Genomic DNA, 61,038 nt, shown 5'->3' on the forward strand with positions numbered 1-61,038 from the left:
GTCGATATATAATTTTTTCTAATTAAGAATGTAACTGTTCAAGTCTCAGTAATGGATTGTAACTTGTTTCATCTAAATGTGACACTTTTTACCTTCTATAATTATATTTTTTTAATAATTATCTTATTAAAAATTAAATTATTTGACTGTGACTTAGATCATTCAACTTACACACTATGAATAAAAGAATCCAACTTTTCAAAATGTAATTCGGTCCACCAAATCACCTTACAAAGTATTTGTGCAATTAGTTATTAGAACATGTACTTTTATTTCCAATATACCTAGAACATTCTAATCAATTCCTCACCTATAAATTTGGTTTAGTTACAAAAATTAATAAGAATATCTATTTTACATTAATGGAATAAAAAGTCGTTTTAAAAATTTAATTAATGACAGGCCATCCATAATATTTAACATCATTAGAAAATTAAAGTAGCTGGATAATATTACTTTACATATGAAATAAATCATGCAGAGTGAAAAATATTCACATGAACTCACATTAATTACACGATGAAACTCAAAAAAAATTGAAAAAATAAAGAAACATACTATGAAGCTCAGACACTCTTCCTAAATGGCGTGTCGGAGTATCGGACACCGACACTCGTATAACACCGGTAAGACACGTATCCGTGAAGTGTCCAATTCAAAAAGTATTTGTTAGATTTCTAACCATTCTAATACCGTTCTAACACAATTTTAAAAAAGAAAAATACATTAATTTTTTAAACCTTTAAACTTTATTGTATAAATTGTTATTATGATTATAAAAATAATAAACAAATTTTTGTAAATTAGTCATGAAAAATATCTTTTTGCTCTAAAAAATAATAAAACATATTTGTGCACACGAATCTTTATTGTTAATTTATATAATTCATAATTATATAATATATAGATTTGTGTCTCCGTATACTATATTTTAGAGATTTTACATATGTCTCTGTCGTATGTGTAAATAGGAAACATATTTTAGATTTGAGAATCTAGAAAGAAAATCTATTTTTAAAAAGAAAAGCATTTTCTTAAACCAAAAAACTGAAGAAATCTTGTAAACAAGCTAAACATGGGGAACACTACCCAATAATGGATCCAATCGACGACGTCACTGAAAAAATACCATAAAATGACACAAAAACTTGCTGAAACGTTACCTGAAGGATTAAGCATATAGTCCCAGAACAGTAAAGAAGAAGGCCCTTTTCCCTCTCACACAAGCCACGTCACCGCTCTACACTCTGTAAAGCACAGACATTTATACTGTCACACCAATAGTCAAATGTAAAGGGAATCCCCTTCTTGCTTCCCCAACCCATCAAAACATCACAACACAAAACCCTCACTTTTACTTTACTTCCATTCATTCATTGCATTCCGCATTGTTCAGCTCGCCGGTGCTGCTTCCGCCGCTTTCTCCGCCATGTTTTCCGTCTCCCAACCTTAAATTCACTTCCGCCTCTTCCACCTTTTCTTCCTCTCTTCTTTCCGAGAGTTTGGGTGTGTGATTTTAGTTTCCTTGTTTTGGTTTCTTTTTTGTGGGTACGATATGTACGTGGTACCTCCTCCCCAGCGTTCGGATCCGGGTGCGGGATCCGGAGATTTGCGGGTCTACCAAGCGTGGAAGGGGAGCAATGTGAGTTCGCTTTTGGGTTTTTTATTATTTTATTAAAGTTTGTTGTTTTGGAATTGTTATGAAGAGTGTCACCGCAGCTTTCTGTTGAGTTGCCTATTTTGTAATTAATCATGGTCATTTCTTAAATTTATCAATTTTTTTTTACTGTGATTGCTTAGTTCTTTTGTTGGCGGAAATTGGTTTTGTGCTGAGGGGGAAAGTTATTGACTTGGAAGATGGATTTGACCCAGGGAGGGTGCTGGAAACCCTGTGCTTTGGTGTTTGAATCAAGGGCCTTGTTTGGATGAACTTCTTTATAAACACCTGTAGAAGAAGGAATTAATAAGAAGGGAAAATGCATTGAGCTTTTTCCTAAGCTAAAATAAACTTTTGAGCCTGTTTAGATCAATTTCTTCATAAACGCTTTTAACAGAAGAAAATAAAAGATGAAATGGATTTTGACTTTCGTTAATTTGTAGAAACTCTTTCATGTTAGATTCTCTAAAAGATGTACTTTGACTTATGCATTAGATTCTGAAGATATTTTTTTCATTTTCCTTTGTTTTTCTTTTTCTATTAATGTTTATGGATAAATTTATCCAAATAGACCCTATATACCATACCTTTTGCTTTGGAGAAGTTTGTAAAGAGTTTTTATAAAAATTATAAATTAAATGCACAAGTTGACTTTAGCTTTCTAGAAAGCTCAATTCATTTTAGCTTTTTACTTTTCTCTTTTAAGTATTTATAAAGAAATTTATCCAAACAGAACCTAAAACATTTTGAGAAAGCATAATAAGCGAGGTTTTGACAAGGATAAGTAGAAAGTAGTTGCTGGTTATTTTTAAAATGATATATTGAATTTAGGTTGAACCCTTGTCACTGAATTTGGACAGTACCGACTGACATATACATTATTTGTATGCCTAATTCTTTATTGTGATGTAGAACTGCTAGTAATTTATATCTTGCATTTGCTTTTAATAATTTGTCTTTTCGACAGAACCCAAAAAGAACAGTACTATGTTAGTGGCCAATGCTGCAATTTTATTTAACATGTGCTGTTGTTCTAGTGGTTTTGGTTCTGTGAAAATGCTTATTCATTGTTTTCATCCATTTCCTGCAGAAATTTTTTCTTCAGGGCAGGTTCATATTTGGACCAGATGCAAGATCGTTGGCCCTGACGATTTTTCTTATTGCTGCTCCTGTTGCAGTTTTCTGTGTCTATGTTGCCAGAAAACTAATAAATGATTTTTCTGATCACTTGGGGATGACCATAATGGCCATTGCAGTTATATTCACAATTTATGTGAGACTCCCTTTCTCTCTGTCTCTTGTATGCATACAAACACACACCAAACTTAAGTTTTGTTCTTTGAACCTACATTGTTCAGCTGTATTTGATTGAGTACTTTATTTATAATCTTGATAAATGTAGAATGTTGCAACTCACACATGCTTGTTCGAAGTAAGTTAGAAGTTGGGAATTTAGTTAACTTCTAATTTCTGAATAGAAATGCAACTTGGATGATGTCCCTTTTCTTGTTTGTTTATTTGAATGATAACTAAAAGGAAACTAGCCCATGACCATAATGAATCTAATATGATCAGCTAGTGCAACTAACATAATTTTGCTCCTGGCAAAGGAATGGAATCCTTGACCAAGCCAAGTATTCTGCGTTATGTCATTTTATTTGTATTAGAGCAAATACTTTATTTGAACGGGAAACAGATATTGTGAAGAGAAGTTTGAGTAGACATTCTCCTCCTTTATCCAATAAGATAAGTCAAATAAAGTCCAAGCCCACTGCAAGCACATTACTGCATAGCTGTACGAGAGCCTTTCTGAAAACCGGCCATGGAGAATACAATTGTTTCCATATCAATTATGGTGACTTCCCATTAAGTATCGAAGTTTTGGTTCTAATTACAGATGCTGAATGTCAGCATATATAGCATTCTACTTTACAACTGTATTGTCCATGCTTTTGTTTAAACCTTTTAATCTAATTGAAGATGAATTGCTCCCAAGCAATGAGGTTTTGAGAAATATCTGTAAGTAAGGTGTATGCTACAACGAAGGGGATGGGAAGGGAATTTGATTCTGAGAAATAAAATATAGGAGGAAAGGAAATTGAGTAGAAAAGTGAAAGGTTTGCAGATCCTGTGAACTACATGCTGTGTATTTTCTTTTGTTTAAATTTAAAAAGTGTGTGACAACAGGTGTAAACACTATTGGTACCATCTTTGTTCTGGACTGATATAATGATACGGTGGTCCCCTATCACAAAGGTTTATGAGAGAAGAAATAAGGGAAATGGGAATAAAGCTGTTTGAGGTACTTACCATGTCAGCAGAGTTAGTTAAGAGTAGTGCAGTAAGAGAGGTTTGTACATAGAAAGGAGAGCGAAGCTGGAGGAAGGCAGGAAATATATTGTTGGGAGGATTCTGGTACCTCAAAGAACCAGAGCTATTCTTTTCTGTAATATCTTACATTTTGGAAATAAACAGTTTCATTCTTTCTTCTGTATTCCTTTTGTTAGTTTCTTCTCGTGTTTCTTTCTATTGTACAACTAACTTAAATGACAATTCCAGAAGGAAATTCTGAGTGGACAATTTTTTAGGGCAGTACTTATCTTTGGGTGTCTATCAGGTTCCATGATTCACCAAACACAATATACTTCTTCGTATGCTCTGCTCTGCACTGTAAATATGTTGTTGTTTCTGAATTAGAAGTTAGAACAACACAATGCAGTCATTATGAGTTGTAATAAACATCCATCCATGTACCACAAACTATTAATAAAAAAACTTTATATTCGTAAACAACATTTATACACAATTATTACTCAAACCCTATTCCCTTAAGTGGTGAAAGTCTAACTTCCATTGTTAAACCCTAATTTCTTAGTTATCTTAACAATGGAACTTACGCAAGAGAAGGATTTAAGGATGACTAACAAACCAAATATCATAGCCAGGTTTCTTAGTTGTTACACTTTATCTCACAAAGAATACATGGAGTTTAGTTTCATTACATCTACCCAAACAATGAGGAGCTTAGCTAGTGATTATGTAGCATATATCAATAGGAAGCATATAGGCTTATGAACATGAATTAAACAAGAGTTGAATCTGCTCCAATGATGATCTTATGAAATGAGTTCATGTTCATCGTAGAGTCAATGATTCCAATCACAAGTTTAGATTAACACACGACCTAGAACAAGAATAAGTATGGAATATGAAATGGATGGATGAAGAGAGAATAAAAGATAAAAGGTGAGAATGGAGAAAGGTGCACCACTTGTTGAAGTAGAAGATGGTTCCATGCTTCTCTAAGATAAGCTCCTAATGTTGAAACACTACCTGACTCCTAAGAAATAAGATAAGACTACAATCTACTTCACACACACAAAGGTGCCAAAACATGCTCTCAAATTTCATTATATCAAAACTGATTTTACCAAGGATGAAGATGGCTATTTATATCCTATGCCATCCAAAAATTCAAATCCAAATTCGAAAGAAATGTTTGCTAAATCAAACATAAAATGCTAATCTAAAATGAAAAGGAGGGAAAATTTGAAATTCAAATTTTAAACATCTGTTAAATGTTTGGCTAAAAATTAGAAGACATGCAACATGCCTTGGTCATGCTTTCCTTGCCTCTTTCTAAGACATGCTTTCCTTCCCTCTTTCTAAGACATGCTTTCCTTGCCTCCTCTTTGCTCCCATGAAACCCTGTTTGCACTCCTTGTATTGGCTGCACCCCATCTCCTATTTGGGTTTGAATAACCCAATTAAATCCTATTTTACATATGGTTATTTGCACCTACAAGAAAATAACTCCTCATTCCTACAAGTCCAAGAAATACCGAACATAGAAATTAAAGAATTATTTTTTGAGAGCAAGAACATCTTGTTTTGCCAGATTTCTAGTGATTCTTCTTGGAATGATGTGTTCTTGCTCATTTTCTTGGTCATCTTTCATGCACTCATCAGCTAGTCCTAGACATTGGAATCACCATTTTGTTTTGAAGAAATGAAGAAATTTGAATTGGAAGCCAAGAACAGACTCTTTCAGCCACTATATATCAGAATGTTTATCACTTTGGGAATTATTCTTTTTGTCTATCCTCATTGCCACATTAATTTCACCCAAGTGTGGGCATCCCTCATGCTAAGTGTGGTAAGGTGAGAATCAGGGATGGCAAATTGGGGATTCCATGCTGAGTGGGGACATAACGACAACTAGCAGGGTAAGATAAGTTCTTTTGGTCCATCTTTGCTTGCTTCACAAAAGCTGACCTGTTCCTCCAAAATTTCTTCTTCCCAAAATTTCTTACCAAATATTTCTCATTGTTAGATATTGGTTTTGTTCCCTATTATTGTGTCTCTTCATTATAAAGAAGAATACTCATGTGTGTACCCATCACATGGAATTCAAGTATTCCTTCTCAATCTCTTTCTTCTCTACATGGTACGAGAGTGATACCATCCTCCATGACTTGTTTTCTAACTAATCCTTTCAACACAAACATGTTATAAGAAATATCTCTTCCAATAAAAGCACAATACCCAATTGTTGATTGCCGAATAGTAGGGATTCTTGCCCAATCTGCATCACAATATCCAACTACTTCAGTGTTTCCCTTAACTTCTTACAACAATCCTGATTTGGAGCCTTTTTATCTTAGAATTCAGCTCACTGCATTCCAATGATCAATCTGAAGAGCTTCCGACAACTGACTAACTACCCCAACTGTAAAAGAAATGTTAGGTCCAGTGATCACTAACAATAACTACCATCAAAATGCAGGGTGTTACAGAACGATCTACCACTTGTGAGTTTGCCTTGTAACTCACAAAAGAATATGTGGACAACTGAACCTAGGCCTTGCTGAATATGCCTGCAGACTAAACTATAATACATTTTTTACCAATTTGTTTGAAAATATAATTTTTTTCTTTACATTTAAATTCTTTCTTTTGTGGAAAGCATATCTAGCAGATAACATGGTAGGGTTTTTCACAGCCATCCTCTTTTATGTGCTGATTAATTGTAATTTGGGCTATTTTATGATAAGGTGGGGCATTGACACCATTTTATTTTGGATGGCATTATGCATTTGCTATATTATGTGCTCTGATGTATATTCTTTCATACTGTGTGATGATGTTATAATCATTTTTAGGTGTTAGTTCTTCTCTTGTTGACATCTGGCCGAGACCCTGGCATAATTCCACGCAATGCGCATCCTCCAGAGCCAGAAGGTTTTGAAGGTAGTCTAGATGTTGGTGCTGGTCAAACCCCTCAATTACGGTTGCCTCGAATTAAGGAGGTTGAGGTCAACGGAATGACTGTTAAGGTCAAGTACTGTGATACTTGCATGCTCTACAGACCTCCTCGATGTTCTCACTGCTCAATTTGTAACAACTGCGTGGAACGGTTTGATCACCATTGTCCATGGGTTGGGCAGTGCATTGGGCTGGTAAGTAGGCCTTTTGTTTGACTAAATTGATTTTTAGTGGTTAAGCAGATTTTTTTATGCTAGGCAGAAAGTGTGGCTTGGTATCTGGGTTGAGTAAAATCTAATAGTTGTGGATTTTAAGAGATGGATGATCTCTATTATCAATTTGTCCGCTTGAATATTGTTGAGATAGTTTGTATTTTGTAAATGAGCTGTGCTGGAAAATCTAGCAAGTTTTAGTAATTTATTAATTATCAACACTTGTATTTTCAAAATTTAGTTTATGCCCTGTCTGTCCAAATTTGAACCTAAAATTCATCATCAGTTGGTTATATGGTTATATTAATATACGGTTTCTTTCCTGTTTATTATCTCTGGCAATACATAATAATACAGTCAACAGTCCAGCTTATTAACTGAGACCTAGTGGATGATGGGTATTGTATATTGTCCGTAGGGGGTTTGAGACTTGGAGTTTGAGTGCTTTCATATTTAATATGATCAGGCTTTATAGTTAACTTAGGAGCATTGTCTGAATTTCATATAGGGAATCTAGGGTCAATTCTTGTTGGGTGGGTGTCATTTATTAATTATGGTCAAGAGATATGCTATTCAATTATGCTTAGCTTCTAGTGAACACACCCCTTCCCCAAAAAGTGCTCTGTGCTATTGCTGGAACTCTTTTTGCTTTCATGGAAAAACCTCAAATTTTAGGTTTCATTTAATTTAGAGTAATATAAAAGATATGTCTTGATATACTGTTGAACTTTATATTCGTTTCTTTCATTTGAGGATTCTTTATTACCTTTTTTTTGTCTTCCTTTCAATTATATATATAATTCTGGTTTGGTGGCTTTTTCAGTTACCATTGACATGTCATTCTTGAATATGTTATGTATCTGAATGTTTGCACAATTGTTATGCAGCGTAATTATCGCTTCTTCTTCATGTTTGTCTTCTCAACTACACTGCTTTGTATATATGTTTTCGCGTTTTGTTGGGTCTATATTAGAAGAATTATGGAATCGGAGGAGACAACAATTTGGAAGGCAATGATCAAAACTCCAGCCTCCATAGTGTTAATAATTTACACTTTCATATCAATGTGGTTTGTTGGTGGCCTGACTGCCTTTCATTTATATCTTATAAGTACAAATCAGGTAATCACTCCTTTTTAAAATCTTTATATATACTTTAAAATTAAGTTATCAATACTAAAGAGCTTACAACTTTATATGTGTCCATTGATGTTACAGACCACATATGAGAACTTCAGATACCGATATGATCGACGGGCCAACCCATATAACAGGGGAGTAATCAATAATTTCTTAGAGATATTCTGCACCAGCATTCCCCAATCAAAGAACAATTTCAGGGAAAAGGTGCTGTTAGAATATATGAAAAAATCTTGTCGAATATCTTATATTATCCTCTAAATTTGGTTTCCTCATTTCCTAATTATATCATAGGATTGATTACTGTATTTCCTTGTATCGATTTGTTTGGATTATGATTACTGTAAATAAGGGCTAGCATAAGTTTTATAAAACATCAATACATTGTAATCTACTTATTTCAGTTAAATAGCACTGCAGCTATTCTTTTATTTCTTTTCCTCACTATATATCTAAAAACTATATGATTTCAACGTGGTTTTAGTGTGATACCATGTTCTGTGACATGTCTAGTCACTATTCCACTGCAGAGACCTCCCCAAAAGTAGTTGCCTATGAAGTGTTATCCATTTTTTTGGCATTTTTTTTTTGTTTTCCAATGTCAGTGCTACTGGTCTACTTATTTTCGTAGAGGGTTCTGCTTTGGTTTTATCCCTTTTGGTCAATAAGGTAAAGATATAGGGTGTCGTGGCTTTCTCAGAGTCAGGATTCTAGCCCCATGGTTTTTTCCTTGTGAAATTAACCTAATCTCATGGCTTTACCAAAAGTAACATTTCCCAGAGAAATAAGCATGGCCCTGCTATAGTAGCAAAGAATAAGCCTGGTCCCTTAATTCCGAAGTCTCTAGTTATATTTTGACTTTCCCTTTTGCCCAGAAGAGTATATTTATAACAAGTTCAAACCTTAGTAAGATTTAGCTTGAGATGGATTGTTGAATATATGAAAATATCTCATCATTGAATATCTTATATTATCTTCTAGGTTAGTTTCTTTACTTCTTCGTTATTATATTTAGGATTGATTACCATATTTTCTTATCTTATTATGATTTGCTTATATAATTAGCTAGTGTTATAGGTTTTATGATAACCTCATTGCTATGTTTGAGTTAATATTAATTCAGTGTTACATTCTGTTTCCTTTTTTCTCTTTATACGTATAACAGGTGCCACTGGAACCAGTATTACCTGCTCGATCAGTAGGTGGAGGCTTTATGAGCCCGAGTATGGGAAAAGCCGTGGATGACATAGAGATGGGCAGGAAAACTGTCTGGGCTGACATGGGTACTGCTCTTGATCCTTCTGAAGGTCAATTAAACGACCGGTTGGCGATTAAGGATGGTGAATTTGGCGAGTTGTCTCCGGAAATTAGGACAACAGTAGATGAAACGAGTGATCGTGGTGGAATACATCCCAGGAGATCCAGCTGGGGAAGAAAAAGTGGAAGCTGGGAAATGTCCCCAGAAGTTCTTGCTTTGGCAGCCAGGGTTGGGGAATCAAATCGTATGGGTGGAGGTAGCAGCAGTTTGACCAGTGAAAACAGGCATACATAGCCACTGAAATTACTAGTCTGGCAAAGGATTTTATTTGTTGTAATTAAAATATATTACATTTCTGATGTGGTAAGTCAACAGCAAAATTAATTGTATTTGCAATGTGGTGTTGGTTGAAGGCTTTGGAGGGTGTTTGTTAGTGTTGTTTTAGTCATTGTGCTTCTAGGAAGGAATTGTTGTGTTGCTGTGAGTGAGCTTTTCCTTTGCCTTGTGTTGTATCATACTTACCAATTAACTACTACTCTTTGTCTTAACATTTACCAATTAACTCTACTATCTCTCTTCCAACTTCAGGTAGTCTTTCCTGGAGGACAGACAAAAATCATGGAACTATTCTAAAGCTTGAACTGAAAGTAAGTATCATGAATTGCGAATGCATGCAAAAACTTCTCAATCAATCTCATGCCATGACCCTACAATGCTAGAATAATTAATTCTGAAATTCTGTTATGGATCAAACCTTTAATTGAATCAATGTGTTTTTACTCTTTATTTTTTTGTTAAATGCAGTCAATGAATTTAATCGTTATACTTTATAAACATAATTCCTAATTTATTTGAAAAAAATATTAAAAACTAATTAAATTTATGTTTTTAAAAGATTGAGGATCGAATTTATCAATATAAAAGTATAAGAATTTTAATTATGTATAATTGAAAATATAGATACTAAATGTGTTTTTCCCCGTTTTAGTCTATCCACTGTTATCTCTTCATGAACATTCAAAGATGAGACCAAGTAAATGGGCTAAATCAGCGCAATTTCTTCCTGCACCTCCATAATTATTGAAATTTCAAAAATATCCTTCTGAATTTGTATTTTAAATTTTACAATTCAAAAATCATTTTTTTTTGTTCAAAAATAATTTCTGATTTTACAATTTAAAAATTATTTCTGAATCAAGAAAATAATTTTGTATTTCAAATTCTATAATTTGAAAGTAATTATAATTTCTAAATTTTAGAATTCGAAATATAAATTTGATTTTCAAATTTTGGAAGTCATTTTCGTTATTACCCATTCAATGAAAGAAAGTGAAAATAAGAAGTGACTATTTTAAATTTAAAACAACTTAACTCTTCATATAATTAAAAAAAAAGTTCACAATACATTTTATGAGAAACTCAACTATAAATGGGCCTCTATTACATATTTCATTCACAGGCAATTTCTTCCTGCACCTCCATGCTTTCTTCTTATACTTCCATAAAAGACGTGAAATGATAATTTTGCTCTTTTCTTCATCTTTTTCACTGACACCCACTTCTTTTTTTTCTGGATTCTAAAATTCTGAACTCTAAAATTCAGAATTTGGAATTCTGTATTCCAAATTTTAGAGCTTGGAAGGTATACGGATTATACAATTTAGAAATGAAAAGAAAATAAAAATCCTGTACCTTTTGCCCAAGGATAATTTTGGAACTAAAAAATTTATGGAGATGTAAGAAGAGTAATTTTGGAATTGAAAGATTTATCGAAGTGCATGAAGAAGGCAAATTCTCCCTCCACGTTTGTATTAATTATGAAAAGTTGATTTTAATCTCTTTAAATAACCCTAATTATTTGAAGTGTGATCTCTTTAATCTCTTTGAAGCGTGATCTCACTTTTTTACGGTTGCGCCTACCTCTCTTCCAACCACATATCTCCCTTTCAGTCATAACACTTTTATTCTTATCCAGACACAACATTGAGGGAGCAATTCATCATTTGAGCATGTGTAAAAGGGTTGACAAGAGAATTTGTTGTATTTGATGTCCCCCAGTGCAAAAAAAAAATTTTTAGTTTTGTACTCCATTTTTGTACATTATTTTTTTTTCTTCTAGGTTTTGTGGTTTCCAAGAAAATTAAAAAAAATAAGTAAACGAAAACACAATCACCATCAGTAAAGACTTACTTGAACTACCAACGTTCATCACCAGCCACCATAAATAATCATCACAAAACAACCATCACTACGTGAAAATGAAGAAGAAGACTCAACACTCTCTAATATACTCAGAAGGATATTGTTAGAATTTAAAAAAAAAATATAGAGATGGAAGAGGAAGGTATGGAAGTGCGGGAATAATTTGTTCAGAAAGAAAATATGAAAATGGAGGAAGAAATTGCCTTAAACTTAGAAATCATAATATAGTCATTACACGATAATTAGAAATCATATAATTTACTAATGGCCTGCCATTAAAATTATATTGTAGAACCTTTTTTTTTAATATATTATACAACATTATATTGAAGTTACCTATCATTTGGTTTGAAATACAGCTCTAATGCTTTTGACATGAAAAGTCGATATTGAAAAAGGAACTGTTAGAAATGAATCTACTTTAGTTTCATTGTTTCAGAATGTGATTTTTTCTGCTTTAGATATGTTTTTGGAAAACTAATGTCATAACTTTTCCATCCTAAATTGATTTTCCTTTTATTCTCAACATGTTTCCAAACATGGTATACCCGTTCGGCTCATTTTGAAGCATATTTTATTCATTGTTGGACACAAACGCAATGCAAATTATGAATTTGGCTTAAAAGTTTTCTAAGCTTTCGTTTCATACTAACGTGTTGCCAAAGTATGAGTTTCAAAACATAATAATTGAAAGTATAATCACTGCACAGGGTACCAACATAGCCAGATCTGATTCATTACAAATTGTTACATGGAGTTATACAAGTAGGTGCTAGAACAAATATTGGTTTTTTCAAGGCGAAATCGATTGTGGAATAACGATGTTTCCAATGTTGTTGTGCCATGGGTCAGCCAAGTGAGTAGCCAAGTTCTCCAAAGGTCCAGTTCCAGGATAAGCTGATTGTTGAACACAAATTCCCACAAAAGCCAACAGAGCAAGACGTCCTAAACATTTGACATACAACAAAATTTGGTCAATTTTCTATGTAACAAACAAAAGATGTTTTTTCAAAAGCAAGTTTATCTCAAGGACTAATTGTTGGAGATCATAAGATTCTTTTAGGAGTTAACTTCAACCTCTAAGTGTTTTTCAACACATATCAGATGCTTAAGAAACTTTAGTAACATCAAATAACTGATGCTTAGGGTCCTTACCATTCTTAATTTCTTTGACTTTGTATTCATGGAAACTTTTAGGGTCCTTGGAGTATCCCAAAGGATCAAAAGCACCACCAGGGTATTTCTTCTTCTCTGGGTCTTTCTCCATGCTCCTTTGGTGCTCCACAAAGGAAATGGCAAGGAATTCAATGACCAGAATGGTGGGTAGTGTGCCCCATGGAACTGGGTTGCCTAGGTAGGTGGCTTGCCCCCCTGGAACTGCAGCCCATTCCTGAGCCTTTACCCAGTTTCCTAACCCCAATGCCTCTGGAACCAAAATCCCTGGCTGCACCAAAATATAAGAGATTTCAGCATACTAAAGTAGTTCTGTTTTCTTCTTCTAAATATTGGGATAACAGAAAAGAATAGAAATGTTCTTAAGAATTTCTGATACACACTCTTATTAGATAAATGTGTTATTTCTAAACCTACAATTTTTAAACTTAAAATACAATTTTTAATAAGTACAAACTTATTATTATGCATATATTATAATTAAATGAACATGTGTTTTCATTTAGTTATATACACTGTCACTTGAGTGAACTACTTGAAAAACATTTAGGATAATGAACATTTATAAAGGACTAAATGCATGTTTCTGCTAGAATCTTACAAAAGAGAAAGCAAAACTCTTATTTCAAAAGAGACACTTACAACAGCAAGCATGGCCCATCTGCAGTGAATGAGTTCTGACTCTTTGAACCTCTCAAGATTCTCTGGTACTTCACCAAGACCAAGAGGATCGAATCCAAAGTCACTGAAACAAAAGAAAGAGAATACAACTTGCATTATGCACAAATCAACATCAAAACAAAAACCATTCAAAATCACTAATTTGCCTTTGGCACACCAAAGTGATTTTTTTCACCATCAATCTGTATTTAATTTTCTTACTTTCAACTTTTGCATTTTAATAAAACCAATGTACTTTTAAATCTTCCACTTAAAAATATATCAGTTTTAATTTGTAAATAAAATTTAATTTCGAGTAAATTCTTTAGGAGTTCGTATAGTTTATATGAGTGTCTGAGAACAAAGTCCCCTTCCATGTACACTGAATGCAACAAAATATGTTTAATTATGTTTTTAGTCTTTAAAATTTGGAGTTAATCTAATTTCAGTTTCTCAATTAAAAAAAAATCTTTAAATTTGAGAAAAGTTGTTTGAGTCCTAAGTTCTACTAAAATACTTTTCAAAATTGTTTTTAATTTCTAAACAGTAGATTTAAAGAATCAACCCTGTATTTTCAAATTGAAAAGACTAGTTTTTGCAAACTTTGAGAAACTAAACTATATTCATCTAAAACAGTTCATAGTAAAAGTGTAGTTCAACAACAAAAGAACAATGTTTTAAGAACACAAAACATGTTTGAAGTTAAGAATATTGTACTAAAGAAAAAGGGGAGAATATGTGGCATACCCTGGTGCTGAACCATCAAGGTAAGGGGGTCTAGGTTGGCCAGGCATCCAGTCAGAAGTCATGGAAAACCTAGAAGAGGCATTGGTGCCAAAGCTGGAAATGGGAACTGAAGAGGCAAACCTTGATTTTGAGGAAGAAAGTAAAGAAGGGAAGGCTGTGATAGCAGAGCTCATCAATGTGTTGGCAGCCATTTTTTGAGTGTGAAGAAGAGTTGTGAGAATTGGTGATGAGTGTGTGAAATGGGGGAAAGACAATGTTGGAATAAACAGAAGAGTGATGAATATAGAAGAGTGGTGTGGATATAGGCAAATCCAAAAGTGGAATGCCATTGGGTGATGATGTTAGGGACAACATGTGATTGGTCCACGTTGGTGTTTGTTCATCCGTTTCGATTCATGAGGTGGAACCACTTGTGGATATTAGGGAGGGGTGTGTGTGGTGGTGGTTTCATCTTAGATACTCAAAAATCACTCAGATCTACAAATGGGTTTGTGAAGAAGGGTGATTTGAAGTTGAACAAATAAAACTTGTGGTTAGTTGTGTCTATGTAAATTTGAGGTTATGAAAATATAATTGAATTTGTAGTTACTAGAATGAAATATAAATTATATATATATATATATATATTATTTACATATTTAATAAGTATTATCACTAATAAAAAATCATTAAATAAAAATCAATCTTAGAGATAAAAAAAAAATATTAACTAAATTATATATTATTTTATAGACTAAAAAAATAAATTAATTTATATTTTGTTATAAAAACTTTCATGTTAGACATCACTATGAAACTTGACATCTAAGCAGTTAACAAAGACAATACATAGGTATATTATACTTATTCTCATATATTGATTAAGAGAATATTTCATCAATTACACGAAACATTGAAAATAAATTCCACAGTCGGGAGTTGAACCTGGATTTCAACATGAAATTAACCAGGTGTGCTAATTAATTTATATTGTTGATAAATAGTTTTTAAATTGGTATATAATTAGGTATCAAGATCTTAACTACCAATTATTTAAATTCTAAAGTTGATAGCTAAAATCTTAGTAGTTCATTAAATATCAATTTATAAAATATTTATTAATAATAGAAACTTAAATTAATTTAGATACCAATAATTTTTTTAGTCTCTAAAATAATATCTAATTTAATCAAATATAACAATTAATTATTTTTTGTTTCTAAAATTATTTTTTTTAATGATTTTTTGTAGTGTATAAAATAGATGATTGAAGTTATGTAAATAATATTTTAAAATTTTAATAATACAAAGACTGAATAACATCTTTTGCAAATAACAAATTCTGACTAAAAAAATCATTAAATAAAAATTAATTTTAAAGATAAAAAATTATTAGTCACTGTATTAATTAAATTAGATACTATTTTTAGAGACTAAAAAATTATTGGCATCTAAATTAAATTTTATTATCAATAAGATTTATAATAAATTTTATTAATAATAGAAACAACTTTAGTTATCAATAAGATTTATAATAGATTTATTAATAAATTTTATTACAAGTAATTTTTTTATTTTCTAAAATAATATATAATTTAGTCAAATTTAGTGACTACTTATTTTTTATCTCTAAAATTGATTTTTATTTAATGAATTTTTTAATGTTTATAAATGTTATATTTTGAAAGCATAATTTAAGGAATAGAAAACCAAATATTAAACATAAGAGAGAAAAATCCTATAAACATTTCATTTTTTAAAATTGAACAACAAATTTTTTATTTCTATTAAATTCATCTTATTACTTATTACTCTTTCAATAAAGTACATTCCATCCTACAATTTTATCAAACAATATGTCATATTTGACTTAAAAAAATTAAGAATCCAAAAGAAACATCAATTAATAATCCCACATCTAATTAAAATAGTTAATCGTGAATTCAATTTTAATGCTTCAAAACAAATAAGTGGAATGAACTTAAATAATTTAGTAATAAAGGGGAAAAAAACATCATAAATATATTCAGCAATATTAATTCCAAAAATGGTGATATCTTCAGTACACAAGTAAACACATACTATAATTGCATGACTTTAATTGTTATCTTCCTAACTCTTTTTTGAAGAGGAATGCAAAAAATGAACTTCAATTATAACTAAATGAAATATACACATACATCATGAAGTTCACATTTATAATTTAGAATAATTTCCCTATATCAATTAGAACATGTTAAAAAAATTTAAAATAGTTTTGTAAGAAATTAAAAAAAAAAATATCTCCTACATGTCCATTAATGTAATTTGTATTCACAATTGTATGTTTGTTTAGAACAATTATAGAGAAACCATAAATGAATGGGCTTAAGTAAATCTTTCAACATTTTTTAACAAAAACAAGTCAGAAATGGATTTAAATGAGTTAAAATAAAGTTTGAAACCCTAAACAAATAAACAACACTACACTTTCAAACCTAAATAAATTATCCAAATAACAAGTCTTGCAATAACTTCTAAATTAAAAGTTTAACTCTTCAATTTTTGTAAATAGAGTCTAAACCATTTGTTCTTTTTGAATTCTAATTTTTGCTCTTGGATTATTTTTGAATGTTTTTGAATGCTTGTTAATAATCCAGTTCTCCTATTTAATTGGAATACTTATTAACTTATTTACATAATTTTAAGAGGTAAAGGAATAAAAATCTCACATGTATAAGCTTAGAGATGGATGAGATACTTAACAAATTAATTGATGCTTGTTTGATTAATTCAAATATGTTTCAAAGTTGAATGAATAGTAATCATATGATAATTGATGAAAAATTCAACTATGAATGAACTAATAATCAATTTGTTTCTATAATTGTTTTATTTTCATTCTTTAACAACATTTACAAGAACAACCTCTTTTTTACTTTACTATTCTTTCTAATTTTATTCTTTCTACATATGCTTTTAAGTTCTGGTTCATTGAAATTTCATCTGCATTCATTCGGAGACGACTCTGGTTGATTAACTCTATCTTACTTAATTTTTCATAACATTTTATGTAGTAGACAATCTTGGACTTCACAATAGATAATATGTTCATTCATTAGATTATCTACTCATTTAATTTGATTGAATACGACAATGATCACACAAATATTTTGCATATTGAGCCTATTCATCGTCAACTTGTGTTCTCTTAATTTTCAAAACAAGGATGTAGTTGTCATAGTTAACAAGTCTTAGACTTTAAGATTGTTGTTACCTTTAGCTGCCAACTTCTATCCAAAAAATTTAGTATTTTGATATTCAACTCCTCCATATTAAATACTTTCCCTAGGCTAATAAGGTGATTTATAATATATGTAAATCATTTTTGCACATCAATTATGGTCTCTCCTTACTGCATCTTGAAGAACTTATATTCTTGGATTAATGCATTTCCTAGCTCTCTTGACATCAATTGTTCCATCAAGTATGACCTCAAAGACATCCCACATTTTCTTTGCAAAACTACAGTGAGAAACTATGAAAAACTCATAAAGATTCAAGGCAGATGTTATAGTATTTTTTGCCATGCAGTCATAAGTTTCAAACTAACGAGACCAAGGTTAGGAATAAATAAATGCTTAGGAATAAATAATGAATTTACAATGGTATCACATATCCATTTATTAAAAGACTCAATAAATATTTTCATTTTAACCTTCCAAAATTGATAGTTAACACCTTTAAACATATGTGGTATATTAATAGATGCACATTCAGTAAAGGGAAGCTTGTTCTTAGACATTTTTAGAAAACATGATCAAATCTTGAGTATCTTCAAGAACGAACTCTTGATGTCAAATGCTACCCCATAATTTTTAAAAACAAAACCTCTATTAGTCCAATCAATTTTAGGATTTGGTTGCTTTCACAAAACTTTTTCAAAACCAAGAACACTTAAGAACAAGTATAATTCATGAAAACAATAATATATATATAAGATTTTTTATATTGGTTCACTCTATCTAAGAACTACATCTAGTTTCCAACCACACTAGTCAAGCTCACACTATGACAATGTTTTTACAAACATACGACCAGCACAACCAACATATGAAATCAACTTTTGAACCCTATAAGATTGAATTTTAATCAAGTAACACCTTGTTATTGCATTGTGACTGGAAACCCTATCCAAAACAACAACACAACACAAAAAGAAAAGAGTACGATAAAATAAATTCACCTGAAACACAACAAGCACAACAACAAAAGAAAATACAAGTGAACCTTTATGTTTATCTCTTATATATAGAGAATGATCTTGTAATCACTCCAAGAAAACTACAAAAATAATACATTATCTTTTTCTTTTGTAATCTCTCAACTGTAGAAATGATATTAGAAATGTAAGTTCAAAAAAATGTGTCCAAAGGATTCATAATGGGAGAGTTATATACATTTTAAAATGGGTTTTATAAAATTAAAATAGAGTACCTAAAAAATCTTCTAAAAGCACAGGAAAATTTAATTTATTAAAAACTTGTTTTAACAGATTAAAAGTAATCCCACAAAACTACTCTTAGTTCTAAGTAATCTTAACATATTAAAATGAATACTTAATCAATTAAAATGCTCTTTACAAACTCAAATAAGAAAGTTTTAATAGATTAAAACATCTTTTAATCAATTCAAATTTTCTTATCACCAAGATAAACTCTAAAACAAAATGAAATAAGTTTTTAATAGCAATTGTGATATCAAACTTATTAAAAAAGAAACTTCCATATGGTCATAATCAACACAATGCATTCTCTAAACACATATAAGTATTCAATCTTCAAAAATTATAAAGTAAAATTAGATTCATCAAATCTTACTAAACTTCAGCAACACCAAGAAAAGAATCCTATTTTATCAATTTCCCAAGTATGAAAAGGCCACAAATTCTGATGGAATGCAAATTTTCTAGTGGACAAGATGACAATTTGAGTGTTGTTAACATTTATCATATTTTCCCACATAGTTCACGTTGTCTACTTTTATTATCGGACAATAATACCCAACTCGAATAAATTTATAAGACATAGAGTGTCCCTCACTTGAGAATTCCAAGTAAAGGACCCAATGCTATAAAAATACTACCACAAAGTCAATAACTTGTTGGCCGATTTTAAGGTGACAAAGTTAGAGCATGTCAAAAGAGAGCATAACACTCGGGCAGACCTCCAATCCACACTCGTCATCATTGAGAAAAAGAGTCAGTATTGGCTTTTGATGTTTATATATTTGTTTTTGGACGTGCCTTTTTAACTGGGTACAAACAACATATCAAAGTAATTGTGTATTTTTTTTTTTTCAGAGTTTTCAATGAACAATGAACTTAGGATAAAATTGCAAAACTATGTAAAAAAATTCACAAATCTTAACAAGAAGAAAACCTAGGAATCCAATGGAATTAAGAATAAAAAAAACAAGACATAATGGAACATAGATGTAATGGAGTGCACAAATGAACAACTAGTAACACAAGAACTCAAAGATTACAAAAGAAAAAGAATCAAAAGCTTATGCTATAGTTTTATGACACAAACACATGATGTGCATTCTAAAAGGCATTTTAACAAACACTTATGTATGGGCCGAAAACTAGAAATATAAGACAAATTGAAATAAAATTTAGAAAAAACTAATGATAAAACAAGTTAAGAAATACAAAATAACACCTAATAGCACACATATGTTCACTATAAGAAAATTATTAAACAAAAATTAATTTTAGAGACCAACAATAATTAGTCATTCTATTGACAAAATTAGATACTATTTTAGAGACTAAAAAAATTATCGGTATCTAAAGTAGTTTCTATTATTAATCAAATTTATGAATTAGTTTCTAAATTGGTATCTAATTACCTACCAAGGTTTTAACTACCAACTACTTTAGATTCTAAAATTGGTAGCAAAATAGATACCAATTAGCTAATGAATACCAATTTAGAAACTAATTTAGAAATTTAGAAATTACTTTAGATACCAATAGTTTTTTAGTCTACAAAATAGTATCTAATTTAATCAATATAATAACTAATTATTTTTTGTCTCCAAAATTAGTTTCTATTTAATGATTTTCTAGTAGTGATTGAATCAAAATAACAAATATACCAAAGAAATAATACCCATATTGACAAAACTGCAAGAATGTCAAACTATTTTGTTGACAAAATCGCAAGAACAACAAACTATTTTGATGGTTTTGGTGCGGAATGAAAAAGGAAAGTAATGGGGCAAGAAAACTTAAAATATCGAGAAAGGAAAGGAAAATAAACGGTAACAATATCAGGAAAATAAAGAACTAACCGATTATAATTAAAGAAACGTGAACAACAATTCAAGAAAATGAAGATCATTAAGAACAAGTGGTAAAACATGAATTTAATGTTGAACAAGATAATTTGATGTCTCCAAATTCATGAGGAAAAGTTGAAGACCTTGTTGTTGGGTGTGTGTGTTGTCTAGTAGTTTTTAACTTGTTAATTCACTCCTTAAGATGATCCAAGTTTATTTGAATCTTTATCTTTTTAAAAGATGGGTTTCTGAAAGGTTGTGAAATTGCAACCTCTTGAAATGTCGAATCAACCTGTTGTTTGACACTTAGTAATTTTTCAAATGATTTAGAAAAACTTTGCTTTTCTTTATCTTTGTTGTCAAACATAATCAATCGATTGTTTCGATAAATCAACTGGTTATTTTTTTGGAAACCTTAACAGATAAATTATTTCAACTGATTGATTTGGAAGACAACTGGTTGTTTACATAATAGAATTCTCTTAAGTGTTTTAAATTGTTTTAAATGATTCCAACTGCTTTTGGTTTTTGATTTAACTGCTTTGACCACTTGATTGAGGTTATATAAAGGTTGTTTGACGCTCCTTTGTATTACTAAGAAAGTGAGATTGCTCAAAACGTTTTTTCAAGATTTCAAAAGCTTTGGGTCATCTCAAGTGTGTGGAATAGAATTAAGGTTTGTATTCTTCTAAACTTAAGCTTTGTATACCCAGGTGTATTCTATTCTCTTCTCTTTGAACATTTTATTTCCATGAGTTCTTGTGTAGGGTAGTTTCAGAAAGGTGTTTCTGGAAACTGTTGTTTTGCGAAAAAGTAATGTGTGTTTTTGAGGGGTTCAAGATCATCACTCTTGGTGTGTGTTTTGTAATCTAGGATGGATTACCTAGTGAATTCTCAGTGGTTAGCCGAGGACTAGATGTAGCTTTTGGTTAAGAATGAACCAATATAAACCTCTTGTGTGATTCTCTCTATCTCTACTATCTTATTATGTTTTAACTTGATTTCATATTTTGCTGGTATAAACAACATGTTGTTTCGTGAAAACAAAAGGTTGATTTTCTGAAAATAGCCTTAAAACAGAAATTTTATTCAGTTGAACAGAAAATCAAATTGGTTGATTTTTCAGAACTTTTCACTCTACCTTCAAACTTTGAGAAAATCTTGTGAAAACAATTCACCCCCCTCTTGTTTAGGCCTCTAATTCTAACATTTAAACGGTTAAAAGTCAAAATAAAAGGTGGAAAACATGTGTAAACTATGGAAACACATAATTAAACGGTGGAAATACAAGAAAATGGAAAGAAAAAATGAAGAACATCAAGAACATGGTGCGATAACTCAAGAAAACCATGAACACAAATGAACACAACAACAAAAAATTTAAAAATTAAGGCTGATTTGAATCGTGTATTCTTGCTCTGATCGAGATGATGCATTGGTGTCTTGAGTTTGGCCTTGGATGAAATGGAGGCAGTAGAAGACTTGTAGATTTGTGGAGGAAGCACCAAAATGGGTATGGTTTTGGAGAAGATGAAGAAGTGGTTTCTAGGTGCAAGAGCCAAAAAAGAGGTTATACGAACTTCCTTGAGTTTCTAAAATGCAAGAGAGCATTTTAGAAGAGATACTTGGAGAGTAATGTGCTGAGAATTTAAGAAACAAAAATTCAAAACTGTGCTGACTCTTCACATAATATCAGACACTAAATAAGGAATAACTTGTGTCTTAATGCTCATTCTCACTTGTATTCTTCTCAATTGTGTCTTTTACGAGATTCTCTTTTTCTTCATTATTTACAATAACTTTAAATGTATTCAATATATTCTCATGAATATCGCTCTGCCATAACTTCATTATGCCCGTTGGAGGATCAATAAGGAAACATGTTCTTTTGCCTCCTCTATGTGTTGATGGTTCCTACAAACACATTTAGAAACCTTTGTGATTACTAGAGATATTAATATTTTCAATATCTTAGAAAAAATATACCATTGAATAATATTCTCTTAATATCTTTTAGAATTATCAATACATTCCATTTTTATATATTAATTCAAACAATAACAATATATTCAAGTTTATAATAAATCTTTTGCAATTTAATATCTCTTGAATATATTCCACATAAAAAAACTTTAAAAGACACATATATGCTCTTTTTTTTGAAATCATTTTCAAACAAAAAACTAAATGTCTAATTAAAGTACAATGTGCTTGTGCAAAATATCTCTCAATAAGATATATTAATTTTACTCAGTTCAAAAGAATGTTTTCAATATATTGGACAAGGTAGTCAGTCACATGAAATATTTATTGAAATTTATTTGAAAACATTTTAAAATCTCAATTAAAACATTGTTTTGATGCAAATATAATTTATATGCCTCAATCAAAACGAGTTTAGGAAATATTTTAATAAACATTGTAAGCACATATGAAGTGAAATGATTAAGTTTGGAAACTTCTCTAACACTTGTTTGTTCATTTGATTATTGTCTAGTCTATGTAATGCTCATGCTTTATAGCGTATCGGTCAACGTGTTTCAACAACTTCGTCTTATATGTTTAGCTTTAAGCACATTGTGTTAGTTTTTGTCTAACAGAGAAGTATGACACTTGGTTCATTGAGTTTAGTTGTAGACTTCCTCTTCTAATGTTTGTAATGTATAATCTATACAACCTATTGCATCTTATGCATTCTTAAAGTTCTAATAGCTAAACACAATGTTTTGGTTTTTGTTATCATCAAAATGTATTTGAAAGTTTTATTGATGGCATCGTCTAAGACAGAATCATCTTAACAAACAATTCATTAATCGGGGACTATTAGATTGAACATTAGGCATGCAACAAGGACTGCTAGGCTCCACATTAGGCATGCAACGAGCTCGATTGAACACCCCCAAACACATGAACAGGCTGAGTCCGCAAATAAAATAATCCTAAATGAGCTAAAGAAGAAACTTAGCATTGCCAAGGGAAGATAGACAAAAAAATTGAAAAAGGTTTTGTAGGCATACTGGTGTACGACCATATTTGCAACACAAGAAACGCCCTACAACCTTACATATGGCACAAATGCCATGATAATGGTAGAGGTTGGAGAGCCATCTTGAGGTGGAAACTGCTTGACCTTAACATCGATAACAAAAGCTTGGCAACAAATTTGGACCTTATCAACGAATTTAGAGACAAAACGCGAACTAGGGACGAGGCATGCAAGGTTAGAGAAACCATGAGATATAACACAAATGTACAACCAAGAGCATTCCACCAAGGTGACTTAGTTTGGATACTCCGCAGCGATGCAAGAAAGACAGATGAGAAATTCTCAGTCAAGTGGGGAGGACCTTTCTACATACAAAACGAAGGAAAAAATGGAGTGTATAAATTATAGCACCTATCGGGAAAGCATCAAGCATCAACTGAAATGAAAAAACCTGAGATATTATCAATGAACCTCAAGCTCCAAGTCGTAATACAAAAATTAAAAGCATTAGTCTAAGCCAACCGAGACTTATTACAAATTAAGCCCACTCAATGCGCAAAGTTAAAATGACATCTTGACAAACAAATGGAATTGGTCGATACTTGGAAAATAGAAAATTAGTATGTAGAATTAAAATTCAAAGATACAACGGTGACAACAATAATGAAGAGGTAATCAAGAAAAGATTTCATTAATAAAAAATCGAGCAATCTGTTTCGGTCATTACTTACACAAAAAGAAAATATTATCTGAAAAGCGTGTACAAATATTAAGTTGACCGAAGCCAACACAACAAAAAAAAAAAAAAAAAGGAAGAGGCAGTCGTCGCTACACTCTTAGTGATCGACAACATCCTTGGCATATTCGGTCGCGGGGACATCATCAACGGGAATAAGTTCACCCTTGTAAACGTCCTTCAAAATAAACCTACTTTCATCGTCAGTGATGCTATACAAGAAAGTCGCCTTCCGGATGACTTGGTTAAACCCCTCTTCATGATTAACGAGGATGTAATCTTGAAGATTTGTCGACTCGGCCTCGACGTTCTCTCCTTTCGCCACGGCTAAATCACGAACAAGTGTCATCCGAGTGAGACTTCGCTCTAGCTCCTTGATGTCGGCCGCTAGCTTAGATCTCTCAGCCGCTAGCTTAAATGTATCATTTTGGAGCAAGGAATGCTCTTTCTCCAATAGGGCATGCTTGGTCTTCAAAGCCCCCAACTCTCTCACAAAGAACTCGGCAACCCGAGCCCTCATGTCCAATTCAGAATTGGCTTCGAAAGCCGCCCTCAAAGAGCTAGAGAACTCGGGCAACTCTTGCTTTAATTTCGTCAAGTTAGCTTGAGACACTTCAACCCAATTACTCTCTCCAGCACTCCAAGTAGGTTGAGACTAACTCAGTTGTAGATGCATAAAGGGTTAGAGAGAATCTTCACCACCTTAAAATTATTCCCATCAGCATAAAGGTCGACCAGTTGTCAGCGCCCTCAAAAGATGGTTGAACCCTCTTCGAGGATTTCCCGCTCCTCTCCTTCCTCTTTGTTTTCTTCTTCTTAGTAATGGGTGGAGGGCTTAAATCAATGATAAGGTTAGAGGCTGGCATAACACTAGTCGGCTTGGGGGCAGGAGTTCTCAGACCAACCTCAGGTTTCCTACACCTTTTTTTGCGAACTTGCTTTAGCACTTGCATCATATCGGGAGCATGTTGAGCCATAACGCCTGAAAAACATAAGAAAATTAAGAAAAGTTAAAAACGACTAAGGAAACACATCGCAACAGAAATCATGCATACCATTGAAATCCACCCAACGATGGGGGACTTGTAGATGACAAGGATCTTGCAGGTGGGCATCTTCCTCGACAGCCTATCCAACACATAAAAAATCGCTCGGTCTTCGACAGTCATGGAAGATTATGACCATAATTGATAGCGGGCCAGGTTCTAGGTCTAGTAAAAGAGAAACTTAGGTTTATTGTTATTATTAAAGAAAAACTTAGAGCCACTCGGTTCAACCAAAATCTTAAAAAATCCACCTTTAAAATTCTTATAGGAAGAAGCAAAGGGTGAAAAAAGAAAGACCCCAACTGACTCACAAGGGAAACAACCTATCAGATCAATTGGTTGACAACTATAATAATGAAGGGGAGAGATCTAGACACAACATCTCATATACCAGGTGAAAGGCCTATAACGCAACCCATGAATTCGGGTGGAGTTGCGTGGAAGCAACGTTTAAAATCTCAAGCACCTCCATTGTAAACTCGTCAAAGGGAAAACAAATATGAAGGTCGATAAATAAGAATAAAAAAAGAAATCTAAGGCGGCTTCCTCTCAACCATGACAGACATTGTCAATTGCACAATATCTCTCAACCAAGATGATACCGACCAACATTAACCATTCAAACCTCTTCATACCACATGAGACCAAGATCCCTTTGGTCATATACATCTAAGCACCTTAATAAAAGTTTAAGGAGTATTAGAAGTAAGACCATACACAATATCAAAACTTTAACCATCAAAATTGTGCTAACAAAGGCCCACAGGCACAAAGGCCCACAGGCACAAAGGCACAAAGGCCCAACCCATCCCAAAAATAAGTTGACCAACATCATGCCAATGTTGCGTGGCAGTTTCTTCCTGCACCCCCATAAGGTTGCACAAAGATAAAACTGTCCCTATATAAAACTGTACCATTTTTTTTTGTTTTTCGGATTATGAAATTCGGTAAATTTTTGGATTGGTGCGTCCGGTAATCTCTGGGATTGGTGTTTCTGGGGTAGTACATGAATGACAGTGTTAATCCAAAATTAAAAAATGCAAAACATCCATAATTGAAAAAATATTCTTGATCAGCCAATCCATAATTCAAAATATGCATTCCGGATTCAGAAATCCATAATTGAAAAAAATCATTCAGATCCACCAATCCATAATATAAATTAGACTTCCGGATTCAACAATTCAGAAATCAACAATTTATGCAAACTTTGCTTCCAGAATACCCCTTCATCCAGAAAACAACATGATTCACTTTCAGATTGATAAATCTGTAGCACACTTCCAGATCCCAAATTCAAATAACAGGTGAAGGTTAGTTTCGGAATTTATAAAATTTTGGGGGTACAAGAAGAAAAATGTAGGGGTAGAAAACCATTTACATGTACCCCAACATTCCAGCCGAGAATCAAGACAATCACATAAGCAGGTAGCAGGCTACAACTTAATTATAACGAACCAAAGGAAATATTCTCAAAACATCTGACCCAAACAGAAACAATTCCTTTATAAAAAAATAATTAAATCTCTTAATTTTCAAAATCTAGTTAATATTATTTATTTTATCAAATATTAACAATAGTTTGACAAAAAAAAATGTAAATTTACACGTGTCTCTTACTATTAATGCAAGATGGTATGAGGTGGGAAAAACCATATTCACTTGGTTTTAAAAAAAATAAAGAATTCAATCAAACTTTCTTATAATAAGAAAACAGAATCAACAAATTAAATTAAGAAAAAAAAGAGTAATTAAGAAAAAAATAGAATAACTAGTACTAAAATCTGAGATTTCTTAACACACTGTTATATCTAGCATGTTTTCATAATTTTTCATTATTACAATTTTTAAGGCATTATAATCATTTATATCTATATATGATAAAATAATAAAGTAATGGAATAAAACTGTGTAAAATCTTAAAAAACCGAGGCTTAAATGTAAATCGAGAAAACGGGATAGAAAACCATGAGAGTGTAATTTACTAAAAAAATCAATTAATAACATTTTATTTGCATTAGTGTTTGGGTAAAGCGACTAAGCAAGTATCTGAAGACTAGATCAGATCCTCATCTTCCTTTCCACTTTTCGCCATCAAAACGACTTTGTTTTTGGCACCAACAAACCCATCAGATCAGATCCGAACCTCTTCCGATTGGGATCACCGCCAAGTCCATGAGCACGCCAGCGATTTCAGGGGTAACTCTCCGCTGTCTCTTCGATCAGATTCTAGAAACTTCTCCATCTTGCGAACCTTCCCCATTTCAATTTCCATCTTTTGATTAGTTTTTGGTGGCAGGGCACGGGCCTCTTCACCGGCTTCACTCGGTTATGCAAGGGCCTTGCGGTGGTGCTGGTTTGCGGTCACATTGCGGTTCAGTTTTTTCCTTCGGCTGTTACCTACGTCGCTCTTATTCCCGCCAGGTACCGCATATTGCATTATTAAAATGTGTGTGATTTGTTTACTTTGCTCAGTGTTTGTTTTAGTTGTTGAAATTTTAAAGCAGGGTTGTGTGTGTGGAGGAGGGTGGAACTTAAAATCGAGAGTGGCAGACAATTAAATTCAAGAATTTTGTTCGAACACGTATATATGTGCATGAATGGCATTGATTAGGAAAATAGTATTTAAATGGAAAGTGGCATATGATTAAGGGTTTATTTGGATGAACTTCTTTATAAACGCTTACTGGGGAGAAAGATAGAAAGACAAAAAATGGAATGAACTTCTCTATAAATAAACTAAATTAGCTTATGTACAAATTTAAATAAAAATTTAGAGAAACTAAGTGAAAGAAATTCTACATAAGCTTATGTATAAGTTAAATATAAATTAGAGGAAACTAATTTCATTTTTTCTTATTTTTATCTCCTAAAAGTACTTATGGAGTACCTCGTCCAAACAGGTTCTAAACTTCAATCGGAAACACTAAAAGATGGTTGCAAATAATTGGGTGATCATAACTTAGGCTCAAGGTACAAGTTAGTGGCTCATAATGCAAATGGCGTAAGTGTTTGATGACAGATTAAAACTGAAAGATTAATAGAAGGCAGTGGCTGCACACTAGCAGCAGTTCCTCATGAAGAACTTTTAGCAATAGCAAAACAGCAAAATCGATGTGTCTAAGTGTGAGACACTTAAAACTGTGTTATTGTAATGATGATTGTGAGATCCTAGCAGAGGTAGTCTGTGTTATTATAATGATGATTGTGCTCTTAAAAGGAGCACTAGCAGAGATAATTTGATGTGGAAATTTACACTTACTAGATTTAGTATTGTTTTTACAATCTATACTGTGAAAACAGACCAAATATATCAGAAAGGAGGGTTGAATTGTGTTTTAAGATTTTTCAAAAGCTTTTCGCTAAGCTTCATCTGATAGGTAACATATGAAATTTAATATTGGACATATGCATTGTTAAGCAAGTTTTCTTATGAATTGCGTCTAATGAAGAGTTGTTAAACGCAACTACAAGCTAAAAGATGCACTATCCAACAAACCTTTTAAAGATCATTTCTATAAATATCTCCTTCCAAGATTAGTTAAGTATTAATAACATGTAATGTAAAAAGGATAAGAGATTAGAGAGATTTACATAAGATATTTTTGTACTAGTTTGGCTGATAAACTCAGACTATATCCAGTTCTTGATCATCATGATCAAGATTCACCAACGAAGACTACTGTTGCAAGATACAAGTATTATTTGGATTTAACCACTTCTGGCTGAACAAGTATTCGTTGGACACAACCACTCATGGCTAAACCTGAGTATACTTTGGACCTAACCATTCCTGACTAAATCTAAGTATTCTTTAGATCGTAGCCACTCTTGGGTAAACCTGAGTATCCTTTGAAATGCAGCTACTCCTGGCTAAAACCACAAGTATTGTTTACCTACAGCTACTTCTCGCTAAACATGAGTATTATTTGGACAAAATCATTTCTAACTAAAGCACTTTGATTACAAAGGTTGTGATCTCAAAGATTACGAGTTTCACTCACTGAAAGAGATAAATGTCCTAAGACGGATACAAGATGATAAACACTCTTTTAGGTTGCTCTCAAACACGAATAATGTTGTTCCTCACAAATACAAGGCTAAGGATTGCTTAGGACTACAAGAGCTTTAACATTCTCGTCGTAATTGTTGTAGTCAACCTTTCTTCTTCAAAGATGACTTCTTTATAAAGAGTTGAGTAGAAAAGAGCAGTTGCAAATCCCTTTGGAGACGTTGTGAGGTTTGCGAGCCTTTCATCTTCGTCAACTGTTGTTTGACCACGTTCAAGGATGTAGACGCACTAAATGCTTTTCATGTAGCATTAAATGTACATCGCTTCTTTACGCAACTTCTCTGATACATGACATGACTTATCAGTCCTAGGCAAATAACTTCTTTCTTCCTTAGTGTAACACGTAGGTCCTGACACCACTGTCTTTTTTCTTTTTCAGATAAGTTGCTTGTGTGAATCAACTTTAAGCATGCTCTTCAAGAGATCTTAATGATGACAAAAAGTTGCAAGATCCTTTTGAGAAAAACAAAGAGACGAACATTCCTTGCACAAAGAATAAGCATTTATAAGTCTTCGATGTGTACCACAAATGCTCAAGGCTTATAAGACGAAGTATGCTTATTGTTTGTTCAAGCAAAAGCTTATCAGACGAAAAATATAACCAAAGTACTTGCATCTTTTTATATTAGACCTGGTGCTCAAATATATCTTCTTACACTTTGTTGTTTGAGCACAAAGTTTAAAGCAAGCAAAGGGTCGGTTAAACTTTGATCTAGCACATACTCTTGAGCTAACCTTTATCAGAAGTTTTATTCCACCCTATCCGCTATTCTTGAACTCAGAAAATTTCAATGGCCTCTTCAAGCAAGAATGAATACTATACGAACCTAGCAATTATTAGTTAAACTGTAAATTCAGAGTGACTAGCATAGCATACTACTTATCTTGATATCTCAAGATCTATAAATACAATGAGTGTGTAACAATGATCAGATTTAAATTAAAACTACCCAACAGTAAAAAATGTACACAATTAACAAGTTATAGTGCAAGAGAAATATCTATCTGATCTAAAATGAAGCTATTTTACAAAAAATGTCAAAACACATGTAAATCAGAACTCTACACTTACAAATAGAGAGAGAAGAGTTTTCAAACATCTAATAACTGCTCAGTAATAAAAACTTTTACCCTTTTTTGTTATACAAAATGCAGATAAAAGGAAAGTTTTAAAACTTATAATATCTATCTGCTAACACAATTTCCTAGGTTTTGGGAATGGTGTTGTTTTTCAGACAAGAGATCAAATTCAGGTTTTGTTAACTGAATACAGATTTCATTTTGGCTATCTGCTTGTTCAGTTCTCCATATGAGTGTGATTGTGTAGCTTACCTTTCCATTGATATTTCAAAATTCTCTTTTAGAACTTATTTTCCTGTTTGTTCATTTTGCAGGACAATCCCATTTGCCTGGAATCTCATTACTGCTGGTTATGTTGAACAGTCTACATATGGGGTATGCACATTGTGTTTTCCGAACACTATTAATTTATTACCTGACTTGTAAATCTTGCTTTTAAGAAAAACTTTTCAATATTATAGGTAGTAATCAGCACATTGGGTCTCCTGTTTATTGGGAAGCTGCTTGAACCAGTATGGGGCTCCAGGGAATTCTTTAAATTCATCTTTGTCGTTAATCTTCTAACTTCAGTGTGTGTATTCATCACTGCTATTGCCTTATACTACATTACAAGGCTGGAGACTTACCTGTATGTATATAATACAATCCGAGATCATTTTTTTCTTCTGCTGCTCATGATGTTTTGTTTTATTTTTCTTTTAGTGTATTATATTTCTCTCTTTCTCACACATTGTGCTGCATTGTCTCTCCACTATATAATTAAAAGCTAAATGGAGGCCCATTTTAAGTGTGATTAGTTGTGCTCTTTTGGCTTTGACATGTAGAAAACATTTTTTGTTCAGGATATCAGCTAAAATCAATACTTAATAATAATTAAAACAGAAGTTTCATTTTGGCGGTCCCCCAGACATAGGCTATCTGTTGAATCTTATTAACAGACATAAGCTATCTGTTGAATCTTATTAACAGACATAGTCTATCTGTTGAATCTTAACAGACATTCGATTTTCTTTTTCCACCTTGAACAAATTGTTTTGATCTTATTTTCCTCCTGGAATGTTCTAGTTACATGCCACTTTCTGGATTTCATGGAGTTATATCTGGTTTCTTGGTTGGCATCAAGCAAATTATACCGGATCAAGAGCTTCCTTTCATCAAGATAAAAACAAAGGTTTGATACACCAATCCTCTTCTTCTTTATTACTTATGAGCAATAATAGGTTTATGAAAATGCCCTAAATTTGTTGCCACTTACATCTCTTCAGTGGTTGCCATCTATCACTTTATTGCTTTGCATTGCTATTAGCTTCTGGACACTAGAGGCTACAGCATATCTTCCTACGATTATATCTGGAACATATATAAGCTGGATTTACCTTAGATACTGGCAGAGGAAACCAGAAACGAAACATAGGGGTGACCCGAGTGAGGATTTTGCTTTCTCCACATTTTTCCCTGAATTGTTAAGGTAATTCTGGCTTTTAGTTTGCACAAAAAATTAGTGATTAATTGTTGAATTGTCTTTCTAAAAATGAAGAAACTTTTTTTTTTTTACTGTCTTGTAGACCGGTTATAGATCCTATTGCATCAATTTTTCACCGAATGCTCTGTGGAAGATCTGATACTTCTAATGATGGGCAAGGCTACACTCTGGAAAGTGAGCCTTTACCAGGTTCAGATTCAATTGAGGCATCTAGGAGAAGGTGATTCTATATTTCCGTTGTTAATTTTGATTGGGTCCAGTAGTATATATTGTCAAGCAGAAATTGCACCTGTGAAGCAATGCATGAGGAAAAATGAAATAAAAAAATAATAGAGTGCATACTTTTTCTTGCTTTATTTTATCTAAAATGGAAAATGTTGTTATTCTCAAATTTCTAGTTGCCATTTATCTTCATGCTCTGCATGAAAAACAAATATAGAAGGAAAGGTATTAGAAACAAAAGCCTTGCTTCAGTCTATTAATATTTAAACTGTTTGTCATGTAATGATGGCTTACCAGAGACCTTTTCTTTTGGTTTGGAAGCTAGTGAGATCTATGTTATACTAGAATCTATGTAATTGAATTTTTAGGTATTCCGTGTTATTGCAACGCTAACTAAAGCAACCATATTTAACTAATGTTGGTGCATTATTTCAGATCAAGAGTGGAGAATTATTTCTCGGAGACTAGATTTTTATTCTAATATTCTGATAAAACATCTTAATACTATTCCAAAATGGCAGATATTTTTTTTCCTTTCTGGTGCTAGCGGGGACTAATTCTTTTTAATTCCTTGTCTTCATATTTTTGCATTATTTTGAGTTTTTATAAGCAGCAATAAGAACTGTTGCAATCATTGTTCTGCATAGCATTAACTTAGCATGGCAACTGGTACTGTTGATTGATGCAGAGAAAGAGGTGCTCGAGCACTGGAGGAACGATTGGCTGCGGAGAGGTTGGCTGCTGCACGACGTGAGTTGCAAAGAGAATCCGAGGAAAATGTATAATTCAGCAAACATCAGTGATTGATATTCCCAGGTCGTACAGTAATTAATTATAGAATTTTTGTTAGGTCAAGGAAGATTTAAGGAGCATTTTGGCTTGGATAATCTTTATCTTTACAAAAACCAAAGGTTTCTCTTTTGTCAGATAAATATAAATTACTTTCTTTCTGTGCTTTCTTTTAGTTTATATATATTATTTTTAGCTTTTACATTCTAAATTTTCAGGGATTTAAATAAATTAAAATATTTATTAGGAATAAAGTACAGGAGTTTCAAATGTAAAGATTAAAAATAAAGTTTGTTCATTTTGTTTATTCTAATATATTATTGGTTATTGTACTATATCTATTTTATTTTGTTTTTTAATTTTGTCATCTTAATTTTGTAATATGAAATTTTACTATTCTAGTGTTTATGGTTAGGATTTTACCATAAAGTAATGATGTGATAAAGAAAATGTTATATTATTAGGTCACACGATGCTAATGGATATATTATAGTGATGTGACATGTTTTGTCACAAGATAAATACAGAGCGATACATTTGGAAATGAAAATTATAAAATTTTATATAAAAAGAAAACAAAATGTAATTACGTATTTAATATAGGATTAAATATATTTTATGTTTAAAAATTAATATTACATGGGTGATGATACAAAATCGTTATTAAATGTTAAATTATATAAAAAAATAAACTAAAATATTATTTTTTAAAGTTGGATGACTAAATTCATCTATTTAAAAATAAAAGGACCAAAAACAAATTTGAAGCTAAAAATATACTTCTTTTCCTCTAATGTAAAACTATTATTCCAAATTAATATTCAACATTTTAAGTTATTTTTGTCATATTATACTTATATACAAAAAAGTAATTAAAAAATAATTTATGTTTTTCTGTTCCCAACTTGACATCGATTTAGGATGTTACTGTTAGCTAAATTTAGTTGTCTTAAATTTCATTTGTAACGGTTTTTAATAGCTAAAGTTTGCAATTTTAAATATCATATATTTTTGCAGTGTATATTTCATACATAATTAAAGGAGAGGAAGATAATAAACGTGTTTTTCAAGTTTTAGTACATTAATGACGATAGGAATAATCACATTTAAAATATAAAAGTCATAGCTATTAACTTTAGCTATTAAATTTCTGAAAATCATAGAAAAAATCACATCGAAAAAGTTATACCAAACAAATCAAAATCACATGACATTAATTAATACACCTTAGAGGTGGTAAACTTTACATTTTGATAATTATACACTTAAAATCAAATATTATTACAATTTTTTCCCATCAGGATAACGTATAAAATGAACTTATGATATATTATGCAGACAAAGATCACGTTATTATTAACACAAATTTACTTGGAATCAATTTGTAAAATCACATTGATTCAAAAACGATTCCCCGTTCATATGTCCAAACATACACAAAAAAGTAGTTCTTTGAACATGGCTCAACGTTAGTGACTTGGAAGGTGAACATATTTTGTTGTTGTACACTCATATGTAGACATCATTGATCTGTCAACAACAAATTATGCCTTCAACACAGTCTCTTTCCTCATATGTTCCTTCAACAAGGTTATGCCTCATTCTCCAAACGGCTCTGCATTGATGCAAAAGAATGCATCTGATCTGAACTTTGATATGTACATAAGCTGTACATTTGAAGTGGTTGATAAAAAACCATTATCTTCATATCTCCTCACTAGCACCAGTGTGTCTCTTCTCAAAGGAAAACTCTGATGAACTAACTCTGATTTCAATCTGAGAGCTGGTAGGAAATTCTGGTGCTGAGCTTGAGCCTGGTTCCATGACTTGCATTTGAGTTTCTTCAGCTGCTGCATGGTTGCTTGTGGAAGGTGAGCCTTCAACATCCCATTGTTCATTTTCATAGTTTGATGTCCTTGGAGATGTTTGTGCACTGTCACTTCTACCAGCAAGGTGTTTTTGCAACAGATGCATTGGAGACATACCATATGTTGGGGTTGATGGCTTGCTTGAGAATGGTGTGTTTTGCTTGCTGTTTTTGACTTGCTTTTTGGCAGTGCTGTGCCAGTTCTTCAGTGCTGATGCCACTCTCTGATTGAAGATGGTAGGCTTCATGGTTGAACCCATCTGCAAAACATAATGAAATCAGTGGATGATTTTTTAGTTTTGTGAATGGAAAAAATATATAAGCATGGATAGATTTTGTAGCAAGTGAGACCTGTGTGACTAGAGCATATAGAGGTAATGTCACATAGCTGCATAGAACTTGTATGACAACCCTGCAAATTAAAATTGCCACTTCATTGTTAGGTTTATATACAATGTAATAAATTAATGGTTGGTTGGTCTATATATTACAAGCAAACTTACCCCATTGTAAGTCTTATGGCAACATCTGCAGTTGTTTCATGGAAGCAAGAGTCTAGGGAGAATTCATACTGAAAAAGAAAATATGGAGAAGTTAGGAAAAATGAGAAACTAAAACTTGTCTTCAATCTAAGGCACAAGTTGAAGAGAACTTGGTGAAGATAGATAAACTTACAGTACTCCAAGAGAAAAATGCCAGTTGAAAAGCATTCTGCAACATGGAAGCAAACAAATAAACTTATTTGGAGAGCTCAAGAATTGTGTAGATGAAAGAATCTAAGGAAGAGAAATGGTGAAATTACCTGAAAAAGCACAAGATGAATGAGAAAGAGGAGGAGACGTGGGCGATTGAACCAGAACAGGTCATCTCCTGGCTCAACCAGAGGTGCACCTTTGACAACTTCCCCTCTGTCTGTAATCCTCAGTCCCATCTTTGTTATGATCATTTGAAGTTTAGCACCCACTAATAAGATTACCTGTGAAATTTACATTAAATTTGATTCAGTTATATGTGCTTTTACATCAAGAAATGCAATATAGAAAGGCAACATTAACATAATGAGTAGTTTGTGCTTACAACAAATGGGATGAATGGAAGCCAATAAGAAGAATACCACCCTGCACAAAGAACAAATACTTTAAGCTATGAATTGTGGGATGAACTGGAACAATCACAGTTCACAACAAACTTTGTTCTAGTGCCAGAACATATTCAATCAAGTTCATATGTTCAAAATTAAATTCTACAAAAATCATTTCTCCTTAACTTTATGACAAACAGACCCTAAATTGTTTGATAATTATAAGATGCGAGATTAAATTTGGTTTTCAGTAAATTTTAAACCTAACTCAACCTTATAAAACCGGTTTATAAGATAAAGTTTAAACTTATACTATACTATAAAATGTCCCTCAAGTATAAAGTTAATTTAGGAATTTCAAAACGGCTTACCATGAGTATTTGTGAGAAGGAATAGCACAGCAAAGAACCATATCACTGGGCTGCAAGATACAAAATTATGGAGGTTAAAACGATGAGTAAATGAATAAAAGCAAAGCAAAAACAGAACATAAGCATACCTTATTCCCACAACAACTTTAAAATCCTTCTCCAGTGATCTTTGGATGTACTTTTGGAAATCAAATCTTGCATCACTTCCCGGTGCCAGATGCGCCTAAAATCTCAACTATCTTAGTCTTTCTATTTTTCAACATCCAAAAGATGAAAAAACAAATTGAGCAGTAAACACATTTTCTAACCAACTCTGTTACCGATAGAGAAATATAAATTTTGCTGGATTCCACTATTTTTTTTTATAATTCTGTTATTGGTACGAAGTGTCTACTAATTTTGTCATATTTAATATTTTAAAAATAATTTAATTGTATTAATTAATTTTACTACAACAAATTTCTATAAATTTTAAAAAAAAAATTAACTTTTAAATATAACTCACCGTGATGAATCCATGTCGTAATGTCAAATAGTCGACTTTGGTGGCTGATCCAAAGAATTGTCGGAAGAAACTAACCTGATTCAATCAGCGTAGAAAGACAATAATTAGAAAAATGAAGATTTCTTTATTTACGTGTCAAAGACTAATTAAACACTTTGAATTCAAATTTTTTGGCTAATAAACTCGTTTTAGGAACTTGATTAGCATAATTATTGATATCAAACAAATTTGTGCTTACTATCCATAACGAAATTGTTGACTGACTCCATGGATTCAAGTGTCTTCTTCCAAATGTTGTGTCCCTTGCAAACCTGAACCTCTCCGGATCTGTAATATGTACACATTTAAAAACTGCAGAGTCAGAGATGGACCATATAATATAATAAATGGCTGAAAGAAATAAAAAACACATTTCACATTATATACCTTTATATGAAACCAAGATCAACATGGCTACTACATTATATTGTTTTTTTTTTTTATATAAAATTACTAGAATAAAGATGCCTTCATATATAGTCTGCAAAATTATGTATATGGTATTTTTTTTTTAATTTTGATGATTTTCATAATAATTATTTTTAAAAGGATAAAAAAAATAAGTATTTACTTTAAAATAATATTATAATATTTTCCCACACTTTCATTATGGAACTAATTATGTATACATTTAATACTTATTTTATGCATCTTAATGGAAGTGATATTATAAAAATACTTGTAATAGTTCTTACAAATAAATTAATTTAAATATATTATCTTTATTAGAATAATTATTATTAAAAAATTATTAAATAAAAAATATATTAATTATTATATTAACTAAATTAGATATCATTTTATGAATTAAAAAATTATTAATATCTAAAATGGTTTTTATTATTAATAAAAAAATAGAAACTACATTTTAAATTAACATTTAATTAGTTATCAAAATTTTAGCTTTTAACTAAATTCTAAAGTTAGTTATTAAAAATAAAAATTATTTTATATGTCAATAATTTTACAAAATAATAAATAATATCTAGTTTATTCGTAACTAAATGTTTTTAATTTTAAAATTAATTTTTTATTTAAGGACTTTTTTAGTAATAATATGAATTAAACAAATTTGTTAGTGATTTTCATCCAACAACAAATGCAAGACTGAGTATTCCACCTTAAAGTCCTACCAAACCCTTTAGAAAGTCAACCTCCACGATATGAAATATCATGTCAACATTTAATTATTACTTAATTATAGATATACGTACGATAATATCATTGACACTTGAAATGAGTAACACAACATGGTTTTAACTCATGGAGGCTATGAATTTTGAAGTCTTACCGTTATAAAATTGATATTCAATGGTCTTGGTTTCGTTTTCCCATGCCCTCCACTTTCTCATCTGCATCCATTGAACCAAACCAAAAATTCAGAGAGAGAAACAAAGAACAATTTCTGAAGTCAAAAAAAAGGGGTAGAACTGGGGAATACCTTGGTTCTTCCCAAACCCAGTGTTATAATGCACTGTAGGATGTGAAATATTGCTAACACAAAGATGAATATATGCAGCTGATGAATCCCATAGGCTGAAACAAAAGCTACTTTTCCCTGCAAATGCAAAACCATCCATCAAAACCTATGAAGCTCGACACTCCTCTTAGATGGTGTGTCGGTATCCGATGTAGGACACGTATCCGTGAAATGTCCAATTCAAAAAGTATTTGTTAGATTTGTGACAATTTTAGTACGGTTCTAACACAATTTTAAAAAAGAAAAATACATTAATTTTTTCAAAATTCAAATTTTATTATATAAATTATTATTATGATTATAAAAATAAGAAACAAATCACTGTGAACCAGTAATGAAAAACTTCTTTCTGCTTCAAAAAATAATCTGAAACATACTTGTGCAGATTTATTGTCAATTTATATAATTATATAATATATAGATCCGTGTCTCCGTGTCCTACATTTTAGAGATTTTACGTATCTTCGTATCCGTGTTCGTGTCATATCAGTGTCCATGTCAGTATGTCTGTGCTACATAGATCAAAACTATATAAAAATTTCAAAATTAAAAATTAGCTAATATATAAAGTTCATTTAAAGGTTTTAAATGGAAAAACAAAACACATGTATATTAAGTTTTTCTACTTGCAACAAAAATTTAATAACTCTAAATTCTATTTGTCAGATGGAAACTACTGAAAAAGAGAACCATAATTTAATAATTTTGCTAAGTCGGTGGATGCCCACAGAATATTTTAGTTATCTTAGCACACCTTTTATTTTATGATTAAAAGGGTATCAGACAAACATGGTCCCTCTATCAGATATAGACAAAAAATTGTTCTTTCAAAGTGCAATGATTTGGACAGTGAAGATGATGATGAACTTGCCTTTTCAGCACACTTGTCGTAACCTTTTGTAGCCAGAATACGCCTTGGTATGGAGTCATAAAGTTGTAGGAGTTTCCTAGAATTTATCTGAATGTCATCAGATTCATCCTCATCAGTTTTTGTTGCAGTTGAGGACTTTGGGTTGGCACAGGGATGCCACGAAGCTGCAACTTCTTCTGATACGCAGATCTTGGAAATTTGATCTTGCAACACACTTAGGAGCAAGGATATGAATCCTAGCACCATAAGCTCTGAACATCATAAATACCAAAGAAAATTTACTTCAGTTAGAAACTCAAACACATCGTGCAACAAACAGCAACTACAATTGCAAGAATTAAGCAATGACACTTTAAAGAATACCACACAAGTACCTCCTTTGACCTTCTCCAACGCTTCGAAAAGAGCATTTTTTTGTTTCTTCTTGAACCACTGCCATTAGAAGTGGCAAATTACACCCCAAGAGGTCAGTGTTGAACACAACAAGTTATAAGACTGATATATATGAGTATTGAATCTCATAAAAAAGATAGAGTATATAACAAAGGTTCTAAAAAACTCTCTAATGACTACTTACATTATACTAAATGGTGCTTAACTTTATCAGAACTCTATGCTAACAACACTAATAGTATATCTTTTGACTAACATACACAAATTTAGCTAGCTCAACAAGATTCAAAACAAATGATTAATGACTTAGTTTACAGAATATGTTTTCACTGGAGTCTGATTTTCTTATCTACTTAAAATGAAGACTTCTTGGCAAGGATTGTTCTAGATTTGTGGTTCATTTTTTTTATGCATAGATTTTGACCTAATACTTTTCCATCTAGGCGAAAGATGATTATTGGATTCTAGGATTATCACATATCAGATTTCATAGTGTCATATCAAGATTTATAGTGTCATCTTAAATTTCACAATAATGCCAAACATGTTCTATAAAAAAGATAAACTCGATCATGGATTCTAGGATTATCCCATATCAGATTTCATAGTGTCATATCAAGTTTTATAGTGTCATATCAAATTTTATACTAATGTCTAGCATGGTGTTCTATATGATAATAAACTCATTTCGATCATACACAGTGATATCTGTCCTGATGTTTTATATGAAAATAAACTCATTTAGATGATGGGTTTGATGTTCTCCAAGACTTAAACATTAATCCCACAGCTTCATGTATAGCATGAATAAATAAACTCTGCGTAGCATACCTTTCCAATACCATGAATAAGATGTTCTATGGCGATTGAAACAGCAAGAAGCAAAAAACACACAACTGCAACAGCCCATGTTGGTGTTTCCTCCAGAGTTCGCTCATAAACTTCGTTTGCCATGTAGTAGTATTTTCCTCAATCGTTGCGGCAAGAATGAAAGAGAAAAAGGTAGAGATGATGAGAGGGATTGGGAAGATCGTGGTGGTGCAGTGCAGAAAAAGAAGAATGTTATGTTTGATGAAAATGTTGTGGAGATGGAAGAAGTTGAAGGGGTGTAGAAATAATGTTTGAGATAAGCTTGTTGGAGTATATATAAACGACACGATATGAGAGAATAGAACACGTCACAATACGTTAGACACGTTCAAAGCAGTGTTAGTCAAAGAAAGAGAGCAGAAGGGTGACGCAGAGTTGAGACTCTGATTGGTCAACATTTTACTTTAAATATTAACAAAATCAAACCAGATCAATTTTAAAAAATAAATATAATAATCTTATTCATATTTACTCACCATTTTCTGTCTCTTTTTTCATTTTATTTTGTACTGTTTTTGTAATTAAACCCTATGAGTGTAATTAAAATGAAGAGAGTAATATGATTTATTCTAACATATCATCTGAAGAGATTAAAATAAAATGTTTTAAAATTCAAACTTAATTATAAAAAAAAGTCCAAGCTTCATACTTATGTTAGCCAAATTAAAGTAGAGGAGACAGACCAAGAATATATAATAGTAATAAAAGAAAAATCCAAGATACCTTCCCCGTAACTGCTGCTTATTGACAAGTAAATGTATTCTTCTACAAACGCGCTTCTATAAGCAAAATATGAAGAAAGAAGAATTCAATTTCACATTTCACATTATTTATTTAAAAAATAAATTTAACCACATTTTAGTTTAACAAGTATTATGATGGTTCAATCCTAATTTCATAACGTTCTACTATATGTGAATTGATTCTTTCAAATATTACAAATGGTGGATTACCTTTTGACGTTGTAAGTTGGTATTGGTGATAAAGATTGAGTTTTCTTTAAAAATTATCGAACTTTATTATCAAAAGTTGAATGGTGGTTAACTTATCCAAAACTCTTTGATGTTTAAGTCAATAAGAATATTTTGATATCAAATAAATAAGTGAATATCAAGTATTGAGTGAGTGAAAGTACTCCATGTAGTTTGTATTTATAGATAGTAAGAGTTTAACATGTGTCGCTATAACCGTATAGGTAAAATGTTGAGTTTTATGAAATGATCCTGAGATTTATTATATATATCTTTAAGTGGTTATAATATTTATTATTCTAATTTGCAGGTAGTTAATATAAAATAAGATTAATAGGTGGGTTTTTACATGTTGAAAGATATCCATGATACATAAGCCCTCCAAGCTCGACAATCCGACTAGTACTATGTTTTAAGGTTGAGTTTTGCGAATGTTACAAGTATTCGACTATTCAAAACGAATTTTTTGACTATGTCCCTTATTTTATATGAAATAATAATTGGAAGTTAATGCCATAAATATCTAAGCCCATTAATGATGGGTTATACCTTTTTGAGGTAGGTCTGAAAGTGAAAAACTATGATAGTTTTTTAAACTTTATAAATTTTCAATTTCCTTAAATATAAAGTGTTTCTCTTTCATCTTTTTGTCTTCTTTCATGAAGTTTTTATGTGATGTTTGCGATCTGCTTTACAGTCCCTCAGTTCCCTTCCTTAAAGTCTATCAACATCAATATTCTTCGCAGGTATGCTCTAATGTCTTCTCATTTTATCTCTTCTCAATCTTACTCTATAAGCGGGGGTAACCGCTTAGTTAGTAGGGAAGTTAACCCTATCTAAGTAAGTCTTTCCTCTGAATCACTCTTATTATCTGAGAGTGATTTTCCAGAAGTGGAATCTCGTCCCACTGCTGTGGTTGGAACTTTCACTATTAATGTTGTTGGACCTTCCAGAAAAAATCCTAAGGGATTACCTCAACCAGAAGATGAAGTGGAAGTGTCTGACTTCCCTTGACAAAACTGAGGAAACCCAAAAAATTGATGTTGTGAGAAAGACTAAGAAAGATAGGTTTCTCCCTATGATGGATCCCAAGTACTCTTGGGTACTTGGTGAAGTAAATCACTATTCTTCCGACTTTACTTCTAAGTCAAAAAATGGAGAATTTATTTCATTCTTTCATATTTGTTCTGATGAGTTGGTCGACTTTGTCATTGCCAAACTCTGCTCCCCTTCAGACCGTGTTTATATGAAACCTCCCCCTGATTGTGAAGATTTTAGTTTTGTTTACAAATACTTTTTTTAAAGAACTAGATATTTCCTTCCCTTTGTTTGACTTTGAATGTCATTTCTTGAGAGAGTTTAATGTGGTTATGAGTCAACTCCATCCTAATAGTTGGACTTTCCTAAAGGCCTTTCAAATTTTGTGTACCCATCTTCGTATTCAATCAAGTGTAAATATTTTCAATATTTTTATCAACTGAAACATGGTGTCGAGGTTGGTTGGATTTCTCTAAATGGAGCTCAATACATGTCTCTTTTTACCATTTATGCCTCATCGTTCAAGAACTTTAAGGATAAGTTTTTAAAACTTAAGATTCATCCTCAAGACTTGTAGAAAAGATTGCTTTTTATCCAAACTTTACTCCTTGTTTTCCACTATACTGGCAACACCCAACAAAATTCAACTCTAGATCTTGCTAGCTCCTCTCTTCTATGGAAGAGAGTGACATTGAACTTATAAATTCCCTGCCAAGGCCTATAAATTGTAGAGGCCTCCTAAATACTCCTTTGGCTGAGGACCCTTCTGCCATGTTTATAGGTATCATTTAACTTCATTAAGCTTTCCTTATTGACCATGCTATGTTACCTAACGTTTATAAATTATTTGTTCCATGTGAAAGAAATTATGGGAAAAATATTTGATTTTAGAAAGATCATAGCCTTGTCTGAGGAAATGTCCAAGGATCTTAATGATGTCGAACATCCCAACAATAGTCCTCATGATCCTACCAACGGCTGAGGTTAACCACGACTACTCTGAGTGATCAACCTTCGAAGGTCGTGAGAGATAAGGCAACTAAAGTATTCCCTAACCTTCAACTCAAACTGGTGAAGGACAAGCTCAGGTTAAGTTGTTTCTCAGCCCGTTCATGCTGTAATCCCGGATAGTACTCCCTGCATGAGCTCCCCAGCTCCACCTAGTGTATCTACCATGGTAAAAGCAACAAGACTCCTTGTTTTGAGCACATCTTTACAAATACTTGGGGATCCAATTCCCTTTGGCATGTAGGAATGCAGGCCAATGGAGTTTCATTTAGTGGTGACTTTCCCAATGAGTATAATACCGGGTTAATTGATTATGCGGGACCATTGGAGAGTCTGGATGGTATTGAGGTGGTGATGGCTAGGTGCATGGATGTTGTGCATCCTTACAAGAAGATGTAGGCTATAAAAATGGATGGAAAAGCTCGGTTGAAAGTTCTTGAAGAGCAGACACAAGAATAGTTGAAGTTAAAGGCGGAGACAAGTGCAACTAAACAAGTTCGACTGTTAGGCCCGCTCAAAGCGCAACTCGGATAAAGACCTTGGAGGCACTGGTGCAGAAAGGAAAAACATTGGCGGCTAATTTACATTTAAAACGACGGCTATATAGCTGCATTTGTTGTACACGTAGTCTTAAATTGAAGATATAAGAAGGCGACTAATTAGTCGCATTCGTAAATGTCATTTATAAATGCGGTTATGATCAATAGCCGCATTCATATATGCTTCTAAATGATTTTATACAGGGACGAGTAACGCATTTACGACCACATTTATATATGGAATTTACGAATGCAGCTATTTACCATAGCCGCATTCGTAAATCTTGCGCCGGATTTATAAATGCACCTATGGTAAATAGCTACCGTTGTAAATCGTTTATTTTTTTAGTTCATTCTGTTTAATGTTAATTCCTATATAAATTAACCTGTTCAATTATAACCCAGCTAGAAAAATACATAAATTCAGAGAATTAATTTTATATATTCATAAAATTGTATTACAAACACTAATAATATATATATATCTAATTCCTACACTACACTATTGATCATCAACTATCCTAGAGTTATAAAAATTGATGAAATATATGGACCAAGAATGACTCACATATGCTATGGCTTCTGAAGACATTGATTGCTCATCCGTGAAGAACTGCATTACAAAATACGGTTGACATAAATTAGTTTTAAGATGTACATATATGTTAAAGAATTATAAAGATAATTAACCATCATGTTACCTCATGTCAATCACTTTTAAGGCGTAGTCTTACAATGGTAACCATCCATTGCATAATGTAATAGCTACACTCATAACTTTCTGGTTGTTTATTACACTATAATTCAATAAAAAGTAAAAGTTAATATTGATAAACAATGAGAAGAGAAAGAAATTTTTTTTACAAACCTTTAGTTTTATCCAGTTCAGATTTTGAAAATTTGAACTGAATTGACCTTTTAGGATGTTATATCCACGCCATGAGTTGATTAATACAAAAAACCGCATTAGTAGATGCTTAATTAGTAACATACGGAAGTTTATAGTGTACTTACCTATCAATGACATTCTTAAGACTTGGGGATATCTTCTTGTGTAGGGAACATAACCACACAACAGTCTTATCAACCATTGATAAGACAAGTAACTGCCAATGACCCATATATCATCCATGAAAAGAGATAGTAAATATTTAAAGCATGAAATAGTAATAATTGACGGCAGGGTGGTAGTGATGTATGATTGGATTTCATTTGCCTTTGTTCCAATGGCATTAGTATATGCGAGATTTAAGAATCCACACACATTTTCCTTCCCCTTAGTGATAAAGACACCATTCAAAAACCTACAAGTTATTAAATAAAGCATAATCAATGCTAATTTAACATAAAGTAAATTGAAATATAGGTAAAGATACTTACATCATAAAAAAATGAATTATATTTATATTGAGCTCCTGATCCCTAGCCATAAATCTAACATGTATATGTACAGTGGCAACTTAGTGTTTATTTCAAAAAATGTATCATCCCATGGAACTTCCAAAGGGTCTCAACCAATCTGTTTAGCAACTATAGCTAAGGAAGTGAAATATATAAATATAATGAAATGAAATTATTACCGAAGGTTCTGGCATAATTCGAATGAGGTGTCTGGGTCAGGCTACGAATGTGTGAAATGCATCGGCCACAGTGGTTACCCTATCTGAAGGTAGTGGAATATGAGCACCAGGTACTCGTACTCTTTCAACTATTACCTTCACCACATCAGGGGAGAGAGGAATGTTATGTAAGGTGGTGGCCTCTTCATAGACTTTTCCAATGGCCACCACTGAGGAAGCATGTCGCCCTCTACCAGTAGCTCACATTGCCTCGTCTGGCCAATGATATCCTCCCTTGATGTTGTAGAAGCCTCACAACTCCCCTTTGTGCTCTTGGGAGCGGGACTAACAAGCGCCTAAACTAGCGGCTCAGCACAAAGTTGTTGCGATAATAACTCTTGTCGCAACTCTAGCCACATCCGATCAACCTTATTTCTCATCTCCTCCATTAATTCTTGACGTATCTTACTCGTCATTTCTGTTGTAGTCTTTTGGGGGGAGGAGGATGAGTGTCATGGTGCAACTCCAAAATATAGTTTAATTCCAACCTCTTGTCTAGCTGCACGACCACATTGCTCAAGTCGTCCAATTGCTTCAACCAGGATATCGCGACGACCTTCAGGAACAAAATTACCTTAGGAGCTTAAGGAATCCTGCAAGAGACCAAAATCATATCAATTTTTTAATATAATTAATGCTTTAAAATAAATGCAAAAGAGGCTAAAAATAACTTATAATTTTTTCGATGATTATCTGTGATTGCTCAAAACTTGGTGCACTCGACTTTTTAATTCGGGCCATCTTCCATTTTTGAAGGCACAAAGGTGGCAATGGAGGGTAACATTCACAAAGGTTATCCACATTCTCAGAACCAGTCCCCTGTCTAGATTGCTCATTTTCCACCATCAGTGATTGCTCAAGCTTTCGATACCCTGAACGAGATAGTACGTGTAGGGTAACATTCTTTAAAGCTATGTCTTGAGCTTTCTTCTGACGATCCTGTCATAAATGAAATAAATAAAGTGAATTAAATAATATTAACTTATTAATGTTATATAAATAAAAATAGTTAAGTAACTTCACTTACCTTCCAAGCTTCATTTTCACGGCTTTGAACAAAAAGACGTCATGTCTCTTCATCAATATGTTTGTACTTTAAACAAGGATTTTCTCCTTTAAGCTTGCCAAAAATATAATTCATCGTTAGTCTTGACTTAAAATGACGAATTTTAAGTCCGATATTGGATAAAATCTTTGATCGAAGCGGTTCCACATTAGGAATTTCAAAATTTGCCTGCATTAAAGCATCAACAAATTAAAATTAACCAATGAATATTAAAAAGCATTATATGATAACAATAACAATGTAAAGCTTGCCCGAACATCCTTCCTGAGCATGTTTCGATTGACCTCTGACATGTCATCCTATGAATTAATCAAAATGGAGAGCCTCTCACAAGAAACAAAATCCAAGATAGTTGTTAAACGAATCTGCATTAGGACCAAAAGTCACTCCAGTGTTGACATCAATGTCAACACATGTTGTCTCACCAACAACACGTTTCAATGAGAGACGCTTCAATCTAGTAGGTCCTATGTTGCCTTGTTCGGATCGGGGTCTGATTGGAGTTTGATCATCATCCATATCTCTGTTAAAAAAATTAGGTAACAAACATTAGTTAATCTACATCGAAAGAAAATCATATAAACAAATACATAAAATTCTAAATGCGTATTATAAAAAATATTTATAAATTTATTACAATAGTAGGTTGAATGTTCATATGTAAATTTCTTCACTATGGTCTTTACGAGTTGCATGTACATCATCAACTACATTGTCATCTTTATTAATTAACATTGGTGTGAATGAACCGGGGTCTTTATTTTTAATATCATTTATGGCCTCCCCTTGTGTTTTCTTATGTAAAACGACATACCAATGTTCTGATGTAGGATCTTAGATGTAGAAAACTTGAGATGCTTGTTGAACCATTATAAATGGCTCATCTAGATACCCTGTCTTTGGAAAGTCCACTAGTGTGAATCCTGATTCATCAATTTTAACCCCACTTTTATTGTCAACTCTTTTACACTTGAAAACTGGAACGAAAAACTTAGTGTAGTCAACCTCCCCTATCTCTTTTATAAACCCATAGTATGCCATTGATCCAAGTGCAGGATTTGTATCTTTCAAACTCGAAAACTACATTGACTCGGCTTCAAGAGTAACACCAAAATTTTGAACTGTACTCTTTTCATCCATAAACTTCGTGTGAAATATACAATTATTCACTTCGTACGCTTTACATGAAATGACATCAAACTTCAATCCAGCAGCCAACCAGGTCAAGGTCTCTGATGTCGTTGAATCCTTTAACACCTCATCTTTAAACCAAGGCATGAAAGTTCTATTATGTTCCATCAAAACCCATTTCTCTACTTGTCTTGGGTTATTTGCCTTCACAATGGCTTTATGAGCTTCTATGTAAGTTATAACTTCATCTGTGTTATTCAATATATACAAATGTGCTTGCAAGACTTTTGATCAAGATTTGCTTACAATATTCACACCACGTAAACATTTACTTGTAGAACACCTGTGGTGCCATGAATTAGCTGGAAGACCTTTTGGATTTGCTTTTGACATGTACTACGAACTAAATTCAATACTTTCTTCAGCTATGTACCTTTCAATCATTGAAGCTTTTGGACGATAATGATTTTTCGCATAACCTTTCAAAATTTTCATATACCGCTCAATAGTATACATCCATTTTAAGTACACTTGTCCACATAATCTAACCTCTCTTATCAGATGCACCACTAGATGAACCATGATGTCAAAAAAAGATGGAGGAAAAAACATCTCCAATTCACACAAGATAATAACAATTTCATTTTGAAGTTCATCTAGTTTTGATGGATCAATGGCTTTACAACAGATAGAAGAGAAGAATGAACACAAAAGGGTTATGGTATGTCTAACATTTTTTGGTAAGATCCCACGAAGAGTTACCAACAACAACTGTTGCAACAAGATGTGGCAATCATGAGACTTCAACCCAATTAAGTTCAAATCTTGCATTGACACTAGGCTCTTCACATTTGAGGAATGTCCTTGTGGCACTTTCACACCCTTTAGACATTGAAGAAAACTTACTTTTTCATCTTTTGACAAGGTGTAACGGGTTGGGGGAAAATATGTACGCTTACCAATTTCTATCGGTGCCAACTCGCCTCGTATGTTCATCTCAATCAAATCTAAACAAGCATTTAGACCATCCTTTGTCTTCTCGTTAATGTTAAGAAGTGTACCAATTAAGTTATCACGCACATTCTTCTCAACATGCATTACATCTATACAATGTCAGACTTCTAACCTCGACCAGTACGGAAGATCAAAGAAGATTGATTTTTTCTTCCAAATGCTTGTCACATATGACTTTTTTTTACTTACCGAAGGTGTGGTTTATGTTATTTACCTTTTCGTAAACCTCAACACCAGTTAATGGAGTTGGTGGACCACTAGTCTCGTGGTGTTCATTAAAGGTTTTTTTTCAACCTCTGGTAAGGATGATGACTTCTAAGAAACCTCTGATGCTGAAGATATATTATCTCCCTTCCATGTTTCAATTGTTGAGAAGCGGTATCTTCTTCGCATATTAGACATGATTTATGATAACTTGATAAGTTATCATATGCCAGAAAGTCATTGATGGTGCAAAATAACATGGCATGTAGCTTGAAAGTTTCATTAGCAAATTCGTCAAAATACTTCAACACCTTGATCTCACATTAACTTCAAATCTTCAATTAGGGGACTTAGATAAACATCTATGTCATTCCCTGGCTGTTGCGGATTGGATATCATCATAGACAACATCATGTATTTCACTTCAAGCACAATCCAGGAGGTAAGTTGTAAATAACTAGTAAAACAGACCATGAACTGTGATTTGTACTCATATTACCAAATAGATTCATTCTCTCTTTAGCTAAACCAAGTCAAATATTTCTTGATTCTTTACCAAACTTTGGAAACTCATCATCAAACTTCTTTCATTAAATAGAATCAGCTCGATGTCGGTACATGCCATCACATTTCCTCTCATCTGCATGCCATCTAAGATTTTAAGTATCGTTTAGATTTGCAAACAAATAATATCTATTGGCGTTCTTTAAGAAAAAATCATGATAGAATCATAAGTTTTAAAATAAATAATATCTCAAATATATTAAATATGTTAATAAATTTAGAATAGGAACATTTAAAAAAAAAACCATGAATTATGAGTTTTAAAATAAATAATATTTCAAATATATTAAATATGTTAAAGAACTTAGAATAGGAACACTTTTATCGTCTATGAAAATAAAAAATTCAAAAAATTCTTAAAAAAAAAATCCGTTCTCCTTAAATATTAACTAAAGCTTATTTCGATACTCCCATAACAGGGAACTCCAAGTAACTTGGACATTAAAAGCAATCAATATGTTAATTATGTTAATTACACAGAAAAAACATATGACTTTGAAATGTTACACCGGAAATGACGATAAAACACATGAAATATTCAATTGCAATGAAAGTCCGTGTTTTTTAGACCAGTAAAAGTCGGTTAAAAGCCGTAACCAGCACTTCGTTTAATTAAAAACCTATAATCTGAAAAGTCCATATCCATGCTTAATTAAAATTCCTTTTCTGCAATGAACATTTTGAGAGATTTAAACACATAAGCATGACATCAAAATGTATCTTTCATTTTCATTAACTGAAAACTTTTGTGTTTTTTGCACGTTTTTAGACGTTCATAGAGATTATTAACAAATGATTGATTGAGGCCATGGATAACGAAAATCTAATATAGTGCCAAAATTGACAAAGTTCCATAGACCAGTTCCAAAACATGAATAAAGTCTAAACGATAATAGTTTAAAACTCTTTTGAATTTTTTATTTTTTTTACATAAATAATTATACCCTCTTATGAAGGAAATTCGTGTGTTGTAGCCACGTCTTGGTTCAAAGTGATGATGACTTTGTCACACATTTGAGGTCTGAATCGTGTCTCATTTTGACTGCAGTCTGCAGTGGAAAATTGTATATACAAAGTTTTCTTATTGGGACTGAGTGAGAGGTGTATAAAGAAGTAGTTTAAAAAAATATTAATACAATACCAAAATTAAGTGAATACTTTTATTTATAAGTTTTTACATTTAAGTTAGAATATCTAAAAGATTAGTTGTTACTAGATATAAATTATTCATTTTGTTATAATAAAGTCAATTTTCATGGATTTATAGATATTTTTCTTCACCGTATTTGAGAACGTTTAATTCTACCTCCAAATATTTCTAAGCTCAATAATATATGTATTATTAGTGTAATATGGAGAGAGTCCTACTACAAACTATGGAAAGATTCCTTAAGAATAAGTTTGCACTGATCAAGTTTAAATACTAGTATTTGTATAAGACTTTTAAGTTAGTAAGAATATAAAATTTTAACAATATTTTTTTTATTATTATAATGAAATGGATTGAATACTCTTTAATTAAGTGCATCTATTTTGTAATTTTTTAAATATCTATTTATAGATTTTTCACCATGTTAAGAGTGTGTTTTTTAACATTAACATTAATAAATTGTTTACTAATTTATTTAATCAACAGGACAATATATAAATAATGCAAAATATGAAAGGATTTTAAAGCAACTATTTTAATAATTTATAATTTATAAATTAATAGTCTATAATTACTTAATTTTCTTCAATTAGTATCTTTTGTATTTTAATATATATTTTATTGCTTATAATTTTTTTATCTATTATTTCTTATTTCAATTCATTATTGTATTATTTTTAATATTTATTAAGTTATTTTTTATTTTTCGATATAATTTAAATAAAAAATTTAACATTATGAATTGAAATAATTAATGATACAACCTAGAGATTACATACAGGAAAACTTGTAAAAAAATATAATAACAGTTTAAATTAAAACATATTTTTTTTAAAAAGAAAACATTTAACTAATACTCATTACATCAACTCACTCAAATAAAATATTTTGTCCAAAAAAAAGTATACAATTTTTACAAAATAAATAAAATAATGTAAAGTTTTAACAAAAAAAAAATGTCTTTTAATAAAATATTTAAAATTGTAATTATATTTTTTTAAAAGTGCTAATAAGAAGTGGACTTTAAGCCTAACTCAACCCCATAAAACCGGTTCATAGGGTGAGGTTTACACCCACTTATATACAATGAAATGTCCTTATCTCTAATGGCTCTGATACCATAATAAGAAGTGAACTTTAAGCATAACTCAACCCCATAAAACCGGTTCATAGGGTGAGGTTTACACCCACTTATATACAATGAAATGTCCTTATCTCTAATGGCTCTGATACCATAATAAGAAGTGAACTTTAAGCATAACTCAACCCCATAAAACCGGTTCATAGGGTTAAGGTTTGCACCCACTTATATACAATGAAAGGCTCTAATCTCTAGTCGATGTAGGATTTCCAACAAGTGCAAATTTTATTTATATAATAAAACTTGTGTATTTATATCTATCAACTATAATTTATCTATTGATTTATGAAATACTTCTATTATAATAAATTGATTTTTCAACTTGAAGTTTTTAAAATTGAATTTATCAATTTGTACCTAGTGTATGAGGTTGGGAACAGATAAGAACATAAAGTATTATTTATATATGTATAATTATAATATTTCTGGGTACTTATGTGGTTGCGTAAAATGACCACAGATAGTGGAATTAGGATTTCAAAAGTCTTGGTTTGATTGTATGATAATTGAATATTGTGTGCAAAGTTTCAATGAGAAGCACATTATATAATGAATGAGATACTGAAGAACGCTAGAAGCTGCCGGAAAAAGAAAATGTGGATGAAATGTAGAAATATAATGTATTGTAGGGACACTATGTCTTTTCAATAATTTTGTTTGCCACTTTCATCTACATATCAAAATTTTGGAAGTTATAATTTCCTCACAAGAGTTTTTTTTTATTTCAATTTTTATTAAATTATAATTTTCATTTTTAGCTTCAATATCTCTTATATGACTTTTTCATATTTTCTATATATTCAGTTTTCTTACATTTTAATTGAAATGATAGATGAGTTTAGTTGATAATATATATAAAAAAAATACGTAAAAAATGGAATTAAACTTACTAACTTTTTAAAATGTATCAACTAAAATTTTAAAAAAAAAATCAAAATTACAAAAGGAGAAACAAGATTATGAACCCAATTTTGTATAGTTTGGATATTTTAATCTTCTAAGTTACTTTAAGTTAAAGTTTAAAATAAGAACTTAAATAAAAAAGTAAAAAATTATTTATTATTTTTAAATTATTTTAAATTTAAAAACTTCCTTTAAGCTAGAATATTGTCCTTGTGTTAATTGTTTGAATGAGAGACAATTAGAAATTAAGTTGATACGAGAACATCTTCTTTGTGATGGTTTCTTGAAAAGTTATATAATGTGGATGTGTTTAGTGTTGACAATTGTGGTATCCCATTTTACATAACCATTCAAGATATTGAAAGGGTATGCGAAGAATCCATATTGTCCAAAATCATATATTGTTGAGAGATACATTACTAAGGAAGCAATTGGGTTTTGTACAACGTATATGTTAGAAGTAGATGCCATAGGCGTTCCAAAGTCTCGGTATGAAGTAAGGTCTGAAGGTAAAGGCACACAAGGTGTAAGGGTGGTTCAAAAACACCAACATGAAGTTCTCCAAGAGCATTTGTATATTTTAAAGAATACTAATGATGTTCTACCTTACATATATATACACAAATGTTTGGTGTTGACAATGGTGGTATGCCATTGTACATAACTATGCAGGATGTCTTTGAAATCATCTTAGGTAATCCGTTATTGAACATCACAGTTATTCAACTATGGATGATGTAAGTACACTTTAGTAATTACATGTTATTTAATCGAATGATGTTTCATGAATCATGTCACAGATATTTATATTAACAATGTAGGTATATAAATCATATATTATCAACATGGGATATGTTAATATTTATGGTTTCCTTGAGCTGTAATCCATACAGAAGTCTAAGAATAAAAAAATTGAATGTCAGAATTACATTCAAAGATAGATTGAGGCATTTAGGAAGAGGATTTATATGGCTCATTTTATTAATTAGTAAGTAAAACTTGCTACATTAGAGTTTACATAATTCTAAATATGACTAATGAAATGTCTTATTGTTGTAGGAACTAATGGAAGGAAATAAGAGAAGGCAAAAAGTTATAGCAACTGATTGAACGTAATTACACAAAATTGTTATTCATTTTGATTTACTCAATCATATATATAATAAGATTACAATTACTGGAACCTATAAAATAGGAATACTAACAAGCTTGTAAACTAGCCATTAATGCAATATAACGGTAAAATAGTTTAAGGGTAATGAAATCATAATTAATAATAATAAAATCTGAATAACCAACATCCTCCTTTAATTCTGATTTGGAACAACCTTCCCAATTTGAGTTATGATATTGTTTTTCTCAATCGCCATCAATTCTTCATTCATATCCTTTTTCCATTTGGGGTGTTGAATGGCATCGGCAAGTCTCACAGGTTCTGATTCTGCAAGAAAAGCAAAGCGAACCAAATTTCCATTGTCATCAACTTCATCATCAAGATTTACTTCGCAATCTTGAAGATGTACAGGTTGTCGTTGTTGCCTTCTTGGTCGCTCCATCACAGTTGCAATTGGAGTTGCAACTTCAGGTTGAATTACAACTTTAGGTTGAACTGCAGCTTCAGGTTGAACTGCAAGTGCTTCAAGAGTGACTTCATCTTCCATATCATCGTTCAAAACATAAATATATCGTTTTTTCGAATCTATTTCAGCTGTTGCATTTCATTGCCATTCCTCATCTTCGACAAATGTAACATCACGACTAACAATCACATTCTTTGTCATTGAATTGTACAATTTGTATCCCCCATGCTTATATCCAATGAAAATGTTCTTCACTGCCTTATCATCCGACTTCGATCTTGCTGCCTTGGGGACATGAGCATAAGTAATTGACTCAAATACCTTCAAGTGTTGCACATTGGGTTTGAATTCACTCCATGCCTCAATCGGAGTTGTGTTAGGAACACTTCGAGTGGGTGATCTGTTTATCAAATATACCACACATGTTACGGCCTCAGTCCAAAAATAATTTGGCATACCTTTCGCTCTAAGCATGCTCCTCGCCATGTCCATGATTGTTCTATTCTTTCTCTCAGCAACTCCGTTGTGTTGAGGTGTGTAGGGGCAAATTATGTTATGTTGCAACCCAAGTTCTTCACAGTGCCTCTTGAATTCATTAGACTTGTACTCACCTCCTCCATCACTATGCACCATCTTAATTTGTCTGTCACTCTCTCTTTTAACAAATGCTTTAAATATTTTAAAGCAGTGGAATACCTCATCCTTGCTTCTCAATACATAAATCCAAGTTTTCATTGAAAAAACATCAATAAAGATTAAAAAATACTTATTACCTCCAACTGATGATATATTTATCAGGCCACTAACATCTGTATGAACAAGCTCCAAAGGAAATTTTGCACGCCAAGGCTCCTTAACAAATGGTATCCTGTGATTCTTTCCAAAAAGGCAAGCCTCACACAATTGATCAGGGTGATGAATATGGGGTAAACCATTCACTAAATTTCTTTTGGAAAGATTTTCCAAACTCTGAAAATTTAAGTGCCCAAAGCGTAAATGCCATAACCACGATTCATTATTCACTATTGCATTCAAGCACTTGAAATCACCCATATGAATATCTACTGGGAACATACGGTTTTTTGATAAAAAAGATTTAAGAATCAAACTACCTTTTTTTTTAATCAAAAATTGATAATTTATTTTCAACTATGTGCATCACATAACCCTTCTCGACCAGCTGCCCCATACTTAACAAATTACTTTTCATATCAGGTACATAGAAAACATCATAGATGTACCTGTGATCACCATTCTTCAATGTGATAAGAATTCGCCCTTTTTCAGTCACCGGAACGAACTTGCCATCACCGAATTTCACTTTTGTGCGAAATGAGTCATCCAAATCTGCAAACAACTCCTTCTTACCATACATGTGATTTGTGCAACCTGTATCCAAATACCAAGTCTGATTGTTTGGAGTTTCATTTGATGTGGCTGCCATTAGTACTGCATGATCCTCTTCATCTTGTTCGTGATTACTTTCTTCTTGAGCACAATTGGCAGCATGATTATCACCTTTTGATCTGCACTCATTTGCATAATGGCCACGTTTATGGCAATTATAACACTTAACATTTGATTTATTATAAATACCTCCTCGTCCTCCGCGACCACGTTCCCCGCGCCAAGCGCCTCCATGATTTTTGGCCACCACGACCTTTGCTGAAATAGCTACCATGTTCATGATAGGAGCTACCAATTGAGACTTGTGCTTGTAAAGCATGTTAAATTGGTTTTTCAATCTTATTGTCATTCATCCGTTGCTCATGTGCTCGTAGAGAACCAGACAATAACCTTACTGTCATTTTTGAAATGTCATTGAACTCTTCAATTGCGGCAACAACATGTTCAAATCTGGGAGTTAAAGATCTCAAAATCTTCTCCACCTTTGCCTGCTCAGAATGTGTTTCACCATTGGTCTTCATCTGATTTGTCAAGGCAATAACTTTATTTATATAGACATCAATAGTCTCTGTGGTTTCCATCTACAACAATTCATATTGGAATCTTAGGGTTTGAAGACGTACCCTCTTGATCTTGTCATCACCTTTATAATTGGTTGACAAAATGATCCAAGCCTCACTGGCAGTTGTTGCTCCTTTTATCTGCTCAAACGTCTCATCATTCATCCTTTGATGGATGAGATACAAAGCCTTATTGTCCTTCTTCTTCTGATCACGATGCGTTACTCGTTGCGTCTCAGTTGTATTATCACCTAATGCAGACACTCCACTCTCAACGACATCCCATAACTCATGATAATCAAACAAAACTCTCATTTGCACACACCACCGATTGTAATTTTTTCCATTAAGGATAAGGACGGATAATTGGGTAGAGTTCATGATAAAAACTAGCTCTGGATACCAGTTGTAGGAACTAATGGAAGGAAATAAGAGAAGGCAAAAGGTTGTAGCAACTGATTGAACGTAATTGCAAAAAATTGAAAAACTGATCTTATTCATTTTGATTTACTCAATCATATATGTAATAAGATTACAATTACTGGAACCTATAAAATATGAATACTAACATGCCTGTAAACTAGCCATTAATGCAATATAACGGTAAAATAGTTTAAGGGTAATGAAATCAGAATTAATAATAATAAAATCTGAATAACCAACAATTTTAGGTCTCACTGATAATTGATGCTTATTTGCCCTATGGACAATACTATTGTGTGATTTTGTTCATTGCATAGGAAGCCAAGTGCAGATATGAAATTTGTAGTAGAGAGGTATGTTTCAATTAATATGTTATTGTAGTTTATATAATTTATTGTAAATTACTAATGATTTTTCTTTTTAGTGCAATTACCTTATGCAGTGTCTTATACGGTAGACCCACTCCATAATCATTAAATCTACGTTGGATTTTTCCTAAGGTATATTTACCTCTTCATTGGAACTATTAAGTTTTACTTTTTTAGTTGTTCAATTAAATTAAATTAATCGTTGGTTATATTTCATATACTATAGTGCAATAAGCAATAAGGAAGCTTTGAATGTAGGTATTATGTCATGCATTGGATGTAAACCATAGTTCGTGTCAATATTATGGACTCTTGTGAGCATATACTAAGATTTTATACATTCTAAAATCTCATTACAGATTCATATTTGTTATTATGAAGATTAATTATTATTTCGTATCTTAGCAAAAACCGAATCACTGAATCTGAAAGAAATTCATCAAGAATGGTCTAAATATTTTCTAGAGATTAAAAATCAAAACATGTCATAATTTATAACATATCACATTTATAACATATCACATGTACATGTACACTTTTATTAGTTTTAATTTTATTATGTTGACTTACTTTCAATTTTGCAAGTTTTATTATTCCTATTTATTGAATATAGAAATTTATCTGGCTGTTATTCTGGATTGTTTTCACATTTAGAGGTTGAGAAAACAATAAACTTTAAAAAAAGAATTGAAAAAATAATGTTACATATTACCTCAATTATGTACTCTATCTATGTAAAAAGAGACATATTACACCAGTTAAAAATTGATGTTATATGTTCCCTTCTGAATCATTTTTTTTTTCTAGGTGCTCTTTTATTCCCTTTTTTAAATCAGTTATTCATTTTACTCGATATAATTTTGTAATACTTTACATCGATGATGTGCTAGACTTTCTACATTATTAACTTCTATATTAACCATATAGCTAATGTAATATCTGTCCTATTTATATAATTAATGTAAAATGAATTATTTGCATTAGTGAAATATTCTGTATACATCTTTAAAAAAGAGATTATAGAATAAAGAGCGGAAAAAAACTTTAAATTGTTTATTTAATTAAATCTCCAAAGAAAATAATTCCCTAATAAACAAAGGTATCCATCTAGTTAATTAAACAGTTACGTGAATCTGGTGTAGTTTTTAATTCTGTACTTTTTTTTGAATTATTAGAAAATGAAATTTAGATTTTCAATAGTTAAAAGTTAAAAATTTACTGTTTAAGAACATCTAAGCACACTCTTGGTAGCTGTCAAATTAGACATCACAGTATTCAAAGGAGGCTTCAAATTACTACGTTGACTTAACTTAGTATGTGCTTTATTAAAACACATTCTTTTGTTTCTAATGTCGGCGACGTCAAATGCTTCCTAATTTAGCAGAGGAAGAAGAAAATATTCGCATGTTTTTGGATAACTTTTTATAAGAAAAAAATTTAAATAAAGATAAAATTAATTTGTGTACAACTAATTTATAAAAAAAATAATTTCTTCAACATTATTTATAAACTTACAAATAAATAATTTTGTAAGACTCAAAACATAAAAGAAGAACTTCATTAAAAAGTCAATTTATTATATGAGAGAGTCTCATAAATTAAATGGGATGTCGAAGAATTAATGAAAAAATCCTAACTTTATCACTTTTTTAACATATATAATTTCATTTCACTTTCTACACCGTAATAGTTCTTTTTCTTAAAACTTTATTTACCTTATATATATATATATATATATATATATATAATTCTGTGGGCTGTGAATAAAAGAATTAGCACCTAAACTCTAGAAGAGTCTAGAATAGAATATAACGTCATTACTCAAGTAGTTTATTCTTCTTGATGTGTTAACGTTAACAAACTGATCAAATACAAAACCTCAAGTCCTAACACAATAGGTATTATTAATTATCAAAATAAGATTCATAGTTAATTATTCACAGTAAGGTACGTGTGAAGAATATATATATATATATATATATATATATATATATATATATAACTTTCAAAGTTTGATTTCAATTTAAATACACTTTTAGTTCTTCCGAAATGAACGGATTGCTTTTGCTTTTTAACTCCTTAAAATTGACAATTTAAATTATATTTTTTAAGCATGTGTGACTCTCGTAATTATTTATTGTAAATTAAATGTGAAGTAATTTTAGGTAATATGTATTAGTATTTGTGATATAATATTTTAATAAATTTAAAAATCTTAATTATAAGTATCATCCTCTATTTATTAAAACACCACAAATAGGAATTTTCAATGAAAATTATAGAAATAATTTTTATAAGAATTAAAATTAGCGTCTTAAAATTAAAATTCTCTCATTTTAAAAGATACAAATCAATTTAAATTTTAGAGTATGAAAGTAAACATATTATTTTATTAAAATTGAAATCAAAACTCACTTATTTTTTTCAGGAATTAAAACAATATTCAAGTTTTATTTTTATTTTTATTTTTATATAGCTGTATATTTTTTTAATGGTTATATTAAGATGGTAATTGTGCAGTTGGAAGTTTATCAGGAATCTGCATCTCTGATTCTGATCCTTTTTAGCAAATGATATAATATGGTGGAAGAGGCAAAATTTGTCCCCTCTGTGAAAGGAATTGATGTTAAAGAAAGTGACATTCAAATTAGGGTTCTATGTATACTAAATGGTTGACTGCTATATTCAATTCCATGCTGAAACTAATTTTGAGCCAAAAGCCACCTAGGGAAAGACGGCTTAGGTATGCAGAAGGGGAGGGAGAACAAATTTTAAAATATATAAGCTAAATTTTGAATTTTTTTCCCAAATACTTAAAAAAATAATATAAGCTAAATTTAATTTATATAAATAAAGAAATATATTTTTAAACAAATTAACTTAAAGCATTTTAAACAAGTTTCTACATAAATAAATAGAATAATTTTCATTTATAGTAAAATGTTTAATATTATTTTTTATCGAAAATGACTAATAGAATAGTTTTAATTTATAGTAAAATGTTTAATATTGTTTTATTGAAAATAGTAAGTCGTTCGAGGTGATAATCCAAATTTTTTTGATTGGTTAATCTTTTTCTTGAATAATTGCTAAGTTTTAATGAAGACGATGATGAAGATCATAGTGAAAGTGTAGCTATAAATTTTTTTTAGACGGTTTAAGTTAGTAAGAGTAAAAAGATATTTGAATAGTGAGTAAATGAAAAGTATTAAGTGAAATGAGAATACTACTTAAGATGATCTTTATAAGTCTTGATGGTTAGTATAATATCTCGAGTAACTAATATGATTATAAGTACCTAATGCGGTTATCGCATATTCGTGTCGAGTTCCACAAAAAGGTGGGTTAGTTACTTTCCAGTATGTACAATATGTATAGTAACTCAGGTGATTATGTGTCATGTCGTGGGTGTATAACAATTGCTCCTAGATTCTTGCTACTAGACAATACACAAACTCCCAAGTTCTGAAATTCGATTATATATTTTGAGTACTTTTAATTTATCCTGGACTAGGTTTGATAAGTGTTCGTGGCTCGATTGTCCGAGCATAATGTAATTAAAGCATAATAATATCCCAATCCTCGTTAATGAGTGATTATTAATAGTTACAATAAATAGGTAATAAGGAGAATGAAATCCCATACACATTAATGAGGGATTTTTAAACATAATAATGAGACATGTGTTTCCAAAGGACCGTGTTAGATTAACAATTGACGTTTCATTTAAGGTTGCAATGAAATGTTACATTATCCTTAACCGAAATGACTTCTCCTTTTTGGCATTTTGGCATAGAGGGATATGTTGTTTCAAATGATACTTTATGTTTCGAGAAACTTCT

The 61,038-nt window shown here is 31.6% G+C and overlaps 4 protein-coding genes across 5 annotated transcripts; 2 read left to right on the forward strand and 2 right to left on the reverse strand.

Moving 5' to 3' along the window:
• The first annotated feature begins 1,049 nt into the window (after window positions 1–1,049).
• Window positions 1,050–10,317, forward strand: LOC137837270 (probable protein S-acyltransferase 7). 2 transcript variants are annotated; one of them, XR_011085406.1, is made up of 7 exons: window positions 1,050–1,642; window positions 2,748–2,930; window positions 6,820–7,116; window positions 8,022–8,255; window positions 8,352–8,480; window positions 9,439–10,011; window positions 10,120–10,317. XR_011085406.1 is itself a non-coding variant. In XM_068646230.1 (6 exons), exons 1-6 carry the CDS (start codon window positions 1,556–1,558, stop codon window positions 9,823–9,825), a joined length of 1,317 nt encoding a protein of 438 aa, XP_068502331.1. In that variant the 5' UTR covers window positions 1,050–1,555; the 3' UTR covers window positions 9,826–10,098. The 2 variants fall into 2 exon arrangements, 1 of the variants encoding a protein (XP_068502331.1); XM_068646230.1 differs by lacking the exon at window positions 10,120–10,317 and having other exon boundaries at window positions 9,439–10,098.
• Window positions 10,318–12,445: 2,128 nt separating this feature from the next.
• Window positions 12,446–14,635, reverse strand: LOC137837271 (chlorophyll a-b binding protein 6A, chloroplastic). Its single transcript, XM_068646231.1, has 4 exons — window positions 14,314–14,635; window positions 13,549–13,651; window positions 12,889–13,177; window positions 12,446–12,678 (listed from the first exon to the last, which is right to left on the reverse strand). The coding sequence occupies exons 1-4, from the start codon at window positions 14,502–14,504 to the stop codon at window positions 12,527–12,529; spliced, it is 735 nt and encodes a 244-aa protein (XP_068502332.1). The 5' UTR covers window positions 14,505–14,635; the 3' UTR covers window positions 12,446–12,526.
• A 12,707-nt stretch (window positions 14,636–27,342) lies between these two features.
• On the forward strand, window positions 27,343–33,194 carry LOC137837272 (rhomboid-like protein 19). Its single transcript, XM_068646232.1, has 8 exons — window positions 27,343–27,586; window positions 27,687–27,811; window positions 30,854–30,914; window positions 31,001–31,167; window positions 31,605–31,710; window positions 31,805–32,007; window positions 32,105–32,242; window positions 32,933–33,194. The coding sequence occupies exons 1-8, from the start codon at window positions 27,563–27,565 to the stop codon at window positions 33,027–33,029; spliced, it is 921 nt and encodes a 306-aa protein (XP_068502333.1). The 5' UTR covers window positions 27,343–27,562; the 3' UTR covers window positions 33,030–33,194.
• Window positions 33,195–34,216: 1,022 nt separating this feature from the next.
• On the reverse strand, window positions 34,217–40,756 carry LOC137837273 (MLO-like protein 12). The gene is made up of 15 exons (XM_068646233.1): window positions 40,472–40,756; window positions 39,622–39,679; window positions 39,248–39,498; window positions 38,338–38,454; window positions 38,188–38,248; window positions 37,096–37,184; window positions 36,858–36,932; window positions 36,481–36,575; window positions 36,353–36,402; window positions 35,978–36,018; window positions 35,703–35,876; window positions 35,576–35,611; window positions 35,404–35,471; window positions 35,252–35,312; window positions 34,217–35,160 (listed from the first exon to the last, which is right to left on the reverse strand). The coding sequence occupies exons 1-15, from the start codon at window positions 40,592–40,594 to the stop codon at window positions 34,738–34,740; spliced, it is 1,722 nt and encodes a 573-aa protein (XP_068502334.1). The 5' UTR covers window positions 40,595–40,756; the 3' UTR covers window positions 34,217–34,737.
• Window positions 40,757–61,038: the final 20,282 nt, after the last annotated feature.

This window comes from Phaseolus vulgaris, chromosome 4 (genome assembly GCF_000499845.2).
Source record: "Phaseolus vulgaris cultivar G19833 chromosome 4, P. vulgaris v2.0, whole genome shotgun sequence".
Classification (NCBI taxonomy): domain Eukaryota; kingdom Viridiplantae; phylum Streptophyta; class Magnoliopsida; order Fabales; family Fabaceae; genus Phaseolus; species Phaseolus vulgaris.

What these genes read in the sequence shown, in the direction of transcription:
- LOC137837270 (XM_068646230.1), top strand. Translation starts at nt 1,556, where the DNA reads ATGTACGTGGTACCTCCTCCCCAGCGTTCGGATCCGGGTGCGGGATCC. An exon ending in CAGTTATATTCACAATTTAT is followed by an intron (nt 2,931 to 6,819) that starts GTGAGACTCCCT and finishes AATCATTTTTAG; the next exon opens with GTGTTAGTTCTTCTCTTGTT. An exon ending in AGAACAATTTCAGGGAAAAG is followed by an intron (nt 8,481 to 9,438) that starts GTGCTGTTAGAA and finishes TACGTATAACAG; the next exon opens with GTGCCACTGGAACCAGTATT.
- LOC137837271 (XM_068646231.1), bottom strand. Translation starts at nt 14,504, where the DNA reads ATGGCTGCCAACACATTGATGAGCTCTGCTATCACAGCCTTCCCTTCT. An exon ending in GATGGGCCATGCTTGCTGTT is followed by an intron (nt 13,178 to 13,548) that starts GTAAGTGTCTCT and finishes ATTTTGGTGCAG; the next exon opens with CCAGGGATTTTGGTTCCAGA. An exon ending in AGTCAAAGAAATTAAGAATG is followed by an intron (nt 12,679 to 12,888) that starts GTAAGGACCCTA and finishes TCAAATGTTTAG; the next exon opens with GACGTCTTGCTCTGTTGGCT.
- LOC137837272 (XM_068646232.1), top strand. Translation starts at nt 27,563, where the DNA reads ATGAGCACGCCAGCGATTTCAGGG. An exon ending in TTGAACAGTCTACATATGGG is followed by an intron (nt 30,915 to 31,000) that starts GTATGCACATTG and finishes TCAATATTATAG; the next exon opens with GTAGTAATCAGCACATTGGG. An exon ending in ACAAGGCTGGAGACTTACCT is followed by an intron (nt 31,168 to 31,604) that starts GTATGTATATAA and finishes GGAATGTTCTAG; the next exon opens with TTACATGCCACTTTCTGGAT.
- LOC137837273 (XM_068646233.1), bottom strand. Translation starts at nt 40,594, where the DNA reads ATGGCAAACGAAGTTTATGAGCGAACTCTGGAGGAAACACCAACATGG. An exon ending in ACGACAAGTGTGCTGAAAAG is followed by an intron (nt 38,455 to 39,247) that starts GCAAGTTCATCA and finishes TTGCATTTGCAG; the next exon opens with GGAAAAGTAGCTTTTGTTTC. An exon ending in GCCATAAGACTTACAATGGG is followed by an intron (nt 35,313 to 35,403) that starts GTAAGTTTGCTT and finishes TTTAATTTGCAG; the next exon opens with GGTTGTCATACAAGTTCTAT.